Below are 60,948 nucleotides of genomic sequence, written 5' to 3' on the forward strand. Positions count from 1 at the left end.
TCCAAGTTCCTAAATCGTCCTTAGTTACTATATCTAATTCGTAGTCACACATATGGTCATGTGACACTAAAACACCTTGCGGGTTATACAGATGACAAAATTTTTGATCACTGTTTGCGCTAGAATCAGTTTCTTTGCCACATATTATTGAAACACTGTTCCCTAAATAGGTTGAAATGGTCCTATTTTTCAGATATTGATTTTCTGCAGAATCATATGGTTAGTACTCAAACAAACTTGCACACTATTATTTTTTACTTGTAATAAAAAACGTTGTCGTATTTCTGTATTCTTTGTTTTGGTCATCCGTAGCGTAAAGGGTTAAATCTCTTGAATCGTTAGAATTCACGTTGCTGATTTTGTAGCCACATTTTCCTTCCCCTAAACTTGTAAGTCGTGACTTGAAAATATCCTGTGGAAACAGTAACAAGATCTAATTAGTAACCGAATTTTTGGAAATGTGAACTCACGTCATTATAAACTTTGATTTCATTCAAATCTATGTCTATTGTTACGTTGTCAAAACTTAGAACACATTTTGTTAATTTAGTGGTGCCAGCGTAGAAGAAATTTGCTATGCTGGCGGTTTCCAGAACTACAATTTGATCCATATAGAGGGGCATGTTATCTACAACATTTTTGAAAAAATTAAAAAATATATTTAAAAAAGTGTCATACTGGTACTTACAATAGAATTTAACTGAGACTTCTTCTTTAAAATTCTGTTTAGTTTTATTGTCATAAGCGGTGATGGTCCACTTCAACGGAGTTGTAGCATCTACTGCATAATAAGAAAAAGCACAAATTCCTGTTCCGTTAAAAGGTGAAAATCCGCTGGAAAAATAACTTCCTACTTGCACTTTATTGGTATCATTGGTTGGTTCCAGAATATCATAATCTATGTTATAGGTATCAGACTGGATGGTACAGTGTCCAAAAATCGTTCGATTGTCAATTTCGTCGAAACCGATGAAATAGTCTTCACCATAATTAACATAAATTTGACGAGATTCTGGCCTAAAGTTGTAGGGTTTATCTTGTAACAAAGCTTGCGAGAAAAGTATGAAAAGCAAATATATTATAGGTAACGACATTCTGCTGACAACTGAAGATTTGCTTGGCACGATATTCGATAATAATTTTTGCGACAAAAAAAAATATATCTAACAAAGCACTTAAGACAATATAATAGATTATTTTGTTAAAAGCACTTCAGAAAAATTATATATTTAGTTTTTGTTATCGTGTAGAACTAATAATCTCTAATTTTCGGCAGTGAGTGCAAAATTACCTATACTCTCATATAAATATTCATAACCACTTACAGGACAAAAAAAATATGTGAAGGATAAAACTAGCGTCAAAGTTAGCTGATATATGTAGATAAATATAGCCAAACTTAATTGAAAGGTAAGACTCTATAAATAAATAAGACAGTTCAAAATCGCCTAAAATATCAAAAATGAGAATTTTAAAATATTTTTGAAAATAATGGATTGGTCTTCTCGGTTTGAAATGTCTCGAGTACTTTCAATATAACTCAAAAGTGCTTGATCTAAGTGTAATTAAATGTATGTCAGGTACTTGGAAAGATATGCGAAGAGATAAATTACACACGAGTTAAAACACAATTATCATAATTAAGCAAGATGAACAAAGAAGTATCTTAATGTACCTATATCGAGTAAACTTATCTTTCAAAGTGATGTACTAAATTATTTTAGATATAGATATTAAATTGTTCTCCTTTTTTATTGTTCTAAACTTTATGTAAAGAAGATTTTCTGTGAAGTACTTCGTGATATGTACAAAAAAAAAGTCATTTTTTTATTTTTTTGGAAAGAGACGAAAACTTTCAGGATTCTTGAGCTGTCAAAGCTAAAATAAAGTTTCCCATTGTTTCAAAAGTGGATGTTACTAATTTAGAAACTAATCTAAATTATAAAAATTAATAGATAAGAAATATACTACTATCGCACGACATTATGGAGATAATTATGCCTAAAAAGATAGATAAAGTGCGTAAGATCATTTTTACACTTGACTTGTCTTGAAATAATTCAAGGGTCTTAATTTGTAATTTTTATTCACGTGAAAGTCACATGAACAGCCTGCGCTAAAGCCCTACTGAGTTGATGTTCCATTTAATTTAAGTGGGATTTATAAACTTGCTGCTGATGTTGAAGTTCCCTTTTTTCCGCTAGCGTTGCTTTCAGAGCTGTTGGTAGTAAGTGCGATGTTCAACTTTTGCCGTATTTAAAGGAGTTGTAGAAGAAAAGTGGAGGATTTGAATTGATTACTACAAAAATTTACCATTTTAGGACATGTTTTAAGTTTCTCGTTGTCGAAATAAGTCTACATATGTTAAGAAAAAGAGGCAAAATGTAGCCCCGCCCACCCGCCCTGTCTCAATTGAGATAATTTTTTTTTTATTCGTCGTGAGCCAAGAAGGCGGAGCTTAACTGCAAAATCCTTATTTCTATACGAGAAACTAAGAACATGTTTTTGAGTATCGTGTTGTTCAAAGAATACTATGTATATTAAGGAAAAAAAAACAAAAATTAGGCCCTACCCATACCCGCCCCGAACTTAATTCTCAATTGTGATGAATTTTTTATTCGTTGTCAGATTGAGGGGCGGAGCTTAATTGCAAGATCCATATTTCTTTACAAGAATTTACCATTTTAAACATTTTTACGTATTTAAGAAAATAGGCAAAATATAAGCCCCGCCCACTCACCCAATCTCAATTGTGATGATTTTTTTTTAATCGTCGGGAGCCAAAGGAGCGGAATTGAATTATTGCAAAATCCTTAGTATTTCTCTACAAGAAATTATCATGTAAGACATGTTTTTGAGTATCGTGTTAAAGTCAAATATTACCACCCATTTCTGCCCTGATCTAAATAGTAATGAAGTTTTCATTCGTTGGCTGACCTAAGGGCGGAGCCTAATTGCAAAATCCATATTTCCTTACAAAAATTTGCCATTTTAAACGTGTTTTAAGTTTCTAAGAATAAAAAAATTCATCACAGTTGAGATGGGGTGGGTGGGCGGGGTTTATAATTTGCCTTTTTTCTGAATATACACAGTTTTCTTTGAACAACACGATACTCAAAAACATGTTTTTAAATTCTTGTAAAAATATAAGTATTTTGCACTTGAGCTTCGCCCTCTTGGTTCACGGTGAATAAAAAAATCATTACAATTGAGATAGGGCGGGTGGGCGGGCTTACATTTTGCCTTTTTGTTTGAATATGTATAGACTTCTTTTCACAACTTACCTAAAACATGTTTAAAATGGAAAATTTGTATAAAGAATATTCCTTGCAAAAATGTACGATTTTAACCATGTTCTAAGTTTCCTGTTGTGAAAAGATGGCTGCGTATATTAAGAAAAAGAGCCAAAATATAAGCCCCGCCCACCCACCCTATCTCAATTCTGATGATTTTTTTTATTCGTCGTAAGCCGAGGGGCGGAGCTTAATTGTAAAATCCTTATTTTTCTACGAGAAATTACCATATGAAATATGTTCGTAAGTAATCGTGTTATACAAAGAAAACTAAATGTATAAATTAAAAAAGAAAACCAAAAGAGAAGCCCCACCCATCCGCCTCGATTTCAATCATGATGAATTTTTCATTCGTTGTCAGATCGAGGGGCGGAGCTTAATTGCAAGATCCATATTTGCCTGCAAGAATTTACCATTTTAGACATGTTTGAAGTTTCTTGTTCTGAAAACACGACTACGTATATTAAGAAAAAAGGCAAAATATAAGCCCCGCCCACCCGCCCTATCTCAATTGTGATGAATTTTTTATTCGTCGTGAGTCAAGGGGGCGGAGGTTAATTGCAAAACCCTGTCTCTACAAGAAATAAAAACATATATTAAGAAAAAAACAAGCTAAAAATTAAGCCGCACCCATATCCATTTCAAGCTCAATTGTGATGAATTTATCATTCGTTGTCAGACCGAGGGGCGGAGCCTAATTATAATACCTAATCTGTTTTTGAGACGAATAGCAACAAATCTTGTTGATTTAAACGTCGAAAACTATCTTTAACAATGCATAAGTACTGACAGAAAGCTACAGTTTAGAAAATGATGGCAGCTATTAAAATATTTTCCTTCAAGTTCGCAGTACTTTACACTACCGCAATTTGATCAAGAGAAGTATGAAAATTACCCGCCACATTGAAGAAAAGTTTGATTTATTTGTTACTTCTCGCTAATTTAATTAAAATAATGAGAAAACAAATTAATAATATATTGTAAAATCGCCTATACCACAAATACTTGACGAGAGCTGGGGAGCAATGTTACAGAAAATACTGTAACCCGGGTTCAACACATGTTTTTTTTAACCGATAGAAACGGTAGGTTTGTTGTTCACACGTTTATCAGAAATATTTACTTCGAAATTTGAGAATAGTGTACTTTATTGTATATGAAATTCATACATAACTATCGAAGCACTGAAATGTATGTAAGAAGGTCATTTCGATGCCTAATTTCAAGTTTTATTGACGTTTTACACGTTTTACAGCTCGTAAAATACGAAAGTGTGTTTTGTGTTCTCTTATCAGTTGGCAGTTCATTAGAGAGAATCGAAACAAAAGTAAAGTAAAAAGTATTCTATTCTGAAATGAAGTCTTCTATATCTGAAGATGATTCTATTATTTATTGATAAAAATGGAATAGTGAATTTAATATAGATGCAACCAACAATACATGATACATTTTAAATACAAACTAGGAAATGAGCGTAAATCGCTAGTGACAAATGTGGCTTGCAGAAACGTTTAAATTGTAACAATAAATCTTAAACCGAACATTTTTAACATTTTTTTTAAACAAATCTGCCAATTACGTGAAATGTTATGTTGGCAAAATCCCGTCCTTCATATGTCAAAATTTTATGACAGTTCGGTGACATGTCAAGTTACGGGGATAAACATTTGGAAAGTATTTAGAAACCCATTTCAATAAAAGTCTTCGTAAAACTTCACAGTGTTAAAAATCGAATGTTAAACAGAAGAACCCCCCTACCACATATCTACCAGGACAAGCCCCCAACGAGGCAAATGCGCACATGGAATTGTTCAATATCTGATCGTTCTACACGTCACAAGTATGATCCTTCTGTTTAAGTTTAAGGGCTTTAACTAATTTCGCGCATTCTATTAATGATGCAATCAAACTCTAAAACCAAAGAAATGTTTATCTTGCGTGCACTGGAGAAGATTCTCAACGATAAAGAAATCAAGAGGTCACATCATTCACAGTTGAAACGGGCATGTGAGGTTGCATTGGGTAACATTTTGACATGCGTATGTTTTCTACGTCAGATTAATTTATTATTTCAGAGGATATAAAAAAGGAAGTGAAAGATGATGAGCAAGATGGGGAAAAAGTGTCTGACGCTCTGCCGATGCCGAAGAGTGGAGAGGTGAACGTTTTGACCACTGAGAAATATTTTCTACCGTTCGAATTGGCATGTCAGAGCAGATCTGCGAGAATTGTGGTAACGGCGCTCGATTGTCTTCAGAAGTTAATAGCGTATGGACACTTGACGGCGAACGTACCAGATTCCACCACTCCAGGGAAGTTACTTATTGATAGGATAGTTGAAACCATATGTGCGTGCTTTACGGGACCTCAGACTGATGAAGGTATTGTTAAGTTACACCTTGTTTAAAAAATATTCAAAAACATCTGTTACAGGAGTACAACTACAAATTATTAAAGCTCTTCTAACTGTGGTTACAAGTCAGCATGTGGAAGTTCATGAAGGAACTGTGCTTTTGGCAGTACGGACTTGCTACAATATTTTTTTGGCTAGTAAAAATCTCATCAATCAGACAACCGCCATAGCCACATTGACCCAAATGTTGAATGTGATTTTTACCCGAATGGAAAACCAGGCTTTGGACGCTGAAGTACAATCAGAAATTCAATTAAATAGTTCCTGTAATGGCATTGATTCTAAATCTGTCAAGTCATTAAAAATTGAAGATAGTATTGAAGTTAATGAAGATGCGGTAGATGGGGCTAGTGCAGAATTTGTTGGGGAGATTTTGGATAACTTGATTGGTGATGTGATCACAGAAGTGGAAAGCAAACAGATCTCTGATCAAATCAACGAAGGCAGCCTCTCATCGATACCCAGGTATTAGTTATGTAAAGTTGAAAAAGAACATACTTCTATACCTGTGGTTTATGAATCCGCCTTTATTTTATATTATTAAAAAAAAAACTTTGAAACTAATTAATTGTTAGAATTTCTTTGATACTTAAAACCTTTCAGGATCCCGTCGCAAGAGAGCGTCGACACCCACAGCGAAAACGACACTGCGGTGACCGCCAAATTCACCCACATCCTCCAAAAAGACGCCTTTTTGGTGTTCCGAGCCCTCTGCAAGCTCTCTATGAAACCGCTTCCTGAAGGCACCCCCGACCCTAAATCGCACGAACTCCGCTCCAAAATCCTGTCCCTGCAGCTCCTTCTTTCCATTCTCCAGAACGCCGGTCCCGTCTTCAGATCGAACGAAATGTTTATAACGGCCATCAAGCAGTACCTGTGCGTCGCCCTTTCCAAAAACGGAGTCAGTTCCATACCGAAAGTGTTCGAATTGTCTTTGGCCATATTCCTCGCGTTGCTGTCCAACTTCAAGATGCATCTGAAGATGCAGATCGAGGTGTTCTTCAAGGAGATTTTCTTGAATATTCTGGAGACGACGAATTCTTCGTTCGAACACAAGTGGATGGTGATCCAGGCTTTGACGAGGATCTGCGGCGATGCGCAGAGCGTCGTTGATATTTATGTTAATTACGACTGTGATCTGGCGGCTGCCAATCTGTTCGAACGTCTAGTCAATGATTTGTTCAAGGTGGCGCAGGGGCGGCATTCGGTGGAATTGGGAGCTTCGCCCAATCAAGGTGAGTTCATTTATAATTATAACGTATTTTATTTAAATATTAAGCGAATGTTTAAATATTTAGGAAAAATACGGAACTTGTAGGGATTTTATCTTTCCTTAATAACACTGAACTATGTCATGTATTTTGTATTGAGATAGTTGGCGTTTTTGTAATTTTCTTTAAATTTGTCAACAAGATAACAGGCAATCGATTTCTTCACAATGGTCATTGTTAAAGATCAACCCACCAAAAAAAAAAAAAAACTAGTGTAGGAGCGACAATACAAATAAGCCTAGTGCAAAGATCATTTTCGTGGGAATTTATGTTCAGTGAGATGGTTTTTGTTGAAGATCATCAGAAACGGACTTGTTGAAGTCTTTATAACTATGGAAATTTGAAAAAACTCTTTTATAGTCTGTTTACCGAACAGATGGAGTGATCACGTGCCCATAAAGTGGGTGTCCAAGCTTACACGATAACTTCAAAATTGACGGGATGTTTTAAAATATTTTCTTCTGTTTATAAATGCATCTTATATTCCTTGTTTTTGAAATAACATACACTATGATCCAACCATTAATTTTTATTTATTAGTATTTAGTTTATTTCAAGGCATTTCAACGTTATTAGTATTATATGGTAGCCACTGGCACAATATTCAAACCGAATTATAACAAGTTTTAAAATTTTAAATTAGAATAAACGTACATCAATTAACAGTAAAAATGACCAGTTTTGTGTGGTAAACTAATGGACGATTTGGCTTAATACTTCATAAAAATAAAAAAAAAATATCGTTGAGAAACTAAATTCCAAATCAAAGTAAGAGATTTTAAAAACAGTTTAAAGATTAAAAGAAAACATGAAAAACGAGAGGAAATTGAAAACAAGCACACAACACAAAGGCTCAAGTAAGAGGAAAAACTTCAGGTGACCTAAGAGAAAATATTAGGGTATTAAAAGATTACGCACTTTTACAACTCCATCTGTTCGGTAAACAGAGTATAGTTGGCTGCATACACTGAAAATGAAGAAAACTTGTTTATGGAATCCGAAATTATTTGTTCCAAGTCTGCGTCGTCTGGAAAAAAATATCTTATATTGCTTATTTACCGTTTTTGTAATTATGTCCTTTCCTTTCAGACATTATTGATATTAAAGTAAAACCATTGTTTAAAATAAGGATGAAAAATAGTTTCATCCATATACAAGGTGATTGCGAAATACATGCAAAAAAAAAATGGGGAATAGCTCACAATATGATTATGTCACTGGGTAAAATTCACGGTCCTAAGTAGTAGCAGTGTCTAGAAAAAATTATTTGAAATTAAATGTAAATTGTTGTACGCGCCGCTGGACTGTTTTGTGACCTGCATAATTACCACAATGAATGGAATAGAACGAGTCGGATTAAAAACCAAAAAAGTGACTTTATCAGGCACTTTTTTAATCCCAACGTGAAAAACACGAGAAGGGCCAGTTAGCATCGAGCGGTCGGTGAAATCGGCTTATGGTGGAGTTTTCCCATGCAGATTGTGTCGATATGGTAATTGGTGTGGGCGAACATTTGCATGAGTGATAGAAAAACTCCGAGATCATGGTACCTTCAACTTCAAACTCACGATCGTGGCCGTGATAGGACAGAAAGAAGAAGTTGGATTTTCACGGCTTGTAGTGCATCCTACATTAAAAGAATACGGCCACATCCATACCATGTTGACAAAGTAAAGGGTTTGGAGCCCGCTGATTGTCCACGTTGTGTAACTCACTTTTTGTCCAATCAAACTCCACATGCTCGTCCACAAATACGATTGCAAGAGACGGTTTTCGATAAATGTGTATCGGTTGGATGAAACAGTTCGTTTGTGGAAATCAACAGTGTCCAGAAATTATCGAAGAGCTTCAACGAGTGAAAGTGGTTTTTACCTATCAACAAACCTCTTGCGACGCTCTGACGCCTATATTGCTAGTCAAGGACAACATTTTCAATATTTCTTATAAAAAGGTAGTAGCATTCTAAGTTGCTCTTATTTCTGTTCCAATAAACAATCTAAAATCGTTGTGACAAGGACCAAACATCCATCAGAATCAAAAAATTATATATGAGTGTGTGTGAGGCGTGCGGATCGGTGTAAGCCACTATATCGTGAGTTTTTCGTTGTGTATGGAAGTTAATAAGTTTTTAGGCTGTAACTTGTTATATTTGGCAAAAGATATGAAGTCAGTATTTATTATAGTTATTGCTTAAGAAAGTTAGACTATATGTACATTGTATCATATTTGAGGTTATAGTGCATTGACTCCAAGTCCACCGACGTTTTAGCATTGTTATCTCGAAAGAAAATTTTTTGCGGCAGCCCGCAAATGCTATACGTGCCACCTTAATTCTGGGTGGTAAAATGCCGGTGAATTGTAAGTTATGTGATGGAGACACCAATCGGAGGAATGATAAATTGCTTTCATGTTTTATATGCAATGGTAGAGTTCATATCAAATGCCTCAAAATAGAGGATGCCGAATTTAAAATATTAAGCAAACATACCAGTTTTAAGTATATTTGTGATGAATGTTCTGTCTGCCAAAAATCTGAAAAGTTTGACACGTTAAAAGAGGCTATCGATACATGTATCTCAAAAATTGAGCAGCAAAATGATACAATTAATTCTCAAGGTATAATTTTAAATGATCTTATAAATAAAGTGTCTACCTATCCTGAAAAAGAAGGTGAATTTTCCTATGCTGCTATCGTAAAGAAAACTTCAGTTATTTTAAGGCCTAAAAACACTGAGCAAAAAGTATCAAACACGAAATCTGATTTGTTAGGTAAAATCAATCCCGTCGATAATGATTTAAACATATCGAGAGTTAAATCCGCGAGAAACGGAGGTGTCATTATCAGCTGTGAAAAAAGTGAGGACACAAAGAAAATCATTGATTTGGTAAATAGTGAACTTCATGAGGATTATAATGCTGAACAATTGCCTAGTCTTTGTCCCAGAGTAAGAGTTTCAGGAATTCCCAAGGAGATTAATTCTGAGATGTTTTCGAGGTGTCTTGTACATCAGAATCAATTATTATTCAATAGTAATCAGAACCATAAAGTAATTAGTTTTAGAGCTATGCGTAATACAAATAATAAATTATATCAGGCTGTTGTTCAAACTGATTTAGACTCCTATAATAAATTGTTGAAAGCGCAAAAAGTGCTGATTGGATATAAATATTGCAAAATTTGGGATGGTATAGATGTGCGTCGGTGTTACAATTGTTGTGGTTTCCATCATTTTGCCGACAAGTGCAAAGAAAAAATGCCCACATGTCCTAGATGTTCTGAAAAACATAAGCTGCAAGACTGTCAATCAGAGATGCTTAATTGTGTTCACTGCAGTCAATTAAAACAGACTAATTCCAATGTAGACTCAAATCACGCAACTTGGGAAATTAACAAATGTGTTGTGTATAAAACCCATGTAGAGAACTTCAAAAACATTATTTTAAATTCGCAATAGCAATCAACTCGTTGTAGTACTAATAATAATTTACTTTGTGTTAGAAAATGCTCTCTTACGATGTATTATCAGAATGTACGTGGACTTGGTACCAAAACCAGTCAAATCTTGCTAGCATCTCAATCTATCTTTTATGATATATTAGCTTTGTCTGAAACATGGCTTAATGACAGTATAATGAATGGTGAACTTTTTGATCTATCTAATTTCAGTGTTTTCCGAAGTGATCGTTCAACTGGGAAAAGAGGTGGTGGTGTGTTACTAGCACTAAGATCTAAAATATTAACGGGCATAAAAATTGAACTAGATTTAATTACTGATAATCTCGGTGATATTCCTCATGTTGATTTACTTCTTGTCAAGGTATTTTTTGAACATCGAATTATATATATACTCACTGTGTATATACCACCGAACAGTACCTGTGATAATTTTGCTGTGTTCTCTGATATACTCATGTCATTGAATTGCATATATGGGTCTGATCTTATAGTTATTGGTGACTTTAATATCTCGGAATTTCTTAATTGTGAAGAATGTAATACACACTCCGTAAAGTTTGATATTATTAATAACTTGATTAACTATTTTGAATTAAAACAATTTAATCGTATTGCAAATTCAATGGGTAGACTTCTCGACTTGGTGTTTAGTAATAAATTTCCTACAGTTTGCAAAGCTAGTGAAATAATCTTACCGGAGGACAAACATCACCCTGCATTAAAAATTGGAATTACTTTTGAAACATCAAAAACTATAAAATCCTGCGCCACAAACCTAAATGAGTTTAACTTTAAAAAGGCCAATTTTGTGGGTCTTTATGCTGCTTTATTAAAGGTAGATTGGAACTTTTTAAATACGGTTTTGGACAGCAATGACATGGTCAATGTCTTCTACGACCAACTAATGATAATCTTTGCACAACATATTCCCTATAAAAATAACTCTATGGGAGCTTTTCCTGAATGGTACAATAAAAACATCATTTTGCGTCTTAAACAAAAGTATAAATTGTGGAAAAGGTATAAAGCCACTGGTGACGAAGAATACGGTAATAAATTTAAACAACTACGATCTGAATTGAAAAGGGAGATACGAGATGCCTATTCCAATTACCTACAAGTAATTAAGGATAATATAAAAACGAATCCAAAAAAGCTGTTTTCATATATGAACAAAATCTCCCGGTCTGGTGGTTTACCAAGTGTTATGAGTTATGGGTCCTCTAGTTTAGATAGCCCTCAGAAGATAGCTAACGGTTTTGCGAAGTATTTCTCGAGTTCTTTCTCTGCTCCCCTTTGTAGTGACTACCCTGATATGAATCTTGACTCATTGAATGTGTTATCGTTATCCAGTATTACGCAGGCTGAAGTATTACAGGCTCTAAATAACATAAAACCTACCATGGTAGCTGGCCCAGACTTAATTCCTGCTTTTCTAATATCTGACTGTAAGCACATTTTTCTAGGACCATTAACATCAATTTTCAATAAAATAATTAGTTCTGCGGTTTTTCCTGACAGCTGGAAGACGTCACGTGTTTGTCCCATCTTTAAGAAAGGGAATAAATCTGAAGTTGAAAACTACAGACCGATTGCTATCATTAACAATTTCTGTAAGGTCTTTGAGTTAATACTCCATAAGAGAATATATAATCACATAGCTAGTATGATATCCATCCACCAACACGGATTTATGGCTGGTAGGTCCACTGTTACAAATTTAGTTTCATTGACACAACATCTTTGTGAGAATATTGACAGGTCGGGTCAGGTGGACGTGGTCTACACGGATTTTTCGAAGGCGTTTGACCGAATAGATCACCAAATATTATTATCTAAAATGAAGTCGTATGGATTTTCAAATGGTCTGACGAATCTCTTTAAATCTTACTTAAAGGATAGGTATCAATATGTACGATGTCATGGATATAGATCTCATAATTTTGAACAGTCTTCTGGTGTCCCTCAGGGATCTGTTTTGGGCCCTATGCTTTTTGTATTGTTTGTCAATGATATTGTATGTGATTTGAATGTCAACTACTTATTGTTTGCAGAGGACCTTAAATTGTTTTTGAAAATTGATAGCATTGAGGACTGTGTTAGACTGCAAAATAATATTCTAAAAACTAACGAATGGTGTACTCTTAATAATCTACCGCTAAATTTAAAGAAATGCTATTCGATGTCATTTACAAAGAAAAGAAATCCGATAATATTTAACTACACAGTTGAGTGTACTGCGTTAGAGAGACGTAACTCACATAAGGATCTGGGAGTGACCTTTGACTGTGAATTAAACTTTCGTGAACACGTAAATACAATTGTGTCCTCCGCCTTCAAGTGTTTGGGTTTTGTCACAAGAAATGCAAAACATTTCTCTGATGTTAATGTTTTCATCTTATTATACAAGACATTTGTTCGCCCAAAGTTGGAATACGCGAGTGTCGTGTGGTCACCTAATTATAATATACACATAAGATCAATTGAGAAAGTGCAACGTCGTTTTGTTAAATCTGCATTATTCTTGATGGACGGTGTTTATCCACCTCGAGGTTACCCAGAAGATTTACTTCTTAAACGTATAAACCTCCCATTTCTGTCTTGCAGGCGATCGTATTTTTCTGTAATTTTCTTATTTAAATTAATTCACTACCTAATCGATAGTCCAGAGCTACTAAATAATATAAACTTTGCAGTTCCAGCATTTAATAAAAGGCTTCATAATGTTTTCTTTATATCAAAGTTCAAAACGAACATCCTATCTAACTCTCCTATCTATCGAATGATTACAAATTACGAAAATATTGAACACGCTGTAGATATTTTTAGATTAAATTCCTTCAATAGGATTCGTGAACACTTCTTGCTGTGTTAGTTACATTGAATTCTTTCACCAATTTTCTTGTTTGTTTGTTTGTTTGTTAATATTCATTACTTCTAACCTTGCCCTGTAAATGGAATTTTCTCCGTTGGGCAATTTAATTAAATAATAATAATAATAATAATAATAAAATTACCAAAAAACTTTCACACTGACCTTTAACGATGAATGAGTAAATGAATGAACGAATGATAAGCAGCAAAAAGTCGGTTTTACTTTTAATTGAAACTGAAAGTGTTTAGGTCGTTTTTATTCGAACGTTTTTCCAACTCTGTTTACAAGGTGGCTCAGTGCCTTCGTATCGAGGGTGGTTCATGGGGGTTTTGCCCCATTCGATTTTTAATTTGTTTTTTCTATATTTCGGCTCTACTAGGGTGGGGGATGCCGTGGTTAAAATATTTGCACTTATTTCGCAGTCACCCTGTATAATTAAGCAGAATCTGTAGTAAGTAGACTGAGAACGTTACTTAAGTAAAAAATATTACTTAGGAGCTTCTGGCTATCGAAGTATAGAATTTATTCGTCGTTGGCAATGATCAGTCATAAACAGTGTTGCTAGGGTGAAATTGATATCATTATTATTAATGTCTGAAAAATTGAGGTTTTTTGCGCCAGGACTACCAACATGTTATTTTTTTGACCGTTTTGCCAGCACCTTTCGAAAATTGGCTGAAGACATTTTCTTGTAGATTTTATTATGTAGAAATTATTTTCGGATTCAGTTTACGAAAATTCCAGCAATTTTTCCAGGGGTGGGACTTTGTTTCTCAATCGAAGTGATAAATTATCACTTGCGATAAATGTCATTGCGTAGCTTTTAAATGCAAAGTTTGCATTTATTCTTTGCATATAAGCTTATTAAATGCTCAAAAGTTTACAATTCCCTTAATTTTAAGAACTTATAACTCAGAATTACGATTTTGAACTTCTATTTTGATATAAATTTCGAGGTTATGTCTCCAAAATTTATCAGTTCACTCAGAGCTATCGAGAAAATATCACTCCATGAAGACTTGATTTCGTGACAGAATCGAGAAATATGACAGAAATGTCTCACCAACTCGCCATTCAACCAGCAAACGAGATTTTATCGCTATCGAGTTTTTTTCGATCGAGAAACAAAATCGCATCCCTGAATCGATAAACGAATGACGTTTTTTTTTTTGAGATATTCCAAAATTTTCATTTCCAAACCGAATATTTCAAAAAACCTGGGTCCGGGACAATTAACACCTTATGTTTTTCGAATTAGTTCACATTTAGATCTACCGCCTAAATTTTTTTGTGGACTTTTAGACAACTTTTCAAAAATTTCCAAAATATGATGAATCTATATCATTCCATTCATATTTTTTGGATTTACTTATACAGGGTGAGAAAAAAAGAAGAATGCGTGCATTTATTTTATTGATTTAATCAGGAACTACAAAACCGAATGCTTTGAAATCTTATATGTTTTAAAGTTATCATAAGCATGGTAATTTTTTTATCAAAATGTATTTAATCATCCCCCCTAAAAAATTGATGACGTCACCTCAAAATATTGCTGAATAAATCCTATCTTAAATGTACAAAATATGATTAGTCTATACTTGTAATTTATCATTGCATTCATATGTTTTAGATTTGCTTATACAGGGTGACCCAAAATATAATGAATCAATGAATTTATTTTATTGAATAAATCAAGAATTGCAAAACTGTATACTTTTAAATGTTGCAGACGTTTTAAAGTTATTGTAAGCATGCTTAATCAAAATATATCTCTTTATTGTCCCCATAAAGTTGATGACGTTATCTCAAAATTTTGCCGATTAAATTCTTTTTACTTGTGATTTATCATTGCATTCATACTTTTTAGATTTGCTTAAACAGGTAGCTCAAAAAATTAATGAATGGGTCAGTTTATTTTATTGATTAAATCAGGAACGGCCCACTCCATTTTCCCAGAAAATTTTGGGAATACAATACTGTTGTTTTTCAATTTCAATTTTGCACTAAATAAAATAAGTTAGTGAAATGGAGAAAGGAGGTAGGCGGGGCTAAATTTAGCTTTTTTCTAGTTTGACGAGCAAGCAATACCCCGCCCACCCACCCCTTCTTCGTTCCAGTGATTACTCTTAATATTGTTCAGTCTCATCTTAGCAAGTTTTAGCCCCGCCCACCCACCCTTTTTTTCTTAGAGAGTATGTCGTTTGCCACAATCAGTCTTATCTGGTCAAAATTTTATGTTTAACCGGTGACAACAAATCAGACTGTCATTGTGAACTGTCGTATGTCATGCCGCCAATATTTAGAGGAAGGGCTAAATATTTCGCCAAGTACGGACGTTGTCAAATTGTGCTCCGTATGTATGCTGAACATTACTGTCATGTGTAGATATAGTAGATAATTAATGGGTGTTCAGTTGAAAAAGTCATCAAGTTGGCTTTGCTTTTTTGATAGAAAAAAAAACTAGCGAAAAATGCATGTGTTTTATTAATACTGTTGTGTATAATTGTCACTTCGGCGTTGTCAGCTGTCACCGAATAAATTTTAGGTTTAATGTTTACAAAAAATCAAGGCCAACTTGATGACTTTTTTAATCAAACACCCTATGTATGAAACGTAAATACAGAGTATCTCAGCTAAAAGTGGCTAATATTTTGAGAACGGATAGGATATTGAAATTCTGTAAACCCCACTGTTTTTAGCTTAAATGAGGAAGCTTAATTTAGTACATCACAAATATGACGCATATATGTCGGATGACGCAAACCTAGATTTTTTAAACTGCAACATAAATTTTTTTAACGGATTTTGAGAGAACGTTAAATTACGATTACAATAACGTAAGACATATGGATATTTTATTTTCAGTTAAAAAAAACAAAATCATAAACAAAAAAATTAAAAGTTGAGTGAAATAAAGAACTACCACTATTTTACGACAGTTTGATTGTTTTATATATCACTGTAATTGCAATTTAACGATTTACTAGAATCCGTTAAAAAATATATCCGTTGCATTTAAAAAATATGTAGGTTTGTGTCGCGACGCTGACGCCATGAATGCGTCGTATTTACAATGTGCTAAATTAAGCTAAAAACAATACGAGTTATAGTAATTTGTAATTAAATCAAAGTAAAATACATTTGAGTAATTGTAATTCTTAACTTTGAAGAGTTGCTTCATATTTTGGCGGTATTTCAAACAAGAAAATAGTTTTTAAAGTAGTATTGATTGTACGGTATGATTTTTTAAAATTTGATATAGGGTGATGCTCTGGAAACAAAAGATGGTAAAAGATGTAAGGCGTAGTTTAATTATTTTTACTTCCCGAGCGTAAGCTAAGGAAGTATAGTAATCGAGTCCATCGGACGAAATGCCACTTTTATGTTTTCTCGACGTTTCAGGACCCCTACAGTACGAAAAAAAGTAGTTTTCCGTTTCTGTCTGTCTGTATCCATTTTAATTCGACACGTAATCTCCGAAACTGCTGGACCGATTGTTGTCAAATTTGGATAATCATCCCCACCAACAATTTGATAACGTCATTTCAATGAATTCTATTTTGATATGATTTGAATGTTATATAAAAATATACTCCTGTACTTGTAGGGTACGAATTCGCTTTCAGTTTTTTCGCTAAATGTTAAAATTTTTGCAAAAACCTTTGCAATGTATAATAACGTTATATTACCAACACTGGACAGAAGTCCCCGTGGCGTAGTGGCTAAGTCGGGAACTAGGAGACCTGCGGCGAAGCCGTGCGCATGCTTTAGTATTATATATCGGTATTATCTATATTGATGACGTTATTATAATTTTTTTATGGATCAAATTAAGAACGAAAATATGAAAAATACGTCATTATAACAATAATGATAAAATAAGAATTATAATATTCAAAACATTTTGTTCGATTGTGGTTTAATTAATAATTTTAGTACTGTGTTTTGAGAAGACAAACTCATTTCTACGTGACATTCATTCAATGTATTAACATAAATAAACATTTGTCTTGAGCATCAGATTGCTATTACCTAGTGCTGAATGACATTTTATCACGTTAGTTATGTGCTTTAACTATATTATATATTTAACTAATTTATTTCCTCAGATTTAAACAGCGAATTAATCATAAAAATATGTTTTACCAGTTTTATTAGTTGTTGTTGACGTTTGATGATTTTTACAGGGGGATTAAATTTTGCCTGTTACCGGAGACCGTGGTGTCAGTGATATAAATTAGCGCTGTTGCCGTATCTATACCACCAGCAATACACTAAGTAATATACCCTGTGATCAGAAATGACTGAGTCTTTTAGTAATACTTTTCAAAAACAAATGTCAACTTTTATTGCGTTTATGTTGGCATAACTTAAGTTTTGATATGATTTCACATCAGTGTATTGTTCAAACTTGTCTCGAAAATTTAGTTTTAACTTTTATTCTATCTAAATTTAAATATGTATTTGGCCATTATAATTAATACTGAGTATTAACTCGTAGATAAAAGGTGATATTTAATTTACTCGAATGATTTACAAACTCGCTTTCGGCTCCTGTGTAAACTTCATCTTCGTGAATAATAAACTACATTATACGTAGAGAAGTGAAAAACTAAAATGTGCTTGCTTTATTTAGAGCGAGCCATGAAAATGCTGGGTCTGGAATGTCTCGTCTCCATCTTAAAATGTATGGTCGAGTGGAGTAAAGACCTGTACGTCAACCCAAACTCCCAATCAACAGTAGGTGAACAAACCGTAAACGGCAGCGATAACGCCTCCCTCAAGTCTCATGGTGGTTCTTCCACGAGTTTACACTCAAGCGATTGCTCGAGCGGCAACAAAGAAATACTAGACTCACCCGAACAACTAGAAGTTCTTAAACAACAGAAAGAAGTGTGGGAAACGGGAATCGACATGTTTAACAGAAAACCGCGCAAAGGGGTGGCGTTTCTGCAAGAACACGGTCTCTTGGGAACTAGTCATGAAGAAATAGCCAAATTTCTACACAACGAAGACAGGTTTGATTGATTTTTGAAAAATTTACAAACAGTTCTAAAACGTGTTTTTTAAGGTTGGACAAAACTTTCATCGGGGATTTTCTCGGCGACAGCGACGAGTTTTGCAAGGAAGTAATGTACACTTACGTCGATCAAATGGATTTCACCAACATGGACTTCGTGGCGGCGCTGCGACATTTCCTTGACGGTTTTCGGCTTCCCGGCGAAGCCCAAAAAATCGATCGACTGATGGAAAAATTTGCAAGTCGTTACTGCGAGTGCAATCCGAACAACGGGCTTTTCGCTAGCGCAGACACCGCTTACGTTCTAGGATTTTCCATAATCATGCTTACGACTGATTTGCATTCGCCGCAAGTGAAGAACAAGATGACCAAAGAAGAGTACATCAAGATAAATCGGGGGAATACCGATAGTAAGGACGTTCCTGAAGAGTACTTATCGCAGATTTATGACGAAATAGCCGGACACGAGATTAAAATGAAGAACACGGTGAATAAACCGGGAAAGCAGCAAATAAACAGCGAGAAACGAAGAAAGATTTTGTTTAATATGGAAATGGAGGCTATTTCGACGGCCGCGAAGAACTTGATGGAGAGTGTATCGCATGTGCAGGCTCCGTTTACTTTGGCCAAACATTTGGATCACGTTAGGCCGATGTTTAAGACTGCGTGGACTTCGTTTTTGGCCGCTTTTAGTGTGGGGTTGCAGGACTGTGATGATCCTGAAGTTGCCACGTTGTGTTTGGATGGGATCCGGTGCGCTATTAGGGTGGCTTGTATTTTTCACATGACTTTGGAAAGGGATGCGTATGTCCAAGCTTTGGCTAGGTGAGTGTTTTACGTATTTAATAGACAAGTTGAGTATTTTTTGGGTGAATTTATTCCAGATTTACTCTCCTCACCACCAACTCGCCCATCATGGACATGAAAGCAAAAAACATCGACACGATCAAAACCCTCATCATGGTAGCGCATACCGACGGCAACTACTTGGGTACTAGCTGGCTGGACATACTCAAGTGCATATCCCAACTCGAACTGGCCCAACTGATCGGTACCGGAGTCCGACCGGAATTTTTGTCGGGCCCGGGCCACAAACCTCCGGATTCGAGTTCAAAAGAGCACATTGGCCAGACGAGCTCACAGAGCGTCGTTGTCGCCGTCGACCGGATTTTCACCGGATCGACAAGACTCGACGGCGACGCCATTGTGGATTTCGTGAAGGCATTATGTCAGGTAAATTTTCTTTCACTCGTTATAGATGAGATTAGATACATTGGGGTGTTCACTTCAGGTGTCCTTGGAGGAGTTAGCTTACGCAGGTCATCCAAGGATGTTTTCTCTTCAAAAAATCGTGGAGATCTCGTACTACAATATGGGAAGGATTAGGTTACAATGGTCGCGGATATGGCAAGTTTTAGGCGAGCACTTTAACGCTGTAGGTTGTAATCCGAATGAAGATATTTGCTTTTTTGCTGTGGATAGTTTGAGGCAGCTGTCCATGAAGTTTATCGAAAAAGGCGAATTCCCGAATTTCCGATTCCAGAAGGATTTTTTGAGGCCGTTTGAGCACATCATGAAAAAGAATGTATCGCCCACAATTCGCGATATGGTGGTAAGTGTCGAATACTGTTTTATATGCATTTGTGTGTTTTTTTTTCTAATCAGGTACGGTGTGTGGCACAAATGGTCAACTCCCAAGCTAGCAATATAAAATCCGGCTGGAAAAACATCTTTTCCGTCTTTCACCTCGCCGCTAGCGACCAAGAAGAAGCCATAGTGGAACTCGCCTTCCAAACCACCGGCAAAATAATCACGGAATTATACGACAAGCAATTCCCAGCGATGATCGACTCATTCCAAGACGCCGTCCGGTGTTTGTCTGAATTCGCTTGCAACGCCCGCTTTTTGGACACCTCCATGGAAGCCATCCGGTTGGTGCGTTCGTGCGCCAATAGCGTGAGTTCGTGTGCGCATCTCTTCGCCGAACACGCCGGCATGGAGAATGATGTCACCGTGGCCGAAGAGGACAGAATATGGGTGCGGGGTTGGTTCCCGCTGCTCTTTTCGTTGTCGTGTGTGGTGAACAGGTGAGCAATGTCGTATTCGGTGTATTGTTTTTTGATGGTTGGATTAATAGGTGTAAATTGGACGTAAGGACACGTGCCTTGACCGTGATGTTCGAGATTATCAAGACATACGGTGATACCTTTGCGAGTCATTGGTGGAAGGACTTATTTAAGATATTGTTCCGAATTTTCGATAATATGAAGTTGCCGGAGCAGCACACGGAGAAGGCTGAGTGGATGACCACGACGTGCAACCACGCTTTGTATGCCATTGTTGATGTCTTCACGCAGTATTTTGATGTGTTAGGACCGTTGTTGTTGGGGGAATTGTACAGTCAGCTTCACTGGTGTGTGCAACAGGATAATGAGCAGTTGGCGAGGTCGGGGACGAACTGTCTGGAGAATTTAGTGAATTCAAACGGACATAAGTTTGACGAGGTGAGTTTGATCTGAGTTCTGGGAAAGCATTGGAAACAGCGGAATATAAATGCCCAGTGATGGGATTACTTTAAAAGTAATTTACCACTTTAACAATCACTTTTTGCACTTTGAAAATTTTGACGAGGAGACAATTTTTGCGTACGCTCGGGAAGTAATACATATCAAAGTCGTTGAAATGATATTTGAAAACCCTATGTATCATGGTTTCCTAACAAGCTCTGCTAAATTCGCTTTAGATTTTAACTCCTTACTGGATTAATCTTCTCTGTGTGGGGACGAACCAGGTAGAATAAGCCCAACGAGGTAATCGAGGTAATATTCGTACAGAAAAACAAAACTATACCTTTGAGTTCAAAGTAATTCATTATGATTGCTCATTGCATTTTTGGAAAGTAATTAATTACTCAATACTTCAAAAGTAACTGAATTACTTCCGACAATACGCAGCGAAAGTATACGTATGCGTCGTTTATGACATCCGTTGACGTTGGGTTTTCAATCAATCAAATGGCGGTAGTGTGCAGTACTGCCAACTTGAAGGAAAATCCCGTAAAATAGTAATAAAAATCTTGTTTGCAGCACTAATTCCTCGAAAATCAAATTTTGATAGAAATAATGAGGTCCACCAATATTAAGCCATTTAATCACCTGTTCACCGAAACCCTCGTATGTTAAATAGCTACCATCATTTTCTACACTGTGGCTTTGTTCTCGACGTTTAAATCAACAAGATTTATTGCTATTCGTCTCAAAAACAGACTAGGTATTACAACTATATACAAGGGCTTGCATTTTGCCCTTTTTTCTTAATATATGTAGTCTTCTTTTCACCACAAGAAAGGTAAAACATGTTTAAAATTTCTGTAGAAAAGTATCGATTTTGCAATTAGGCTCCGCCCCTCGGTCTAAAAACGAATGGAAAATTCGTCCAATTGAGCTTGGGAGGGATATGGGTGGGGTCTAATTTTTGGCTTTTTTTTTTTTCCTTAATACATATACAATACTCAAAAACATATTTTTTGTGCACGCTCCCAAAAATGGTTGTTTTAGGGATTCAAAAGTGTCCGTAAAATGAGTCTTTTTCGTACTAGTACGAAAAAGTTGCCATGGCAACTTTTTGGGACTGAATAGTAAAAACTATAAAAAGAATAATTAAATAACCACATTTATTCTAAAGGAGTAGATACAACAATACAATATTTATTTCTCAAAATGAAAATGGAATGAACAGTTTTGCGCTCCCTGAAAACTGTTGTGTCCAAACGAAATACCTGAGGAGCTTGAAGGTATCAGGCTGATGTCTCTTCATGTCGTGGAAGTAGCTTCAGTAGTAACTAATAGTGTGTTAGTCGATGGTTCGTTTTGCTTTTCTCCCAATAACTGTCTGCATATCTTCTTCTTCCTTTCAACAGATTCTTGTATACAGGGTGTTATTGAAAGGTACGTACAACAAAATGGACAGTTCTTCGCGAAGTCTAAGAAGTCGGAAAAACTTATTTTGTCTTATCAAAATTTTAAGGGGAAAATTAACCCTTATCCAATCTTTTTAGACGCTACTGAAGGATAAATAGGTAAAATTAATTTATTTTAGTAAATCCTAGTAACTGTAACAATAAAACTTTTGTCAAGACTAAATGTTGCTATAGAAACGAAAGATGATCTTTTTATCAGAGGCGTACAACGAATTTGGACATAAATTTTAATAATTTTTATCTCTAAAAGGAGAATACTTTTACCTGAACTTTTTTTAAATTTTAGCACCCATACTTCGAGACGAACTGCCGATTTTATTTTGTACGTACCTTTCAATAACAGGCTGTATATGATTCTGCGACAGAAGACGACCTAAAGTTTGTTACTATTTAGAAGAAAACAATAATTATATTGAAAAAAAATTATTTCCATCCTCCTAGCCGTTTCAGGGAGATTAAATCAACAGGTTAAGAAATTCAGCAACAGCCGAGGGCATTTTCGCAAAAGAATGAATTCCTACACGTTGGACAGTGCATTTTCCATTACGATAACAAACGAAAAAATAATCGTGTTGAACTGTTTCTGCCCGTAATCGTAAAAACTTCTGGTATAATTCCAGGCCATTGACAGCTTTGCCTTTAGCTATCACTGAAAAGACTCTCTTAATGTTGCCCTTAGTATCAGGAATTGTTATAATTAGACATTCTTCATCTTTTTGGACAATATCTTGAATTTTTAGTGAATGTAGCTCCTCACGCCTACATGCACCACACACACCAAAAAAAGGGCAACCTACAAAATAAAAAATAAATCTATCTGATACATAGAATATTTTTTAAACTTACCTTTATTAATAAATATTTCATATCGTCTGCACTTGTCAAAAATGTATCAATTTCTTGACGTGTCAAAACTTTTGACTTCGTGGGCTCGTATCCTACTGAATTTCTCTTTAAAAACGCAATGACTCTGGAAAACTTGTTTATTTCAATATTTTCTTTGACAGACAAAAAACAGCTTTAATCATTGAATATTTTGACCAGAGAGTAGATGATTTTACTTCTTGTGACTGTAACAAAATACGGAAATTATCACGATAATCATGTGTAAGGCTTATAAATATTGAACATAAAGGCGGCACTTACTTTTTCATGAAGATAATTTAACATTGCATCTTCATCTACTACTACAATTTTTTTTTCTTCTTTCCATCTTAGGAATATTTGATATTCCTTTTCGTACATTTGCCGAGACTTCGCTGGAAGTAAATCCAGTACGATTTCTTTTGCTTTTTCCCTAATATGTGCGGGATTCTGAATTTTGTGTAAAAAAATGTCAGGTTTTTTCGTGTTTACAAAACACTGTAGTTACTATGGTGGCAGCCCACTAGCCCACTTTTCAATAAATATTTGCTTCGTTTGTCAAAATTAGTCGTTTTTATAAATGGTTTTTAAGGTGTTTTGGGAGCTTGAACAAAAAAATATTGTTTGTAACACGTACCTAAAACTATGTTTTAGGTACTTGTAACAAAAATAACTATTTTAATTTCTCGTAGAAAAATAAGGATTTTGCTGTTAAGCGTTCTTGGCACACGACGAATAAAGTACCGCTCCACATAAGGTATCGACCCAAGAGCGGAGAGATTATGGTCAGTGTAGGGAGTCCGTCATAAAATGCAAATCGGTAAACAACACCAGATAAGCTTATTTATTTTCAAATGAAGGGTACAGGGAAATAACCATCGAAATCCATTTGTATGTTTTTTGAAAGAAATTGAGTTGAAAGTTTAAAATGCTGCGGAAAATTAATTGAGAAACCGACAAGGTTCAGTCTAACACAACTTTTTATTTTCTTTATGTTTTAAAAATATATAAAATAAACTGTTTATGTTCAAATATAACAGCAAAAAAAATTGGTGGAAAGTTGTTTCGACAGAACTTCCCTCGCACCTAAAATACAATGAAACATATCCAGCATTTTCGAGTTAAATTTTTACTTTAGGTACACAATTTTGTAATGAAATCATCAACATTTTGCAAGGACACGTAAATCAATGTGGATTAGACTAAAAATAACAGTATTCCAAAAATTTCTGGGAAAATGGAGTGAGTCGAGACTGATTTAATCAATAGAATAAATTGACTCATTCATTATTTTTTTGAGCCACCTAGGTATATAAGCAAATCTAAAAAAAAATATGAATGCAATGATAAATTACAAGTAAAAACTCATCATATTTTGCACATTTTTAGTAGAATTTATTCAGCAAAATTTTGAGATGACGTTATCAATTTTTTTGTAGCATAATCTTGAACTTGTGGTTTATAAATACATTATTGAGATTTTTCGGCTTTTCAGTTTTTCGATTTTTCAATTTTTAATGTTTCAATTTTTCAGTATTTTAATTTTTGACATTTTCAATTTTTCCATTCTCCATTTTTTTATTTTTCAATTTCTCAATTGTCCGATGTTTCACTGATACGATTTCGCAATTATTCAACTTTTCGATATTTTAATTTTTCAATTTTTAAAATTCTAGATTTTTCGATTTGTCGAGTTTTCAGTTCTTCTATGCATATTTCAGTTTTTCAATTTTCGGAATTCATTAAATTTCTGATTTCCCATTTTTTTTTTTATTTTTCGATTTTCCAGTTTTTCGATGTTTCGATTTTTCAATTATACGATTGTTCAATTTCTCGATTTCTAAATTTTAGATTTTCAAATTTTTTATTTTTTTTTATTTTTTCATGTTTGAACTATTTGTTATTGCTAAAAATAAAAGTAAAAAATAACTACCAAAATTGTGACTAAAAATATGTAAAAAAAAAAATCTATTGAATGATTACTGTTCCACTAGTATTGCTAATTTAGGACGTTAGTATCAAACGCAATGAAAGTATTAATTCTTAGTTAAACAAAAAAAGAGTTGAGTGTCAAAATCGAGTGAAACATGTGAGACGTGTGTAAACAAAAGCATCTAAATAATTATTTCCCGCAGAATTTCTGGAGGCTTATAGAGTCGACATTGGCCTGAGCGCGCTCCGGTCTGTGGATCATACAAGTTCTCGGGCGACGATGTATCTAACGAGGCAGTTGAAATACCTGATATGTCACAGCGCAAAACGTATTTCTCAAAAAACTTTCAAACGTTGATGTCTTTTTAATCGAACAAAACACAATTGGCGAACGCAATAATCCAGAATGGTGCGCAGAAAAATCCTTTCGACTAACCGAACGTTATTTTGGTAAAATTTGCAAAATGAGAGAACAAGTAACACGGCTAATCCTACTGTACTATGAAAAACAATTTACATCCCTGCAAATCTAGTTCAGCATGTACTCTCCCAAAATCTTTGCATAGAAAATGAAGCAAGGGCAACTGAAGCATTTTGCAGTAACACCAAACTGACAATAAGACAATGCGGTTTGTACATTTTTAGCGGCATCGCCAGACGGCTTAATAAACAAAAACGCTATCGTAGAAATATATAAAATGTCCAATTTAAATAATGCTTAATTCAACGAGATGATAAATTTTGGGAAAATAATATGATCGAGCCCTAGAAAAATTTTATTTATATGCCTTACTTCCGGAGAGAGTAGATTCTCGTTATTAAACAAGTCAACCCATTAGACAAATTGTAAAAAAAAAATTGTACAATTAAAATGTTTTATTTGCATTCGCGTCATGTGTAGTTCATATAAATCTTTTGCCCTTCTAGTATAAACACACACAGGAATAAATAGTAATATTGGAATAGGTTTACTGGAGATATCACGTAAAAAACGTGCCTATAATAAATACTCTACCTCATAGGTGGTACGGAAAAGAGTATCAAAAAATTAAATTTAAATAAATGTGATTGTTCAGGTAAATAAGTGGTTAGTGAAGTGATGAGAATCTAAATCTTGTCAGTTTTGTGTATTGATTAATATATAAAATGACAGATTAATAAAAAATATTTGAATAATTTTTTCAAAGAAAATATTTTAGTAAAATATATTAAATTATAAAAATTTGCATACTTTTAAATCAAATTATGTCAGCAATGAAAGAAGTCGACTTGTAAAAGAGTTTCAACAATGTTAGTCAGCTAAGAGTATTTATGTTTTATGACCTAAAGTACCTGAACTGATTACCTGAAAGGGTCGGTCGGCAAGGCTCCCTGCCGTGTAAAACTCAGCCATTTATTGAAACGGAAAACTTTGTAAATAGGGTTGCCTAGTTTCACTTTATTTTCATTAGTCAGTATTTTTTTTAAAAGCAAATATTTTGATAAATATAAATTTTCAACAAAAATGACCGGGTCTTTCCCATAGAGCTCTATGTTGTCTTTGCACTGATATAAAAGTTAAAGCGAAAAATGCTCTCTCCTCGTCTAAAAATGCAAATTCCTTGGAAGAATGAACGATTAATTAAACACTAAACAATCACTTATTTTAAAAAATATTGTGTCTTCCCCAGAGATTTAGACATAATCTATCAATTGAAATGTCGATCTTTTTTTCAAGGTTGAAATTACGCTCGTAAAATGAAAATCTATTTAGCTCATTTTTCGGTCTGCTACTGGGCACCCGTAAAAAAAAGACACAATTTAAACCCCGCCCACCCACCCAGTCTCAATTGTGATGATTTCTTTTATTCTTAGAAACTTGAAACACCTTTAAAATGGTAAATTTTTGTAATGAAGTATGGATTTTGCAATTAGGCTCCGCCCCCAGGGTCTGCCAACGAATGAAAACTTCATTACTTTTTACACCAGGGCAGGTATGGGGGGGCTTAATCTTTGGCTTTAATTTTTTCGTAATATACACAGTATTCTTAGAATAAAACGATACTCAAAAACTCTATTTTCAAATATCTTTAGAAATACTTTACATAAGTTTTCACCCAACAAATTATGTGACCACTTTTTTTTATTATCAACTATGTCAACGGTACATGCACCATACAAAACGTAGGAATAAATAAATTTGGAAAAATGGGAAAAGAGATTTTTGGAATCTTCGAAATCCCAATTTATATACTGGACACTGCTTTCGTTGTAGTTCTGCGACAATAGATAGTAATTAACGCTGGTGGTGTTATAACTTCATTAAAACGTCACTGGAACATACATTGATGAACCAGTTCAAAATAAAGTGAACATGGGAAATTAACTTTTGAACTCAATTGAGTACAAGCTACCAACGCACGTTGATTATGTCCTTTTGTATTTCTAGGTGTCACTTATGATAATGAATAATAAATTTTTAAAATAAAGGTCTCATTATTGTAATTGGTCGTAGAAAAAATAGTGTATACAACTCTCATTTAATTGCCATTAAGACTCTCGTACACATTACGACATTGGAGAATATACTATTTTCTAATAATTTTGAATGTCAATTCCATATTTATATTTTCATATAATAAAGCCACAATAACGTGTGTCACTAATTACACTTTCGTTTCTTGTATAAATTCTTCCTTCCGTCAAAAAAAATTAACTTGTGTGGCTTAAGGTCACGTGGGACCGAACCTGCCGCTGCATGCTCGACATCTTCGACTCCACCGTGCCGACCGCCCTCCTCACCTGGAAGCCCGACGGCATGAAAACCACAGCCGTTATAGAACAAAACGGCGACGTCAAAGGCATCCTCAAAAAGCCCTCTACCTACACCTACGAACGCAGCAACTCCGACGCCGCTCTCTTCAACAAGCTAGCCATCAAGAGCGCCGTCCAGCTCGAGCTCATCCAGACCATCGACAACATCGTCTTCTACCCGGCCACGTCGCGCAAGGAGGACGCCGAGACCCTGGCGCTGGCCGCCGCCGACATGGCCGGCAACGGCGCGCTGACCGAGTTCCAGAGGGAGGAACAGGGCATGTACAGGGTGCTGACGTCGCCGCATCTTCTGCAGTTGACCGACTGTTTGCTGCAGGCGCACAGGTGGGTTTGGCGTTTTGTTTGGTCATGCGACTGACCGATGTTGTAGGTTCGCGAAAGCGTTCAACCTGGACCACGAACAAAGAAATTTGTTGTGGAAGGCGGGCTATAAGGGGTCGACCAAGCCGAATTTGCTGAAGCAGGAGACGCACAGTTTGGCATGCTCGTTGCGGATTTTGTTCAAGATGTACTGTGATGACAGCAGGCGGCAGCACTGGTCGTTGATCGAGACGAAGTTGATTGGGGTGTGCCAGGAAGCTTTGGATTATTTTTTGAAGTTGCAGAGCGAGGCGCATAGGGAGGAGTGGACGATGTTGTTGTTGCTGGTGTTGACGAGGCTGCTTAAAATGCCGGATGATAGAGTAAGTGGTTTTTACGACTTTCTAAAAGGTCTTAATTTTATTAACGTAAATGATTTATTGTTTTTGGATCTACTGAATAACAAGTGTGTTAACGATGACAGTATTAGAGACAGAATTTGTATAATTGTAACTAAAGCATAGCTAGAAATAAGAAAATGATTCCAACATCTGATGGTTCCTATGCTTGCTTCATTTGAAGGGTTGGGTTAAGTCACCACGACCGGAAAACAGGATTGTATACCTACTCTGTTTACCGAACAAATCGGCTTGTAAACGTGCGTGATATTTTAAAACGCTAAACCTACTTCACAATACACAACGATACATGAATTAAACTACAAAAGATGATTTTTATACCCTGTTTACCGAACAGATGGAGTTGTAAAAGTCCGAGGTTTTTGCTCGATTCTTTAAAACCCGTAACGATTTAAACGATATTTTTTGTGAATAAGCTTTCTTAAAGACTCTTACTTTGTTTAGGATTGGAAAACTAAATTGATTTTAAATCTGGAGGAAACAGATCTTCAGACTTTACTTTCCCGGGTAGTAACGGATCTCTTTTTTTTTAGTTGTAAAAAACTTTCATAATCAGAATAATTTTTTTTTTTTATTAAATTGTTGCCATTTTTTAATTATAAGTCGAACTTAGGTATCTATATGCCCTTATTACATAATTTTTGTTTTCGAAACTATTAGGACTTCTTATTTGAGGCCACACAGAACTTCTCTCGCCCCCTATGAATTTTATTTTTTCATGATAACTCCTATGAATAAATATAAAATGTGTGTGCACTGTTCAAACAAAATTTTGTGATGACGCCATCAACATCTTAATACTAATAATAGAGTTTGATTTGATTTATAAAATAAATTGCTTCATTCATTAATGCGTTGTCTTGTGGAAATAAATCTGAATTAAACTGCGGCTGTTAGAATTTACAAAGGACGGCATTCAGAATGTACAGAAACACCATTTAACTTTTTTTCAGATTTTGCTGTTTTTTTTTTATTTAAAAAAAAAGTTAGCTTTATTATCTTCACTATTTAATATTCGTGAATTTTCCAATTTTTCTTAAAAAAATTAATTAATATTCTCACTAACGTTGTTCGCTAGTGCAGCTTTACGTAAAAGTTGTTAAAATGTTGGAATGGATTGTTCCAAAAAGCATAATAAATAAAATAATTTCATGAGTCTCAAAAATAGAGCTTCATTGCTTACGTAAAAACGTGTTTAGAAAACAAACCGCAGAAAATGCTTTAAGAAAACATTGTTTTACAGAAAAAAATAAAACATCAAAATAAATAAATAAAGTAAAAATTCAGATGAATTAAAAAAATGTGACCATTTTTATATTTTCTCGACGTTTCATGACCCCTTAGAGTACGAAGAAATAGATCTTCCATTTCCGTTTGTCTGTCTGGTGTCTGTGCCCATTTTTATTAGATACGTAATCTCCGAAACTACTGGACCGATTGTTGTCAAATTTTGTATGTATATTAGAAACATCATGCAATGCACCAACAATTTGGTGACGTCATTTCAAAGAATTCTATGTTCACTTGATTTAAGAGTTATACAACAATATACTTTTGTAAGTGTGGTGTACGAATCCGCTTTGAGTTTTTCCCTAACCGTTCAAATTTTTGCAAAAACATAATGCACGGTATAATAATTAGCGTAAGTCATCCCAATGGTGGTCTATTGGTCGTAGTAAGGAATGCGGACCGGACGTCCCTCGTTCGATTCTAAACTTGGCCTTCGTGTGTTCTCTATGTTCATGACGTCATAATAAATTTTTTATTAATTTACTTTCTCGAAAAGGTGAGAATACGCCTTCTCGGGCACGCCAAATGTCTTTTTTTTAATGTGAAACCTCGGGGGTCCCAACTGTCTTTTTTTAAATGTAAAACCTTCTCGGGGGCCCCAAATATATTTTTTTAAGAATGTTAAACCTTCACGGGGGCACCAAATGTTTTTTTTAGAGCGTGAAACCTTTTCGAAGGTCCCAACTGTCTTTTTTAAAAATGCAAAATCTTTTCGGGGACCCCAAAGGTATTTTTTTTTAATGTGAAACCTTGTCGGGGGTCCCAATTGTGTTTTTTAAAAATGTAAAACCTCGGGGGCGCCAAATGTCTTTTTAAGAACGAGAAACCTCAAGGGACCCAACTGCCTTTTTTAAAAATGTAAAACCTTCTCGGGGACCCCAAATGTTTTTTTTTTATGTGAAACTTCGGGGGTCCCAACTGCATTTTTTAAAAATGTAAAACCTCGGGTGCCCCAAATATATAATTTTTTAAGAATGTTAAACCCTCTCGGGGACCCCAAATGTTTTTTTTTTATGTGAAAACTTCCTGGGGGTTCCAACTGCATTTTTTAAAAATGTAAAACCTTTTCGGGTGCCCCAAATATATAATTTTTTAAGAATGTTAAACCTTGTCGGGGGTCTCAATTGCCTTTTCTAAAAATGTAAAACCTTCTCATGGGCGCCAAATGTTTTTTTTAATATTAAACCTTGTCGGGGGTCCCAATTGTGTTTTTTAAAAATGTAAAACCTCGGGGGCGCCAAATGTCTTTTTAAGAACGAGAAACCTTCTCGAGGGACCCAACTGCCTGTTTTTAAAAATGTAAAACCTTCTCGGGGACCCCAAATGTATTTTTTTTAATGTGAAACCTTCTCGGAGGTGCCAACTGCATTTTTTAAAAATGTAAAACCTTTTCCGGGGCACCAAATGTTGTTTTTAGAGTTTGAAACCTTCTTGGGGGTCCCAATTGTCTTTTTTAAAAATGTAAAACCTTCTCGGGGTTCCCAAATGTATTTTTTTATGTGAAACCTTCTCGGGGGTCCCAAATATATATATTTTTTTAATGTTAAACCTTGTCGGGGGTCCCAATTGTCTTTTCTAAAAATGTAAAACCTTCTCAGGGGCGCCAAATGTTTTTTTTTTTTTTTTTTAATGTGAAACCTCGGGGGTCCCAATTGTCTTTTTTAAAATGTAAAACCTTCTCGAGGATTGCAATTGTCTTTTTTAAAATGTAAAACCATCTCGGGGGCACCAAATGTTTTTTTTAGAGTTTCAAACCTTCTTGGGGGTCCCAATTGTCTTTTTTAAAAATGTAAAACCTTCTCGGGGTTCCCAAATGTATGTTTTTTATGTGAAACCTTCTCGGGGGTCCCAACTGCATTTTTTAAAAATGTAAAACCCTCTTGGGTGCCCCAAATATACAGGGTTAGTCACGAGAGAATTACTTCTGAAAATTATTTTTACGCAACCCAAAATACTAATACCCTGTACCACTTGATATTATCTAAATTTAAAATGAAATGCCTAATCCATGATTGCTTTGACTTTGGCAGTGTCACTTTGACGTTAATTAATTTTTAACATTTTTTTTCATCGTTGACTCGCCTATAGAGCCCCACTGGATCGACGACATACAGTCAGATCAATCTGGGCTATACTGAAGCCGTAAGTGCTCTACCAATGTTGTTCGCCGCTAATGTGCATGTGTTAATTCGCTATCTCTGGGTCACCTAGAGCCTCTTCGAAGTGCAAATCTGCAACCTCTGGACTTCTTTGGCCATCCATTTACAAAAAAGCCGTAGCATTCCCACAAAATGCCCAACATTTTCAACAGATTAGTAGTTAAATTATTTACTTACTTGTTTGAGTTTGTGTTGTAACCTTTGAATAAAATGCCGTAAAAGGAATTTTTAGAAATAATTTTCTCGTGATTAATCGGTTGCAAAAGATCAAAAGGCACACTGACAAATTTATTAGCGGCGCCGGAGGAGATTTCCGACTGGCTGCGGTACCACCATGGACACTCGCATAACCTCCTTTTCCACAATTGTCAAAATGAGACTGCCAAACTCAAAGCAATCATGGATTAAGCATTACATTTTAAATTCAGTTAGTATCAAGTGGTACATGGTATTCGTATTTTGGGTTGCGTAAAAATAATTTTCAGAAGTAATTCTCTCGTGACTAACCCTGTATATATTTTTTTTAATGTTAAACCTTGTCGGTGGTCCCAATTGTCTTTTCTAAAAATGATAAACCTTGTCAGGGGCGCCAAATGTTTTTTTTTTTAATGTGAAACCTCGGGGGTCCCAATTGTCTTTTTTAAAATGTAAAACCTTCTCGGGGGCACCAAATGTTTTTTTTAGAGTTTGAAACCTTCTTGGGGGTCCCAATTGTCTTTTTTAAAAATGTAAAACCGTCTCGGGTGCCCCAAATATACAGGGTTAGTCACGAGAGAATTATTTCTGAAAATTATTTTTACGCAACCCAAAATACTAATACCCTGTATCACTTGATATTATCTAAATTTAAAATGAAATGCCTAATCCATGATTGCTTTGATTTTAACAGTGTCACTTTGACGTTAATTAATTTTTAACATTTTTTTTCATCGTTGACTCGCCTCTAGAGCCCCATTGGATCGACGACATACAGTCAGATCAATCTGGGCTATACTGAAGCCGTAAGTGCTCTCTCTACCAATGTTGTTCGCCGCTAATGTGCATGTGTTAATTCGCCATCTCAGCGTCACCTAGAACCTCTTCGAAGTGCAAATCCGCAACCTCTGGACTTCTTCGGCCATCCATTTACAAAAAAGCCGTAGCATCTCCCCAAAATGCCCAACATTTTCAACAGATTAGTAGTTAAATTATTTACTTACTTGTTTGAGTTTGTGTTGTAACCTTTGAATAAAATGCGGTAAAAGGAATTTTTAGAAATAATTTTCTCTTGATTAATCGGTTGCAAAAGATCAAGAGGCACACTGACAAATTTATTAGCGGCGCCGGAGGAGATTTCCGACTGGCTGCGGTACCACCATGGACACTCGCGTAACCTTCTTTTCCACAATTGTCAAAATGAGATTGCCAAACTCAAAGCAATCATGGATTAAGCATTTCATTTTAATTTCAGTTAGTATCAAATGATACATGGTATTCGTATTTTGGGTTGCATAAAAATAATTTTCAGAAGTAATTCTCTCGTGACTAACCCTGTATATATTTTTTAAAATGTTAAACCTTGTCGGGGGTCCCAATTGTCTTTTCTAAAAATGTAAAACCTCGGGGGCGCCAAATGTTTTTTTTTAGAATGTTAAACCTTGTCGGGGGTCCCAATTGTGTTTTTTAAGAACGAGAAACCTTCTCGGGGGCCCAAAATGTCTTTTTTTAAGTATGTGAAACCTTCTAGGGGGGTCCCAAATGTCTTTTTTAAGAATATTAAATCTTCTTGGGGCTCCCAACTATCTTTTTTTAATCCATAGAGGTTATCACGCAAAAATAAAATCCCACATAATCAAATTTTCTATTTTTTCAGAGAAGCAGTATTTGTTGGACTGTACTTCGCGAGGGAAGTTCTGTCGAAATAACTTTCGACCATTTTTTTTGTTATTATTTTGCTTTCTATCAATTATTTCATGTTAATGAAAAATGCATTCGTAGAAATCATTCGTCTTTATTTATAAACTAAATTCTGGTAACATAGGTTCATAAATCAAAAAGTCATTACAAGTGTCGCCTTTTAACTAACTCACCCTGTACAAAGCACAAGTAGAAAGTACGGTATTGAAAATGTCAGTGCAAATTGCTAATATAAAATAAAAATTAATTTGGATGTCTGGAGTGGATGTGGATGTGGGGTGAATTTCACCATCCTCAGTTAAAATTAATGAACAGTTATTATAAGTAATCGTTGTTATCATTATAATCATCGTTTCTATGGATTTATTTTATCGTTCAATTTTGAAGTGGAGATGATTACACTTATTTTGGTTATCGTTTTACCATCTATCTATACGATATTTTTAAAATATATATATAATTTTATAACAATGAGTCCAGTAGTTTTAGAGATTATCTTTCTAATAAATATCGACACAGACGACAGGCAGACAGACAGACGCAAACAGGAGATCCATTTTTGCATATTCTACGGATTATGAAGGGTCGAGAAAACATGAAATTAGCCGTTCACTAATGAACGCTACAGGATAACGACATAAACAGGTTTTTTTTTTTAATTAACATCAAAACCACTTACACTTAATCGAATATTAAATTGGGAAGAATTTATGGTCTTAACAAATCCAGACTTCACCTACATAAACAACAATAATTCGAACAACAGAAAAAAACTGAAACCGAACACAAAACAGTTTTGATAATTAATTAAATATTTTTAACAACTCCTAACGACAAATCTTTCCGTATTTCACACTTCTGTATGTATTTTTTATTTAGCAAAATTTTGAGATAACGTCATCACGTTTCGGGTGGGGATGAACGAACAAATTTTGGTTAATGTGTATCCATCTAAATGACATTCGTTTAAAATATATCAAGTTTCCTTAACCAACGCTCTATATTATTCTGCCAAAGTTTTTTAAAATACACGGAAAAATACCGAACGAGCTATAAAAACACGATCAAGGACACCCATAGATTTTCGAAAACTTGTCTTGCTGCATTTTCAACTCAAACTTTCATTTTCAAAGACAAATCTTTAAAAATCCATGGCTGTCTTTGATCGTGTTTTTTATTGCTCTCTTGAAGTTGTCAACTTCTCGACGTTTCACCACCCCTACAGTACGAAAAAAATGGTCTCCCGTTTCCGTCCGTCTGTCTGTCGTCTTTTGACGTTTTTGTTAGACAGTTAATTTCCGTAACTGCGGGGCTTATTGTTGTAAAATTTCAATATCGTATTATGCAACCCACAATTTGATGACGTCATTTCAAAATATTGGTGAGTGACTCCTATTTAAAATGTGCAAAATAATATACTTCTATACCTACAATTTATCAATCCACCCATTGCTTTAGAATTTGCGTGTCATTAATCATTATTGAGAATAAATCTGTTCATCCCTTCCAAAACTTTGATGACGTCATTTCAAAATTTTGTTTCTTAAATCTTGCTTGCATACTGTAAAGTGTTCCGTTATTTAATAAAATTTGTATAAGCAAGTTTTAGGGGTTGTATTGGAATCTGTGGACCTCCTACATTCAACAAAATAAAGAAATTAATAAAAAATAAAGTTTAAACATCTGGCATTCTGCATTCATTTTTCAAAATTTTATCTTTTGAAGGATCACAGTTCGAATAAAGACTAACCAACACTTAAATTCCTAAGTGGGTGTCCCATTTAACAATTTGTCAAGGCGAGACTAAGTGAAATTGCCTCGAGTTGGTACTGTAAACACTATTTTTATGTGTTAATAAAATTTTATGGCCTTATTAATCTTATTGCCATTTAAGCCAGCAATGGTCAAACAGATAACGCATACTGTTTTGAAGTCTGCACAAGTTTCAGGGTTGTATTCAGGAAAATAGTTGTTCATCAGAGATCACTTGGCTAAATTCTGAAATAAAATAATTTCGTGTTGTACCTCACTTAAATTAATACAGAGTAAAACAGGTCCGTGTATAGGTTCACAAATTATCGAATTAGGACTTTTAGTGAGAGTCCTTCGCAAAATTAGGTTAATTGGAATCTTTGTAGCAGTAGTAAAAATTTATTTTCTTTTTTGTTTGCAGTTTGCCGTGCATGTGTCTAGGTACTACCCATTACTCTGCGAAATAGTGTGCTTCGATCTGAAAGCAGAGCTCAGATCGATCCTGCGAAGAGTGTTCCTGCGGATAGGACCAGTTTTTCACATCACGACAGTATAGTGATACCGACTGAGACGACAACGTGATTTTACCAACTTACCATAAATTTTTATCGATGTTAACAAACTTATTTATTTTAAAAATTCCTATAAATTCAAGCAACGTTTTGTGTGTATATTTTGATATATCGTTCTCTCAATCATTCGCTTTTAGGAACACTTCCCTTAAATCGAGACGCTTTTGTAACTAAGTTAATCGTAAAAGATAGACTTCTCAGCTTACGTCGTAGCGATGATCATTCCTTGCATGAAGTGATAAGTCATTTTTTAGGAGCCAATAAAAACTACATAAAAAGTATAAGTTACGTGCCTTCAATGATAAAGTTATTTATGTATAATTGTAATTAGTCCGGTATGTGGTTATGTTAATGTGAATGTATTATCATCTGTTATAAATAGCAACATTCGTGTAAATAATCATAAAATACTACTTTATTTAGTCATATTCGCTATTGTTATATAATAATAAAAAATAGAAATATAAACCGTCTTTTAGTAAGCCACTTGGTCCGATCATCTGATCATTCGAGCACTTTGTCTTCTCGAGAGTGATTGATTTGAGCTGCTTGCTGATAAGGGTCTGTTTGCTTTCTCTTTTTTTCTCTGTCGGTCTAACGATATAATACCCATTTGTTCCTTCACTGAAAGAGTAAAAAAAATGTCATGGAATGCATAACAAGCTGCCGATACTTGTTGGATTAATCTCCTGTGTAGCTCCACATCTGCCTCCTCAATAACATCAGAGTTATGCAACTGAACAGCACACAAAATTGCATCTTTGATAGTCTCAATTAAACTTTGCACTCTCTCAGTCTGTATAAGTCTTCTGACTAGATAGCCTTTCACTCCAGCTTGTATCACATTTGCTGCTTTATCCTGATCCAGATTATTATTTTTAATGTTGCGTAAATTAACCATATTGAGTTCATTGGGGCTGCCTCTAGTCGTGTCAGGTGATAACGTTGAATAATACAGAGACTGGCTCGATATTGAGACACTAATTGATTTGTCTTCTTCACTGATTATCTGCTCTTTGATTATCTTATTATTTTCATGTTGTTTAGACAACAGTTCAAGAATGTTCCTAGCATGATCCTCTGGTAGTTTACTAAGAATGTCCAGAAGTTGGGGATCTATGCTGTCTTGGTTATCTTGAAACTTCACAGGGGTTGTAACTGTGATTTGCTGAACATTTATATCAGTATCCACAACTTGTAAAGGGGGTTCCAATTCACTATCAATAATAGTAACCGGGGATAAACTTGCAGAATCACTATCATCTAATTCTATACATTTTCGTGCCTCTTTTTCTAAGTGAGCTAAAAGAATAGGACTTGGACTCTCCAAAGTGTAAGAGTTACTCCTAATCAGTTTAGGCGGTGATAAGCTGCATTCCTGCTCACTTTCAGTGCTTTTATTTAAAACTTTACAACCCTCAACACTATATTCACTCACATCAATTGTTTCACTGGTCAAATTTTGCATTTTTTTGTACGTATCATAAGGCACATGACTAGGAGAACTCTCGTCAGCAAGCGCCAACTGCTGCTCCAGAGTTGTTTTAACGGTTAATTCTTTGGTTTGATTCTCGAGACGTTCCAAATCTTCCATACACTTTTTAAAAAGCTTGTCCCTTTCCTTCTTATTCTCTATTTCAATCGCTTTGAGCTTGTATCTGAGGCATTCTTCACGAACTTGTGGGGTTACCTGTACAAATTTGGGTCAGATGTACGACCAGCACAAAAATTCGACTTACCAGGGGCGGCACTATGGGGACGCCCCCAATTTTGATGCAAGAAGTGTACGAAGAAGTTGACATTTCGAGTAAATGTGTGCGAAGAAACCCATAAACCGTACTTTCCGGGTTCTTTTTCGCGATATGTTTGTATTGTAGGTTAGGTTGTCAAATGATGAGCAAGTGTCAAACAAGTGGTTAGCGTTACAACATTTTGGAGGGGATGTGTCTCTGGAACTGCGCACATCGCTTTTTCGTGTCATTAAAATTTAAAAAAAATCCTAAGGGGTAAATGAAAACGAAAGCTGGTATATATATCGTTTTTTATTCGCATACATTTTAGTAACTGTTTCAGTTGGCATCAATAAAGTTGGTCTGAAATTGGCAGAACTGCCACCCCACTTTATTACCCGTTTCAAAATTGACATGGTTACCCATCAAAATCCCTATATTACTTTAGTTCATAATGACATTTAAATCAAAATTTGTTATTGATTATTAAACTGTCGTAACCTAACTGTATAGAGAAACCTTGATTAAGCGGTTAAAAGTGGCATAGCGCCAAGTATCTGGATCAGTTTCACAGAAACGTGTGATCGAAAATAAAATGAATTACAGTTGGCGTTTCTGTAAAGCTTTGGATGGTACTACTGCTCACATTTACATTGGCAACAACGAATATTTTAAATTAAGCACCACACTCGATTGGTGGATTTTGTGGCATCAAATTTAAAAAGTGGGAAAATCAGGCCAAATAATGATTGATTGTTGCCGACCTAAATTGGAGTGTGGTCTGTTTGATCTAGTTATGGGTGATTTAACCTTTTACTAATTAGCAGTAATTATTTTGTTTCGTTGACATTTGTGATAGGATAACCCAAACATCCCGCCTTAAATTGACCTATAAAAAAAAATGAAAGCCCGCGAAAAATCGTCTAACAAAATGGAACCCTACATTGTGTTTTTGAAAATGTTGGAAAAGTACAGGTAAATAAAACACAAAATATATGGAGGCCACAAAATTATTTATTCCTCCACTGACAAAAAAAAGAAAAAAAAGCTGCGACTAAGAAGACACCGCTTAATGCTCAGTTACAAAAAGAACTTGCCGAATTTTAAATGAAATCAAATTAAACGTTCTGAATCAATGCAAATATTTGAATATCACAAATATAATAAAATCAAAGAAAAATCTGAATTAAAGAACTCACGTCATCCCGCCCGTCCCTGATTTATATTCAAGATCTGCATCTTTTGTGCAGATGACGCGGTCGCCAGCTCGACAAGGAACCGCGCACTCCGCTTCCGCTACGTGTTTCTGTGTTATTTCAATCTCAGTTCCATTTAAATATTCACTTTCTATGACTCTGATATTAAACTACAACTGAACAAGTGATAAAGTTTCAAAAAGAGCAATAAACAACATTTAAATTTATCATACATTCTCGTGAAATTTTTAAACAACAAAAAATTCTTATCTGAGATTAAGATTGGCCATCAGATAATTTATAAGCAAAAATTTATAAAAACAAAAAGATCTGTTGTGAAGTAAAACTTGTGTAGACAAAAGAATTACGTGCAGTCAGAAACTGCAGAGCATGAAAATTTACGTTCAATTTAAATTATACAACAAAGAAAATTACTGAAGTTAAAATTGTGAGATAGAAAAATTGTATGTGGTGAAAAATTGCAAAATTAACAAAATTACAAGAGTTTAATATTTGTGTCGATTCAAGTTACTGTTTAAATTTTGAAAAGTGAAGTTATTCACCTGCATTGTGGACCATTGTTATACATTCCCTCAAACAAACGCATAAAAACATAACAGGCAATCTGGAGGTGCAAAATGGCGTCGGACAAATGCGTCGTTCCAGAAAAGATGCGTCAAAAATATGCGATGGAATAAAATGCACGTTCCACATGACCCACAATGTTGTTAATTTGTTCAGTAAGATTTACAGTTCAAATATGTGTTCGGTTTGAAAATACTCTTTCAACATGGCCGCTGCCAGAACAAAGAATTTACCTGATGTTAAATTATGCCACACTTTATCAACTATTCAAACAAAGAGTTTATTATGTTAAATTATGCCTTGATCCAAGTGACTGGTTATTTAAAACCATTAGCTTGGAGAGTTTATATCGTGGACTGTCCTCAGATTATCCCGAACAAAACACATGATAAATAAACAACACAAAATGTATCCGGTACTTTGCACAGTCCTTTTCCCAAAGCGGGACAACGTTAGGTTAATTTAACTGCCGTAAATGAACAATTAGCAATCTTGTGTGGTAAACAAAGAATGAGCCCTGACTAAGTGAATTTCGTAAAATCTCCTGCAAGTATTTTTATCTGAACAAACTTATGACTGTTGAATTGTGTTAGAACCAGGTAACGATTAAAATCCTGACATGAACTGTGAATTTACAAACAATAAAACAAATTTACACTATAGTCTTTGCCATTTCTATTGAAACACCACTTATTAATCGTAAATTTAGCAACATTCATATTCAAACAATTTTCTAACTAAAAGCCGTTGTCAATCAATCGAAAGCTGTTACCAATTGCTAAATTTTAAGCAAAATCAACAGAAATAAACGTGCACATGGTTGCCTATGTTTAACGATTTTCTTCATTGAATTTTTTTTCAAATTCAAATTATTCCAATGCAATTTCGCGCCGCTGTAATTTTAATTCAAATTCGGTCACCACACATTGAAAGACTTCGTGGATAGAATGAATAATTGTTATAATACGACACTGGAATTTTTTTTCCAAAAAATACCAAAGGGTACATCTATTTGATTCGAACTGACAAGAAAAGTACATAAAAGAAAAATATGTGAATAAGAGAAAAAGAAAATGCACTAGCAAAATAAAAAGCCGTATAGTGAAAGGTCAAAAATATAATCTTCAAAGCTAATTAATTTATTGTAAATCCAAAAATGATAAATAAATATTTTTAATAAATACAAAGCTTAGTCATATTTATGCATAAGAGCATCGTATTGATTCTTTAGTAATTCCAACATAGTCCCATTATTAACATATTGCTTCCTCTTGAAATAAATTTCAGTAAGTTCATCAATGTCGTCATGCGTATATTTGCTTCCAGTAGCTTCAGCAATGATGTCAACAAAAGTCGTATCGTACTCATCAGTGGGTTCAACAATAGTACCTTCCCCATAATCATTCCAGGTACAAATCTGTATTATATCTGTGTACTGAAGGGCCATTTCCCAAGTCTGTCTGAACGTATCAACCCCATAATCAATGTAATATCCAGGACCTGGCCAGCCACCATTTGTGTAGAAGGGCTGGAATCCGGGATACGCCACCCCTATTTTAACAGGAACGTCTTGAGTAGTATACCTACGAAAAGTAAAACAAAAGTTAAACCAAATTCCAACAAGAATAAAGAATACGAACCATCGCTCCAACCCTTGCATGAAATCGACCCAAACCCAGGCAAACTCTCCCTCACAGTAACTACCACCTTGTTGGTGTTGGTTCCAAAGAGTCAAAAAGGTAGGTTTAGGGTCCAAAGGAGCCAAAACATCGTCCCATTGTTCCCAGAGCACAACTTGTGGCCCGAAATCCATAAGAAGCGGAACATCATTGACTCTCACGTAATTTTCCTTCGGAAAATAGTTGCTTTGCACGTACTCCATATCAGCTATAGCTTGACCCGTTTGATCCGGAACATTTGCCAGTCTTAGATTGTTGTCCTCGTACACTATGGCAAATTTAAGACCTGCTCTTTCCGTACCTGCGATGATGGCTTCACAGTTTTCCTTGTTTTTGGGATAATCGTAGGCTTCGGTGGTACCAGGCCAGTCGATGAAAACTCCAGCAATTCCCGCTGTTTTCATAACTCCAAGTTGCCAGTCGATTACGTCTGGGTCTCCAGAGGCATACGGCCCGATTTTTGGATGGTAAAACGAGGCAATGTCTTGTTTACCATCGATGATATTGTCGGGGTTGCAGTTAGCCATGGTCCAGTGCTGGCCCCAGGTACCATCGTTGGTTTCCTTGGTTTCGAACCAGGGCATCATGTGAACGTACACTTCGAGCGCATGGCTGTGCAAGAAGGTGTGGTAACACAGAAGGAAAATAAGGTACGTTTTCATTTTGAAAGAAGGGTTGTTAACTACTAGATAGGTGCGATTGTGGACTGTGACTGAAGTGGGTTCGTACTGATATAGAAATGTTTTCTTGACAATCAGGTACCCATTATATTTGAGAAGATAGTCATGATTTGTGGATTTCATCAATATACAGTATGTTTGAAATTAACGGTAAGTGAAATGATAGGTACTTGTTGTATGAATGTTTCTTTGTGCTAAGTCATGGAAGAAAGTAATCATTTCTTGTGTTAAAATTCTATTCTGTCATAGTATGATGAGAGGTTTTCACATTTTTGTAGAATCTTGCTAAGTAACTGCTGAGAGGAATGCCATTGGCGGAACAGTCCCTTGACGTCATAATGAATCAGATGTTGGTTTCGTGATTTATTAAGCACTTTAAGCCTAGATTTTTAAAAACGTTTGTGTTTTATTTCAAAAAAATTATCCGTAAATTTTACCATTATAAGAGTAGTTTATTACGTCAGTTCATCAAATTTATGTACAAGTGCATGATGTTTGTCTCTAAGTAATTTGAGCATGACGGGATCATCAGCGTACTTTTTCTTCATGAAATAAATATCAGTCAGTTTCCTGAAGTCATCTGATGTATACTTGCTGCCAGTATATTCCTGAATTATGTCTAGAAACTGAGTACCATATTCCAACGTAGGTTCGATAATAGTACCTTCACCATAATCATTCCAAGTGCAGATTTGAATAATGTCGGTGTTATTTAAAGCCATTTGCCACGTGGTATTGAAAGCAGGTACCCCGTACTCAATATAAAACATAGGTCCAGGCCATCCACCTTCACCATAGAAGGGGTGAAAACCAGGATAGGCAACACCGATTTTCACCGAAACATTCCGATTCGCGTACCTATAAAAACACAATTAAAACCAAACCAAAAAATACGAAAAGGTCTAACCAAACTATTAGTGTGTCAACAAAGTCAGCCCATACCCAAGCAAACTCCCCTTGAACGTAATTTCCAGCTTGCTGCCCTTGATTCTACAGCGTGACAAAGGTGGCTTTTGGATCCAACGGTTCTAAAACTTCATCCCATTCAGCATCATGCAGAGCTTGTGGTCCAAAATCAAGAAGAAGTGGTGCATCCTTCACTTGCAAATAATTATCTTCCGTGAAATAGTTACTTTGGAGGTACTCCATGTCCGCTTGACCTTGCGCAATCTTGTCCGGTACTGCCGCCAAGTTCAGGTTATTGTCTTCATAGACAACCGCAAACTTAAGTCCAGCTCTTTTGGTGCCCTCTATAATAGCCTCTGCGTTTTCTTTGTTCTTGGCGTATTCATAAGCGTCGGTGGTACCAGGCCAGTCAAGAAAGATTCCTGAAATTCCTGCTGCTTTCATGTGTCCTAGTTGCCAGTCGATGACATCGGGATCTCCGGATGCGTAGGGACCGATTTCGGGATGATAGAAAGAGGCGATTTCGGGAACACCATCTACTATATTGTCGGGATTTCGGTTTGCCATTGTCCAGTGTTGGCCCCAGGTACCATTGTTGGTTTCTTTGGTTTCGAACCAGGGCATCATGTGCACGTATATCTCGGCGCCATGAAGGGGGAGAGTTTGGAAAAGTAAGAGGAACGAAAGGAAAATAAGCGATCTCATGGTTGTGACAGTTCGTGTTGCAATGCTTAGTAATAGTGGTCTATATAAAATGTGTATAATTCGAGTGTTTAGATTTGTTTAGATAGAAGGTACTCACTTATCGATAAAAATAATGATTTTGTTTTTGTCATGTTTCAGAAGATGTTTATTTATGTTGATAACGACCTACAAAATAAAATTTACAGTGATAAACATCAGGTGCGATGACTTGTGATGATAAAAGCTAATTATAGAAAAGTTTTATTTATTTGGCCAAGAATGACTTTAAGTTTTTGTAGTGTTAGATAAATTCTAGTTAAATACTGATGTTAAGCACCTCTAGATTTAATCAAATTTATGCATAAGTTCATGGTACTGATTTCTGAGTTCTTCAAGTTTTGTTGCATTGTCGGCGTGTTGCTTCCTCATGAAGTAAATTTTAGTGAGTTCTTCAAAATCTCCATGTGTATATTTGCTCCCTGTAGCTTGTTGTATTATATCCACGAAAGTAGTACCAAATTCATCAGTAGGTTCAATGATGGTACCTTCTCCATAATCATTCCACGTGCAAATTTGGATCATTTCCGTATTCTGCAAAGCAAGTTCGAAACTCTGTCTAAATGTATCTTCTCCATAATCAATTGTCCACGTAGGTCCACCCCAACCTCCCATTTGGTAAAAAGGTTGGAAGCCTGGGTACGCCGTACCAATTTTAATCGGAACATCTACTTGATCGTACCTAAGGATAAAAATCTTGTTACTTCATACCTTTCTAAAACTTTAATAAAACACTACCATGTAGTCAAACCATCCAAAAAGTCCAACCACACCCAAGCGTATTCCCCTTCACAATAAGAACCACCCTGCAAATGCTGGTTCCAAAGGGTCAAAAACGCCGGTTTCGGTTCAATCGGTGTGAAAATTTGGTCCCACATTTTTTCATACAGAACTTGCGGCCCAAAATCCATCAGAAGCGGTTTCTCATCAACGTGAAGATAGTTGTCTTTGACGAAATAATTCTCTTGCAGGTACGCCATGTCTTCCGTCGCTTGGCCAATCTGATCGGGTACGAAGGCTAAATTCAAGTTGTGGTCTTCATAAACCACTGCAAACTTGAGACCAGTTCGTTGGGTACCATCGATGATGGCTTCAGCGTTTTGTTTGTTCTTGCGATAGTCGGCAAAATCGACAGTACCTGGCCAGTCTATGAAAACTCCTGAAATTCCAGCCGCTTTCATGACGCCTAGTTGCCAGTCGACTACGTCTGGGTCACCAGAAGCGTAAGGACCTATTTGAGGATGGTAGAAGGAAGCTAGGTCCTGTTTACCGTTAATCACGACGTCGGGGTCCTCATTGTCCATGGTCCAGTGGATGCCCCAAGTACCATTGTTGGTTTCTTTGGTCTCGAACCAAGGCATCATGTGGACGTAGACTTCGACGCCATTACAATTAAAGGCGAAGAATAGCAAAAAGGAAAGTAACAGAAGTGTTCGCATTTTGTTTAAAGTGAAGCGTTGTTGCTTAACTGTCTATTGTTTTTATATACCGAATTTTTGTTTGATTTCATGAACAGATATTTATATTTTGAGTGGATCGTACTTAAGTGTCGTATTGTCCAAGTTATTTTAGTTTGTTACTATGAAGAATGACGATAATTCATTATTCGACAAAAACAATTATTTATTATCACTATTATCGTTAGTAAACAAACAGTAAGTTTTATTAACATCTTATTACATAGTTTTGAAATTTAATCAAATCTGTGCACAATAGCGTTATGCTGTTCCTTGAGTTTTTCCAACATATCGGGGTCATCCGCATGCTGCTTCCGCAACAAATAAATCTCTGTCAATTTTTCAAAATCTTCATGAGTATATTTGCTACCGGTCGCTTGCTGGATTATATCTACAAAAGTCGTGCCATATTCTAGAGTGGGTTCAATAATGGTACCTTCTCCGTAGTCGTTCCAGGTACAAATTTGAATCATCTCGGTATACTCAAGCGCCAAGTCCCAAGTTTGCTGGAACGTATCCACACCGTAATCAATAAAGTATCCAGGTCCAGGCCACCCGCCATTGGTATAAAACGGTTGAAAACCAGGATAAGCAGTACCGATTTTGACCGGCACCCTTTGAGTTACGTACCAACGATCTAACCCATCAATAAAATCTACCCAGACCCACGCAAATTCTCCCTTGCAATACGCCCCACCTTCCTGGTGTTGATTCCAAAGAGTTAAAAACGTGGGTTTAGGTTCCAAAGGTGTGAATACCGCATCCCAGTCTTCCCTATGAAGTACCTGAGGCCCAAAATCCATAAGAAGAGGACCATCGTCAACATACACGTAATTCTCTTGATTAAAGTAATTAGCTTGAAGGTACTCCATATCGATGGTGGCTTGTCCAATCTGATCAGGTACCGACGCAAGGTTTAAGTTATTGTCTTCGTACACAATGGCGAATTTGAGGCCATTTCGTCGAATACCTTCAATGATAGCCTCGGCGTTTCGTTTGTTTTGAGGGTAGTCATACATTTCGTAGGTTCCTGGCCAGTCGATAAACGCTCCAGAAATACCGGCGGCTTTCATTATACCCAGTTGCCAGTCGATCACGTCGGGATCGCTGGAAGCGTAAGCTCCGATTTCAGGGTGAAAAAACGAGGCGATGTCTTGTTTACCATCGGTTACATTATCAGGGTTGTCGTTGACCATGGTCCAGTGTTGGCCCCAAGTACCGTTGTTTGTTTCGGGTGTTTCAAACCAAGGCATCATGTGGACATAGACTTCGGGGTTTGGGTATCCCGTGATAAGTAAAGTACATTGTGTGAACGCAAAGAGGGCTAGAATCGTCTTCATTGTGACGACTTTTTGTTTTGTATTTCGTCCTAAAAACACGTGTTAACTATAATTACAAGTAAAGCAAAAGTACATACCTGTTATGATTACTTTTAAACTTCTATATTATATTACTTTCTTTCACAAAAGATTAAATTTCAGTTATTGTTTGCTAAAACACTGTTTTATGTCAACTTAGAAAAGTTATTTATCAGTGAGTATCACCATGAATAACAAGTATCAAAAAAAGATTAAAAAATTGAATTTGAGATAAAAACTACTTAACGATGATGAGTTGTAAATTTCATAAAAATAGACAAAACAATAAGAAAATGCTCGATCTTTTTCAAAACACAAAAATAGGTTAAAAGGATCATCGGTAATCTAGTGAAGTGCCACAAATGTTATCACTATGATTTCAAAATATTTTGAGTATTTCCTTGTACAAAAAAAAAAACGTTTGTAATCATAAATTGCCATGACTTGATTAAAAAATCAATTGTTGTACTTGGATTGTACCGTATAATCCCGTGCACTTAACCCATATAATTAACCGCTTACAGGCAGATAGCCTTTGTGAAGTATTTTAGAAAACTGGATTCATGAACACTGCAATAAATTCGTTAGTAATGATGGAAATCGGGCTAAAGTCGAACTGGGTAAGTTTGACCTTCAAGGAGTCGGAATACCCGCTCGCAGACAGTTAACGAAACCGAGGAAACCAAAAAGAGTTTGCTAACTATCTAGTTTACTACTTGTTAACTATACAACATTACGCGCACTTAGGGACCAAAAGGGAGTAACGAACTAAATACTGGAATCAAGTTTGGAGCAGTTCGAACCTCCATACTGACACCTCGGTCGTGAACCATTTTAGGTTTAATCGTTTGAACAGAATATGTTTGGAAGGTTCTTGATTACCTTAGCTATATCTGGATAAGATTTGGCTCGTAGGAAATGAGGAAGTAGTGTAATCTTTTAAATATGACAGGTCCCTCTATAAGCCAATCTTGGAATCTTCAGCGATCCCTATCTTCAATGTAGGTAAGCGAAGAAAAATGTTGCCTCGGTGGGAATCAAACCCCACGCCTCCCGCTTTCCGGGCAGGTATCCTGACCACTAGACCACGAGGCCACTTATCTTTCTCCGCTTACCGACGTGTTCTTGTGCTGCCACATTCAACAATGGACCCAGGTTGGGTTAAATTGAAGAGGATAACAAAAAGCTTCTTGACGGTTGTATCCTTCCGACGATGCTTTTCAACCTAACCAAAAGAATGTGACGGTCCTGTCGCCCCTTCTCTAAATTTTGCTTATTTGCTTCGTGCCCGAGTTTTGAAAAATCTTGATATTCAAAATGACAATAAACTGGTCTCCGAAACGCTGCGCTATAGAGAGGCGGCGTTGAGAATAAATGTTCAAATTCAAGGCGCCAAAACTATCAAATATGCAAGAGAAACCCAGTATTAAACCAGTAATAAAATATTAAAGCCCTCTGGTTTTTCGAGTCCACAAGGATATTAATTTTATTGATAGAAATTTCAAGGTCCCTTCCCTAAAATCGGACCAACGTTTAAGATCAGTTTAAATGCTATAACTGACTTATTAGCAATCTCGAGTGAGAAGTTAAGTGTGCTTTAATGTAATATTTAAGTAAAAACATTCAAAACTTTAGTTATAACATAGCCAACTCCATTAATCTCTAAAGAGATATATAAGTGTTATGGGAGCAAGAAGTAATTTTTTTATTATGAATTTTATTTTAAAAAAAGTAAGTAATTCTTACAGGCAAAACGACGAAAGTCTCAAAAGTTGGATAATGCAAAAAAATCGGTGAAAGGTTATTTGGTCGGAAGTTTCCTAGCCTCTGAATTACAACACAAAATATCTACCTTTTTCGAAAAATTATAACACTTGATTTTGAGAAATTTTGATAACCCCTCCAAGATAAAAAAATTGGTCGAAAGCTGTTTCGACAGAACTTCCCCCACACCTAAAGTACAGTGAAATAAATCCAGTATTTTTGAGTTGAGTTTTTATTTTACAGAATTTTGTGATGGCGTCATCAACATTTTTGCAAGGACACGTATATTAACTTGGATTAGTGTAGTGTAATACTAAAAATAACAGTATTGTATTCCCAAAATTTTCTGGGAAAATGGATTGAGCCGTTCCTGGGGTGGGATTTTGATTCTACCGATACGATACGATGCGATAACGAAGCGATAAATAACAAGGAGGAAAATATAAATTTCAGATACGAAAGAAAAAGACGACCACATTTTATCGGTACCGATATTTTATCGTTATAGAACAAAATCCTACCCCTGATTCGTTAATAAAATAAACTGACACATTAATTAATTTTTTTTTTTTTGGGGCTACCTGTATAAGCAAATTTAAAAAATATGAATGCAGGGATAAATCACAAGTAAAAAATCATCATATTTTGCACATTTCGGGTAGATTTAGGATTTTAACTTGTTACTATGGAAATTTACACCTCTAAATTTCACAAGTTTTTACAAGATTAATAATATGGGTAAAATCAGTTTTTCTTAACAAATACTACGCCCGCCCATCCGCCCGCTACTTTTCAATTTATTCGAATAGGGTTTCGCGGCGTTTTTTTTTGTCTCAGCGCGAAATTTTAATTCAAACCGGGATACCACAGTCTCTTGGCTGCAACACACCCACAAGCGTAAAAGGTACAAGGAGAACCACGGCAAATAAACGAACCATAGGACCATTAGTAAAGAGCTCCATCTTCTCCAGGGTGAACATGTTATTGCTTTTTATAGCTAGAAAGTGCTTATAGTACAATTTATTAAGTAACAAGTTATGACACATGATCATGTAACATTACGTATGCCAAACAAATTATAAGAGCTACTTGTTTGAGAGATAATCAATTAAATCAAAATTGTCGTCAATTTTATAACTAAAACAAACTTTATCACGATTATAAAATAATGACTTTACATTTACTTCGCTAAAGATTTTTTTATCAAAATAAAAAAAAATATTTTCTTAGTTGAAAACAATATTCAGATGTTAAGTACATTCCAAGTGTTCGCCACCTGTGTTCCTAACAGTGAGTATTTACTTTGACATTCTAAAAATAAAACGCATTATCACACCGATTGGTATCACCTCGTATCTTAAAAAAAGAACCTTTCATAAAACTTGATATTGTCAACATAAACTTTGGTGATTCACAGCGAAGTACCTACGTGACACACAAAAACAACTTAAACCCTCTCAATACATTTTTACAGATTCATCATTGCCTAATTGGAATTATTTGGTTTAAATCTGATAGGCGCAAAGCAGCACCTAGCAACCTGGTCCTTCAAAATCTCTCATCACACAATCAATGAAAACACTTTCCTATTATCAGATCGAGTACTGTTCCTTTGGCTGTATATAAGCAAACAAACACAGTCCCAAATCAAAGCAACTCTAGTACTGAAAATGAAAACCTTTACTCTTCTGCTTCTTGCGTTGTACGCATTGTCCGCCTACGGTGCGGACGTCTACGTCCATATGATGCCATGGTTCGAAACCAAAGAAAGCAATGGTGGTACTTGGGGCATCCACTGGACTATGGCTAACAGAAATCCAGATAACGTAGTCGATGGTAAACAAGACATCGCTTCGTATTACCATCCAGAAATCGGGGCTTACGCTTCAAGCGATCCTGATGTCATCGACTGGCAGACAGGACACATGAAGACGGCAGGAATCAAAGGAATCTTTTTGGACTGGCCAGGTACCACCGAGGCCTTCGATTACCCCAAAAACAGACAAAACGCTGAAGCCATTATTGACGGAATCGACAGGGCTGGACTCCAATTCGCTGTAGTATATGAAGATAACAACTTGAATCTCGCTGGAGTAGGCGATAAAATCGGTCAAGGTACTACCTACTTAGATATGACTTAATATTAAGTAATTTCAATTTTGTTACAATAGGTACCGCCGATATGAACTATGCTCAGAGCAACTATTTTAGCAGGGGAAGTTATGTGCATCTGAATGGTGCTCCGCTACTCCTCGATTTCGGACCTCAGGCACTGTTTGACGATAACTGGGACAACATCTTTGCTCCTCTTGACCCCAAACCCACGTTCTTGACGTTGTGGAACCAACATCAACAAGGTGGTAGCTTCGTGTCTGGGGAGTACGCCTGGGTTTATTCCAACTATTTGGATGGTCTTAATAACTGGTTAGTTTTAACTAAGTATGTTATATTTTATCAACTGATTCCATGTCATTAGGTACAATTTCCAAGATGTACCACTTAAAGTAGGTGTTGCTTATCCCGGATTTAATTCATTTTATGAGGCCGGTGGTTGGCCAGGTCCAGGTTTTACCATTGACTATAGTACTACTACATTCCAAGACACTTTCAATTTGGCTCTCCAGCATACCGATGTAATACAGATTTGCACGTGGAATGACTACGGAGAAGGTACTGTTGTGGAACCGACACTAGAATATGGTACACAGTTTTTGGACATCATCCAGAGCGCTACTGGTACTAAATACACTCATGAAGATTTCGAAGAAGTTACGGAAATTTATCTGTTGAGGAAACAGCATGCTAATAATGCCACAATGCTCGAGCATCTCAAACAACGGCACCACGACCTCATGCACAAGTTTGACTAGGAATTGTTTCTGCAGTCTTGGTGGTTAATTTAGAAGTAGGGAACTATTTTTTTACCAGCGTGTGGATATTTTTTGTCACATTGTTGAATAAAATTTTACCTTGTACAATTTAACAAAATTAACTTTGTTCTAATTCGTTTCCTTTTTTCATTTTATAAGCCCACGATTTTCTAGAAGAATTTTATTCGCAAATAAAAAAATTGGTCTAAAGAGTTTAGACAGTACTTCCCTCGCTGTCGGAAACTTGACGACTGCATGTCTATTGTGTTTTTTTTTTCTCATTACATTTTTGCAGCGGGAATTTAAAAAAACATTGCGATGACGTCATCAACATTTTTGCAAGGACACGTATATCAGTTGGGAGAGATATAGTGTAATACTAAGAATAAGATTATTGTATTCCCAAATTTTCGGGAAAATGAATTGGGTCGTTTTGAATATTGATTTGTAATAATCAATAAAATAACGAAACAATTTACTCACGTATACGGCGCCGGCGTGTAGTAGGAGAGGCAGCTGAAAATCGTTTATGTATAAGCATTCTTAATTTAAGACGACAAGCGTAACATAGCATACGTGAGAGTCAAACAAAGAAACTGTAACAAAACCGATGGTCGTCTAGAGATTTTTATTGCTTCGACTTCCGCTTATTATATAAAACATTGGGTTTTATTTTAACTTTTGACGGTGGAATTCACAATTGGTTGATTATAAACATGTCTATACTACATTCGCGGAACCTAGTCAGCGCACAAAACAAATGCACGTCTGTAATGTAAAAGTAAATATAAATAAGCGTGCTACCCTTATGTTTCAACCGAGTTTTTACTTTACAAAATTTTGTGTCTACCAAATTGAGTTGGTCCAATGTAATACTAATAATAAGTGTTGATCACAAGTACAAACTCATCATATTTTTTGCAATTTAGGTAGGATTTATTCAGCAAAATTTTGGGGTGACGTCATCAAGTTTTTGGAGAGGATAACCAAATATATTTTGACTAAAGATTTAATATGCTCTTTAGAGCCTTAAAACATCTGCAACATTTCAAAACATTCGGGTCAGCAGACTCAAAATTAAATTGGAAAATGTTGTTTTATAATTTTGATTTTTTTTCCAAAAATCTGGACGTTTCGGGTAAAAACTCAATTCGGAGTCGTAAACGACATGTGTAGGACTATGTTATTTTATACAATTTAAGACCCATTTACTACGTACAATTTTGAAGTGACCTCATCGCATTAGTGGTGGGGATGATTAGACAAATTTTGGTTAGCGTTTTACCATCTACATGATATTCCTAATATAACTACAAAATTTCGTAACAATCGGACCAGTACTTTCGGAGATTATCTGTCTAATAAAAATCCGGGACGGCAGACAGACGAACAGACGGACAGACAGACGGAATTGGGAGACCTATTTCTTCGTCTTCTAGGGGTCATGAAAGATCGAGAAAACGTAAAAGTAGAGTGTCGGCCGACGGACTCGATTACAATACTTCCTTTGCTTACGCTCGGGAAGTAAAAAGGGGGAAGCCTTTGTTTCACGACAATTAATCGTGACGACGACGACGCCACAGTTTCTCCAACACGCGTAGTTAATTCTTGCGGTTTTTTCCAAGCAGAAAAAAAAACATGTGGTGTAAATTTGTTTTATTGTTTGTAAATTCACAGTTCATGTTAGGAGTTTAATCGTTAACTAGTACTAACACAATTTAACAATCAGGAATTTATTTAAATAAACACTTGTAGGAGATTTCAGGAAATTCACTTAGTCAGGACTCGTTCTTTGTTTACCAAATTATGCATAAGGTTTCTGGATCCTTATACTTAAGTGTTGGGGGATTAAAAATTTCTCGCAACGTGGAAAATTACATCACCGAGGAGCTTTTCTCGTAACGTTGGATGCATTTTGTGTTTACTTATCATGTGTTTTGTTTGGAATAAGCTGGGGACAATCCACGATATAAACTCTCAAAGCTAATGGTTTTAATCTAAGTAACCAGTCCCTTGGATCAAGGCATCATTTAACATAATGTAGATTCTTTGTTTGAATCGTTAAAAGGGTGTAGCACAATTTAATATAATGTAAACTCTTTGTTTGAGTCGTTGATAAAGTGTGGCATAATTTAACATAATGTAAATTCTTTGTTTGAATCGTTAATAAAGTGTGGTATAATTTAACATCAGGTCAATTCTTTGTTCTGGCAGCGGCCATGTTGAAACCGTATTTTCAAACCGAGCACATGTTTGAACTGTAAAATCTCGTTGAACAAATTGACAACATTGTGGGTCATGTGGGACGTGCATTTTATTCCTTTGATTTAGACCATTATTTGCACAGCGCCACAAGATTGATCACATTTCTGGGAGAACTCAGTTTTGAAAATTAACATTAACATTAATTTACATAAAATATTAACCTCATGTAATTTTGCTAGCTTTGCAATTTTTCACCTCATACAATTTTCTCTGCAGTTTCTAACCTCACGTAATTTTTTTGGCTGCACAAATTTTACTTTACACCAGATTTTTTTTGTTTTTATAAATCTTTGCTAGTTTTTTGTTCTGTAAATATTTCGTTGATTAATGCCTCCATCATAAAATTGTCTGATGTCCAATCTTAATCTCAGACAAGAATTCTTTGCCGTTTTAAATTTCACAAGAGTGTATGGCGAATTTAAATGTTTATTGCTCTTTTTAAAACTTTAAGACTTGTTCAGTTGTAGTTTAATGTCAGAGTTATAGAAATTGAACATTTAAATGGAATTGAAGTAAATAACACAATAACACGTGGCGGAAGCGGGGTTCGCGGTTCCTTGTCAAGCTGCCAGCTTATTTATAGCCGTAATTTCCAACCACGAGTTTGCGACCGTAACGGCCTGTTAGCGGGGCACGTTTCTTCGTTAAATAGAGGGGTGCTTGCCGATAGGATAGAATAAAATCACCGTCGTGGGTAGGAGAACAACCACGATCAGGAGCCCCAAACTCCGCTTGTGCTATAGCGCCCCCTATGGGTAATTTTGCTGTGCTCCAGAATGAAATTGATATATGGTAGTTCGATCGCTACACTCTTATAGCGCGTTGGTGCCGTTGCATAGTTTTTTATTAGAATTTTGTTCTCTTGTTGACTGCCATAATTTTAAATTTGTTTCTTTACTTCAGATTTTGCTTTGTTTTTATCAAATTTAATTTTATTTCATTCAAAGTTTTTTTTCCATATTTCCAATTAAGTACATATGGTCGACCGATAAAGCGGCAATACGAGGGCAGAATATTGCGCACACGCATAATAATCTAGACCAGTGATAATTTAACGATAAGAGCCATCAGGTAGCTGAATGGAATGTCGGGGAAAACCTTAGATGGGAAAACCCGACAGGGCGATTCTTCGACCACGTGATGACGGTGGCTTTCGTGGTTACATGGTTTCTGGTCGCAACAAAAACTCCAGCGTGAAATAACAACACACTCGTAAAATGGAATAAATATTTATTATAAGAATTCCTTTAAATTAACAGTAACTCCTAGAAATGAGAAAACAAAACAAGACATGAAATAAAATACAGAAAATTCATTTAAAAAATAAAATACAATCTAAATATTTCGATAAAACAATCACAAATTCGGTTTTGGCTTAACCAAGTTGAACGATTTAGTGTTAAGCAAGGCGTCCGTCCTTGCCATCAGCGGACTATCGAGGCTTTGTACTGTGTTAACGGAAATCTCTGCGAACTTCTCGCACGTCTGCAATAGACTCCCGTCGTTGCTGCAACACTCCGAAGAAGTACCATTCTTCATCCACTTTTCCAGAAGCTCAGAGTGATTGCTCTCCAACCTTTGAACCTCATCATCGACGCAATCGCCTTGTTTCCCGCGATTTAAACACTCACTCTCACCACCACCACCGCTGTCTAGATCGTCTCTGGTGCAAACCTGCTCTTCCACACCCTCCAAATCGGCTAGATCCACAGAAGGATCCAGCAAATCCGTCCCTTGTTCGATAACTTCTTCGCTATTATCACAGTTTTTGGTGGTTTCGTCAACTATGCCTTCCTTAATGACGATTGAAGCGCTATTTTGTTCAGCTGAGAAATCACGAGTTAACCAGTGAGTTAAAAATGAAGACGAACTACCTGATTTCTTCGAAGCGATGTAGTTTTTGAACGAATCTGACGTGATCTGTTTGTTCATGAAAGCTTCAGGAATGGCCAAAATCTCGCTTAAGCCTGGTCCACATTCGCAACTTCTGTACATCTTGTTGTATCGTTTGGGTAGTTGTTGGTACCTTTCTTCGTTTAGTTTGATGTTTTCTTGAAAACGGGTGCTCTCTATGTCGTTTTTTATACCTAAACTACAAGTAACTAGAGGGAGGGTTTCTTTACAGTCTCTACCTTCTAGGAAGGTTAAGAGATTTGGCAATGTCGCTTTGAGCTCAGGTGTATGCATGAAAAAGAGCCACCTGAGTTGGGAAATATTCTTGTTTAATAAATACACTGCGTAAGTAAACTGGATTTTTTCTTTGCCTTTGGTGAAAAGTGGAAAGCTATAAATGTTTGGTTGAAAACATGTACTATTTTATTATTCTACTCACTCTCTTTCTCTGTCGGGTAGAATAGGTGACACGTGATCTGTAATGAACGATCTTGACCCGTAATGCGTCATTGGGTATCTTAAGGGCACTTGTAGGAACGTAGACGACATTAAAAGAACATGTGTTATGTATCCTAAAGCTACAGAAATCCCTGTATCGGAACAATCTGTGAAATGGTGGCCATAAGTCAGTGAAATTAACTAAAAATTTGCCACCAACCTGACAACATATCCGAATTGGGTACATAAATTCCCTGGATTGTGTATTTCTTTTCTGAAACTTGTTGAATTGGATAAATAAATAAAAGTTGCTGAAGGAGTTGTCTCCTTCGATGGTACAGCTGAGAATACAAGGTCATTAATAACTCATGGTTTGGTAGCATTTGTTTTTTCAAATCTTTCAATTTTTCCGCTTCACGTCTTAGTTTGTAGTAATTATCCATCAATTCCAGGTCTGAGTAAGCAAAAAGGTTTAACAGGTACACTGGGTGTCAAGGAATGTTTTTATGACAATGTAACGCTTATGTTTCATACCAGACCCTTGCTACTAATTTTTCAGAACTTCAAAATTTAAAACCCAGTGTTTTGAAAATCGAGAAATTTATTAATTCAATTCCTTTGTCAGATGTCTCCAGTAGCGGATATTAAAACTAACGAGACACGAATAAGGCCGAAAAGAGTGTTTTCATGGAGTTCTTATACAGATTAGGATTAGAAAAAAAATCAATAAAATTCCAAATTAATATACAACTATTTCGTATGAAAACATTCTCAGACAAATAAATCGCTACCATTTATTTATTTTTTAAGACGCATTAGGAATTTTCCGTAACACTGTAGTTCCTCCGACTATAAAAATAAGAATGATTTCTAAAGTCGCTAACCCAATTTAACGTAAGAGTTACATTGTTTGTTATAGATAACGTTATTTGTAACTTACTTTTCTTTTCATTTGTGTCTACTAAGTCTTTTAATTTGTTCTTAAAACGTCTAATTAAAGCCGACTTCTTATCTCTTTCTTGCGATAATAGTTTGCTTTTGAACTGTTCGAGTTCGATTTCGTTTCGCAATTTTTCCATTTCTTTTCTTTGCATCTTTGTGGGTTTTTGCTGGAATAAATTTGAAATACTTAAAGATATAAAAATATCAGTAAAAAATTATATTATCATGAAAAATGAAATTAAAGAAAAATTAAATTCTCTTATAACATTATTGACAGATAAAATAAAAAAGTCTACAATATGTTTCTGCGTTTTTTTTAACATCACATTTATATTTGTTATTATTATTAAGTACTCCCTACATACTCAAAAAAATCATATTGCTTATGCTAATCATGATGATGATAACTGTTTAAGTTTGTCACGTTGGATCCCTTATCAATGGCAGTAATGTTGTTCACTTTTATTGTTGTGGGTCATTACATTTATTTTTACAATAATGATGTTGGTATCGCAGCTATTTGACACCTTATTTGACAGTTACTTGGTCGTAACTGTCAAACTAAACAAAGAACGCGTCCGTCTTGCCACCAATATTATTTTAAAAATAAATTTCATGGCCTACTAGACAACTTTTTTATCATATAGTATATTATTAGGTTATAGTTTAAATTATGCTATTGTACTTGTAAAACTAGAATCAGTTCTTAAGACAAGGGGGTCAAGTATGTCTTTATCAATATTATCTGCACATAATTTGCAAGTAATGTCATTTCTGCTACCTGTAAAAAGTGAGGTTATCTCTTACCTCCAACATTTTGTTGACCGATTTCATGGTAAGTAACTGTGGGGCGTACCTAACATTTGAAGGACTAGAATTGCACGGAACCTCCGGTGAACTTTGTTCTTCTGGCGCATTAATACCACACTTGAGTTCAATTTTTTCCCGAACACCTTGCACATCCAAACTCTTATTTTTAATAGTAACTTGAAGTGAGTGCAGTTTCCTCAACTTGTCGATATTATAACTACTCCTAACTTCGCTCTTTGGAACCTGTACGCTCGTCTTCTTGAAAATTTGCTTACAACCACCAACCTCCATCACGTTTAAACTGTCTATGAAAGGAGGTGGTTTAGAGCACTCTTCATTCAGTACATGCCTACTCGTGAAAAAGCCACCCCTTATATTAAATATCACAGAATTAGGGTTGAAAAAGGCCGGTTGGATGTCGGCGATTTTATTCCCTAAGTAGACGAGCCCTGACAGATTCACACCCCAAGTGGAGATGATGGTATCAGAGGTATCATCGCAGTAGCGCCATACTCGCAGTACGAGGGCTTAAAAACGTAAATCGTGTAAATTATTGCGGTTTTAGGGGGCGTCGAAAGTTACCTGTGGCTGCTAAGTTTGTTAAATTGCGCAAATCCAGCTCGGGCCATTTCGGATTGATACCTTCTGCTTTTTCACTGGTGTAGAAGGGGGCACTCATTGTGGTTAGGTGCAACGTGAAATAATATGCCCCCTTTTTCGGTAAATGCGGGAAATTCAGGCCAAGAATTTGATGGACGTGTCGTAGACAGTACTTGAAGTAAACACAGATTGAGGGGGAATGAAAGGTTGTTTAAAAAGTTACCTGTTGTGACACCAGTGGGGTCCATTGTCGGCTCCTTTGTCGCCCTAATAAGCTGTCCGACAAGGTGAGATTCATGACATCCAAAACAAATTATCCGACGCTCTGACATATCATATTTCTTTGAGGTTATGTTTGACACACGTCAAATTTCAAAATAAAATTGTTTTTCTCGAGTTGTTACACCCAGTAGCAGGATTGAGTTATTAGAAAGTGATATTAAAATACACCGACATCAGTTAATCACTGATTAAATACAAAAACACATTCACACTATGGCAAGTATGGATTTCGAACGTTTATTTGTTCTTTGGTTATGAATTGACTGTTCACACTTCACTGTTGACGCAGCTGCGACAGAGCTGGACTAAGGAAATTTGGCCCGGCGGGTGATGGTAACGAATACGTATTTTGAAAAAAAACGATAACTAAACTTTATTTTACACGTTTTTGCATTGTTACAGTATTGATGACTTTCTCCGAAATATAAAAAACTCAAAAATGTGAAGGAAAATTTAGGAAAATAAAATTGACCTCTTTAGAATCTACAGTGTTCAGTTTGTGATAACCCAAACTTCCCGCCTTTAAATTGGCACTTGAAAAAAAAAGAAAGCCCGCGAAAAAATTAAAAATCAAAATTTGGCTTTGGCTGCGATCGTCTAACAAAATGGAACCTACGTTGTGTTCTTTCATATAAGTAAGCATACGATGCGTGTGAGTCGAGGGGGACAAAAATCACACTCCTCTCTAGGAAAAAAAGAAGCTGCGAGCGAGGGCGACTCGTGACGTGCCCGCAGGCTGCCCAATGGGGGCTGAATCGCAATCGCTTTTCAGCTCCAAAAACCCGCTATGGTTTATTCACCCACATATAATACATCGCAAATGAAACACATAAAAATATGAAAGAAAGGGACAACCGCGAGTTGACAGACATACATATATAGGAAACCGAACAAGTGCAAAAATGCCACGTATGTTTTCGAATCAATGCAAATATCTGAATATCACAAATTTAATAAAAACAAAGCAAAAATCTGAATTAAAGTAACTGGATGCAAATACACAATTTATCACGGGATTGTGGCGGCAAATTTAAAATTATGGCAGTCAACAAGAGCACAACAAAAATACCCATTGGAGCGTTCTAGCACAAGCGGAGTTTGGGGCTACCGGTCGGGGCTGTTCTCCCCCACGACGGTGATTCTATCTATCGCAAAGCCTACCGCACAGCACATCTCCATGACGAACATGCCGTCCTAACCAGGCTGTTACGGTCGCAAACTCGTAGTTGGGTGCCGACTATCACGAAGCCGACAGCGTTACGTCATCGCGACCACACCTGAATCTATACAAACCTGCATCCTTTGGTCAGGTAACGCGATTAATCTCGCCAGCCCGACTAGGAACCACGTAGTCCGCTTCTGCCACGTTTTTCTGTGTTATTTAACCTCAATTCCATTTTTAAATGTTCAATTTCTTATAACTCTGATATTAAAAACAACTGAACAAGTGTTAAAGTTTCAAAAAGAGTAATAAACAGCATTTATATTCGCCATACAATCTTTTGAAATTTTAAACAACAAATAATTCTTATGTGAGATTAAAACTGGACATCAGATAATTTATATGATAGAAACATTCATCAACAAAATGTTTACAAAACAAAAATCTGGTGTGAAATAAAAATATTACGTGAGGTTAAAACTGCAGAGCATGAAATTTACGTTCAATTAAAATTATACAACAAAGAAAATTACTGAAGTTAAAATTGTGAGGTAAAGAAATATTGTATGAGGTGAAAAATTGCAAAGCCAACAAAATTTACATGAGATTAATACTTGCCACACTTTATCAATAAATCAAACAAAGAGTTTACATTATGCCAAATTATGTCACGATCCAAGTGATTGGTTACTTAAAACAACAATTTGCTTCGAGAGTTTAAAATACCGCGAACTGGTTACCCCAACAAAACACATAATAAATAAACACAAAAATATCCAGTCATCGTCGCGAGGAAAAAGCGTCTCGGTGATGTAAATTTTAGCGTTGCGAGGAAATGCCTCGGTGATGTAATCAATCTTTACCGTTGCGAGGAAATGCCTCGGTGATGTAATGAAAATAACGATGCTAATAACGATGATAACTACCTAAGGGAAGAAATCATTTTAACCCCCCGCCAGTTCACAGTATAATGAATTTTGTTAATTTAACTGCCGTAAATGAACTACTAGCAATCTTGTATGAATAATAAAAAAGTAATACTTACGTATATGCATCCAGAAACCTCATTCGTAATTAAACAAACAAAGGTGTTATCCTGACTAAGTGAATTTCATAAAATCTTGTAACAAGTGGTTTATTTAAACAATCCTGATTGTTAAATTGTGTTAGCACTAGTTGACGATTAAACTCTTAACATGAACTGTGAATTTACAAACAATGAATCAAATTTATACGTGTCAGCGTCGATCAAAAAGTCGCATTTTTCCGACTAAAAAGCCGCAA

The 60,948-nt window shown here is 35.7% G+C and overlaps 8 protein-coding genes across 8 annotated transcripts; 2 read left to right on the forward strand and 6 right to left on the reverse strand.

Moving 5' to 3' along the window:
- Nucleotides 1-4,907: 4,907 nt before the first annotated feature.
- Nucleotides 4,908-36,774, forward strand: LOC135127948 (brefeldin A-inhibited guanine nucleotide-exchange protein 1). Its single transcript, XM_064054660.1, has 13 exons — nucleotides 4,908-5,315; nucleotides 5,369-5,674; nucleotides 5,727-6,171; nucleotides 6,310-6,941; nucleotides 17,946-18,327; nucleotides 18,381-19,154; nucleotides 19,214-19,562; nucleotides 19,621-19,941; nucleotides 19,995-20,416; nucleotides 20,467-20,833; nucleotides 27,815-28,242; nucleotides 28,289-28,601; nucleotides 36,156-36,774. The coding sequence occupies exons 1-13, from the start codon at nucleotides 5,189-5,191 to the stop codon at nucleotides 36,288-36,290; spliced, it is 5,001 nt and encodes a 1,666-aa protein (XP_063910730.1). The 5' UTR covers nucleotides 4,908-5,188; the 3' UTR covers nucleotides 36,291-36,774.
- Nucleotides 36,700-38,214, reverse strand: LOC135127949 (uncharacterized). Its single transcript, XM_064054661.1, has 2 exons — nucleotides 38,046-38,214; nucleotides 36,700-37,996 (listed from the first exon to the last, which is right to left on the reverse strand). Exons 1-2 carry the CDS (start codon nucleotides 38,106-38,108, stop codon nucleotides 36,803-36,805), a joined length of 1,257 nt encoding a protein of 418 aa, XP_063910731.1. The 5' UTR covers nucleotides 38,109-38,214; the 3' UTR covers nucleotides 36,700-36,802.
- A 2,792-nt stretch (nucleotides 38,215-41,006) lies between these two features.
- LOC135128198 (glycoprotein endo-alpha-1,2-mannosidase-like protein) lies at nucleotides 41,007-42,299 on the reverse strand. Its single transcript, XM_064055092.1, has 2 exons — nucleotides 41,458-42,299; nucleotides 41,007-41,400 (listed from the first exon to the last, which is right to left on the reverse strand). The coding sequence occupies exons 1-2, from the start codon at nucleotides 42,297-42,299 to the stop codon at nucleotides 41,007-41,009; spliced, it is 1,236 nt and encodes a 411-aa protein (XP_063911162.1).
- Nucleotides 42,300-42,629: 330 nt separating this feature from the next.
- LOC135128411 (glycoprotein endo-alpha-1,2-mannosidase-like) lies at nucleotides 42,630-43,788 on the reverse strand. Its single transcript, XM_064055317.1, has 2 exons — nucleotides 43,084-43,788; nucleotides 42,630-43,034 (listed from the first exon to the last, which is right to left on the reverse strand). Exon 1 carries the CDS (start codon nucleotides 43,785-43,787, stop codon nucleotides 43,167-43,169), a length of 621 nt encoding a protein of 206 aa, XP_063911387.1. The 5' UTR covers nucleotide 43,788; the 3' UTR covers nucleotides 42,630-43,034; nucleotides 43,084-43,166.
- Nucleotides 43,789-43,954: 166 nt separating this feature from the next.
- Nucleotides 43,955-45,251, reverse strand: LOC135128412 (glycoprotein endo-alpha-1,2-mannosidase-like). Its single transcript, XM_064055318.1, has 2 exons — nucleotides 44,562-45,251; nucleotides 43,955-44,505 (listed from the first exon to the last, which is right to left on the reverse strand). Exons 1-2 carry the CDS (start codon nucleotides 45,185-45,187, stop codon nucleotides 44,112-44,114), a joined length of 1,020 nt encoding a protein of 339 aa, XP_063911388.1. The 5' UTR covers nucleotides 45,188-45,251; the 3' UTR covers nucleotides 43,955-44,111.
- A 194-nt stretch (nucleotides 45,252-45,445) lies between these two features.
- On the reverse strand, nucleotides 45,446-46,801 carry LOC135128413 (uncharacterized). Its single transcript, XM_064055319.1, has 2 exons — nucleotides 46,698-46,801; nucleotides 45,446-46,649 (listed from the first exon to the last, which is right to left on the reverse strand). The coding sequence occupies exon 2, from the start codon at nucleotides 46,618-46,620 to the stop codon at nucleotides 45,517-45,519; it is 1,104 nt and encodes a 367-aa protein (XP_063911389.1). The 5' UTR covers nucleotides 46,621-46,649; nucleotides 46,698-46,801; the 3' UTR covers nucleotides 45,446-45,516.
- A 3,199-nt stretch (nucleotides 46,802-50,000) lies between these two features.
- On the forward strand, nucleotides 50,001-51,390 carry LOC135128414 (glycoprotein endo-alpha-1,2-mannosidase-like). The gene is made up of 3 exons (XM_064055320.1): nucleotides 50,001-50,517; nucleotides 50,574-50,826; nucleotides 50,879-51,390. The coding sequence occupies exons 1-3, from the start codon at nucleotides 50,073-50,075 to the stop codon at nucleotides 51,270-51,272; spliced, it is 1,092 nt and encodes a 363-aa protein (XP_063911390.1). The 5' UTR covers nucleotides 50,001-50,072; the 3' UTR covers nucleotides 51,273-51,390.
- Nucleotides 51,391-54,750: 3,360 nt separating this feature from the next.
- LOC135127950 (UV radiation resistance-associated gene protein) lies at nucleotides 54,751-58,793 on the reverse strand. The gene is made up of 8 exons (XM_064054662.1): nucleotides 58,444-58,793; nucleotides 58,203-58,392; nucleotides 57,618-58,147; nucleotides 56,809-56,977; nucleotides 56,089-56,322; nucleotides 55,870-56,035; nucleotides 55,412-55,821; nucleotides 54,751-55,363 (listed from the first exon to the last, which is right to left on the reverse strand). The coding sequence occupies exons 1-8, from the start codon at nucleotides 58,516-58,518 to the stop codon at nucleotides 54,894-54,896; spliced, it is 2,244 nt and encodes a 747-aa protein (XP_063910732.1). The 5' UTR covers nucleotides 58,519-58,793; the 3' UTR covers nucleotides 54,751-54,893.
- Nucleotides 58,794-60,948: the final 2,155 nt, after the last annotated feature.

This window comes from Zophobas morio, unplaced genomic scaffold, assembly GCF_036711695.1.
Source record: "Zophobas morio isolate AGI-343-1 ecotype UQ-CSIRO unplaced genomic scaffold, CSIRO_AGI_Zmor_V1 ptg000012l, whole genome shotgun sequence".
Lineage (NCBI taxonomy): Eukaryota > Metazoa > Arthropoda > Insecta > Coleoptera > Tenebrionidae > Zophobas > Zophobas morio.

Coding starts and splice junctions, on each gene's coding strand:
- LOC135128198 (XM_064055092.1), bottom strand. CDS start 42,299: ATGAAATCCACAAATCATGACTATCTTCTCAAATATAATGGGTACCTG. Junction 41,401..41,457: donor ATGCAAGGGTTGGAGCGATG/GTTCGTATTCTT, acceptor TACTTTTCGTAG/GTATACTACTCAAGACGTTC.
- LOC135128413 (XM_064055319.1), bottom strand. CDS start 46,620: ATGAAGACGATTCTAGCCCTCTTTGCGTTCACACAATGTACTTTACTT.
- LOC135128411 (XM_064055317.1), bottom strand. CDS start 43,787: ATGAGATCGCTTATTTTCCTTTCGTTCCTCTTACTTTTCCAAACTCTC.
- LOC135127948 (XM_064054660.1), top strand. CDS start 5,189: ATGATGCAATCAAACTCTAAAACCAAAGAAATGTTTATCTTGCGTGCA. Junction 6,172..6,309: donor AGCCTCTCATCGATACCCAG/GTATTAGTTATG, acceptor AAAACCTTTCAG/GATCCCGTCGCAAGAGAGCG. Junction 20,834..27,814: donor ACGGACATAAGTTTGACGAG/GTGAGTTTGATC, acceptor GTGTGGCTTAAG/GTCACGTGGGACCGAACCTG.
- LOC135128412 (XM_064055318.1), bottom strand. CDS start 45,187: ATGATGCCTTGGTTCGAGACCAAAGAAACCAACAATGGTACTTGGGGC. Junction 44,506..44,561: donor TTGGATGGTTTGACTACATG/GTAGTGTTTTAT, acceptor TTTTATCCTTAG/GTACGATCAAGTAGATGTTC.
- LOC135128414 (XM_064055320.1), top strand. CDS start 50,073: ATGAAAACCTTTACTCTTCTGCTTCTTGCGTTGTACGCATTGTCCGCC. Junction 50,518..50,573: donor AGGCGATAAAATCGGTCAAG/GTACTACCTACT, acceptor TTGTTACAATAG/GTACCGCCGATATGAACTAT. Junction 50,827..50,878: donor TTGGATGGTCTTAATAACTG/GTTAGTTTTAAC, acceptor CCATGTCATTAG/GTACAATTTCCAAGATGTAC.
- LOC135127949 (XM_064054661.1), bottom strand. CDS start 38,108: ATGTCAACTTCTTCGTACACTTCTTGCATCAAAATTGGGGGCGTCCCC. Junction 37,997..38,045: donor TCCCCATAGTGCCGCCCCTG/GTAAGTCGAATT, acceptor AAATTTGTACAG/GTAACCCCACAAGTTCGTGA.
- LOC135127950 (XM_064054662.1), bottom strand. CDS start 58,518: ATGAATCTCACCTTGTCGGACAGCTTATTAGGGCGACAAAGGAGCCGA. Junction 58,148..58,202: donor AACAAACTTAGCAGCCACAG/GTAACTTTCGAC, acceptor TACGTTTTTAAG/CCCTCGTACTGCGAGTATGG. Junction 56,978..57,617: donor CGGTCAACAAAATGTTGGAG/GTAAGAGATAAC, acceptor AATTTATTCCAG/CAAAAACCCACAAAGATGCA.